Source organism: Carassius gibelio, chromosome A13 (assembly GCF_023724105.1).
Source record: "Carassius gibelio isolate Cgi1373 ecotype wild population from Czech Republic chromosome A13, carGib1.2-hapl.c, whole genome shotgun sequence".
Classification (NCBI taxonomy): Eukaryota; Metazoa; Chordata; class Actinopteri; order Cypriniformes; family Cyprinidae; genus Carassius; species Carassius gibelio.
The window spans coordinates 16,008,468-16,080,556 of NC_068383.1; the positions used below are offsets into that span (position 1 = coordinate 16,008,468).

Sequence of the window (72,089 nt, forward strand, 5' to 3'; positions counted from 1 at the left end):
TGCTCTTGTGCCGAAAAATACATACAAAATATCCACCTTGGAAATTATGCTCGAAAAAACTGTCTGTTATTTCTTAAGGGAAAGTAAACAGTTGAGCAAAAAATGGGATGTGTATTATATTGGATGCGTTCATCGTCTCTTAAAGTTACCGCGCATAATTTAGCTACTGGCTGCTGTAATGTTAATCAAAGAAAATTAAATTAAAAGCACTCACTGTTCTTGACTGAATTACTTTGTAGTTTTAACAGTCAAACCAAAAATTATTCAGACACCAGACATAATTGTTGATATATATATATATATATGGGATGCACCGAAATTTCGGCCACCGAAAATTATCGGCCGAAAATGGCCTTTTCGGTTTTCGGCCGATAGACTTATCACCGAAACAACACGGCCGAAATGTTGTGATGACGCAAACAGAAACCGCGACCTGCACGTGCACCTGCATAGCTCAGACCACGAGCTCCACGCGACATTCACTTAACACCAGTGAGAACATTCTCTCTCTCTTCGTATTCCTTTATTCGCAGCACTAAAGCGTCTCCTAACAAAGAGATTAAGACGGACCACAAAGTAAAAACAAAGAAAAGTACAGTCTTATAAAGTCTGTGAGCACACGTCTCACTGAGATCTTTTCGGATCCTCTGCACTTCATCGCGAATGTGCTTGATCCGCGTTATAAAGAACATTACTTGGATGCGGAAATAAGGCAGCGCGCACGAGAAATGATCCAGGACGCGCTGGATGCGGAGAACCCGCGTGGAGACGGAGAAGCGCCAAGTGCAGGAGACAGATCAGAGCGCAGAAAAAAGACTCGTCTCTGCACCAGATGAGGGGCATGCACCATCGTTGTCTGATATGTTCAGTGGAATTCTGCAAGAAAGTGCCTCAAATAATAATAATAGGTTGGCTATTTTGTTCTTAGGCTACTATACACACACAAACATATATACATACATAATATCAGATTGTAGCCATATTTATGTTAGATTTTCTGCTAGATTTCTGCTTTAATTTGATAAAAATGTTCATTTATGCCCTGACCCTATTTAAATACACTCTCTCAAATATTTCTCAAATGTCAGGCAGATGACAAGCTCAACTGCTCAACAGCTAGATGGTTATCTGTCTGAAGTCCCCATCCCCAGAAGTTATAACAGTCTTGCCTACTGGAGAAGTAATGCACTTTCTAGTCCTACATAGAAAAATTTCAAATGCACTTCACCTAAATGCACTTTGTTTTTATGAGAGAACTGTTCATTTTAAAACCTTTCTGCAGACCAGTAGGCCTGTACATTATTATTAAATATACACGAGTGGGATAAATTTTTATTTTGAATTTAATTATTCAATTTTTATTATTGTATTTTCTACTGTGCATTGTTGCAATGTGCTTAATAAATATTTGCATCATTTGTAATTATGTGTTTTTATGTTTTTAAATAAGTTATGTAATTGTAATTATTTTTGAAACTTTAATATTAATTTATGCAATTGCAATGTCTTAATTTTAGTAAAGTTAGTACACGGTCATAGCAATAAATGCAACGGTACTAATAATTGCCATATTTTCTTTCGGTGTTTCGGTTTTCGGCCTTGGTTTTCTCTTTTTCGGTTTCGGCCAAGAATTTTCATTTCGGTGCATCCCTAATATATATATTTTATTTTATTATTTATATATATATATATATATATATTAGGGGTGTAACGATACGCGTATTCGTATTGAACCGTTCGGTACGACGCTTTCGGTTCGGTACGCGGTACGCATTATGTATACCGAACGGTTCGTTGGAGTAATTAATTATATTTGAAAAAAAAAAAAAAAAGAGAGAGAAAGAAATATAATGATATGCGTTCAACAAGGTAGCCCAATAACCCAAACAACGTAACAGGCAACGCCCCTGACACTCCCGAAGAAGAAAAAAAACACCATCTTATATGTTTATGTTAGGCTACTCAGCAGGCGCTCGCTCACTCAGTACGCGCTGAAGGCTCGTTGCAAAATAGCCAATGCGTTTAACAGACTAGAAATGAGAAGATCCTCCAATAACCAACAGGTCTGGTGTTTGGGTGCACTTTGGATTCCCTTTAAGCTATAATGGTGATGGCAAGAGAGTGGTGGATAAAAAAACAACGGTATGTCGCATCTGCAACATGACAGGGTACACCAGCGGGATTACAAAAAAAAAAAAAAAAAAAACCAGCGGGAATATCTGGGATATATGCGTCAGTACTATCTGGGAAAAGACGAAAAAAAGGAGAAACATGCACGCAGCAAACTATCCCTGCAGCATTTAGACACTATAGCTTACAGGGAATCTAACCCAAACACCAGACCTGTTGGTTATTTTAGGATCTTATATTTCTGGTCTGTTAAATGCATTAGACATTTTGCAACGAGCCTTCAGCGCGTGCTGAGTGAGCGAGCGCCTTAGGGGCCGTTCACATATCGTGCCTAAAAACGCATGGAAAACGCTAAGCGCGTCTTTCTCCTCCTTTCCAAAGCGCTCGGGCAGAAGCGCTCATGAGGCGTCTGTCTTTGCTAAGCAACAATGACGTGCTCTCTCCATGAGACGCGGAAATTTCAGCGAAGGATAAATGGATTTGCAGCTCTAAAAATCGCTTGCAGTAGCTCTGCTACTGAATTTATTTCAAAATTGCAATCCATATACAACTATGATCAGCTGTTCCTTCATCTTGGCTGAGCTCTCAACGTTGTTACGGGAAAGGATGAAGCTGATTGGTTGGTTCTTGTCACATGACCCGCGGTGCGCTTGCGGCATTCTGAAAAGTTGAGATGTTTTTACATTTTGCTGTATCTAAAACGTATCGAACCGAACCGAACCGTGACATCAGTGTATCGTATCGAACCGAACCGTGAATTTTGTGAACCGTTACACCCCTAATATATATATATATATATATATATATATATATATATATATATATATATATATATATATATATATATATATATATATATATATAGCAAAACTGTAATGTTGAAAGTGTCTGAATAAATGTAGGTTTGATTGTATATTTCATTTTTACATTGAAGACTATCCAGTGCTATTTTACATTTAATTATTCAGTTTCTGTACCTTGACACCTACAAACTTGAAAAAAACTTAAACATATGCAGTCTGAGAGTCAAAGACTTACTGTTTGTCAATTTACACACATATTCAGAAGGGGGACAATGCTTACGTGAAGGGGGACAATGTCTTGTATAAACAGGCTAAATACACATTGGAAAAGGAGATCAAAGTGGCAAAGAGGAATTATTCTGAAAAAATAAGGACTCAGTTCACTTCCAACGACTCTGCATCAGTGTGGAAAAGTCTAAAGAAGATCACCAATTATAAGACACCACCCCCCAGCACTGTAGAGAATCAACGACTGGCAGACGATCTGAACGAGTTTTACTGCAGGTTTGAAAGAACACCCATCACCTGCCCTGAACGCCTCCCCACACAACCATTCACACCCTTCACAACTCCTGCAACCAGCCCCAAATGCCTCTCCAAACAACCGTTCACACCATTAACAGCTCCTGCAACCCATCCTGAACACCTCTCCAATCAAGCACTCTCACCATTCACACGTCCTGCATCCCCCCTCTCAGGTGGGGCACCTGCAATTCAAATCAGCGAGGATGCGGTGCGCAAGGTCTTCCGGAAGCAGAAAAGGAAAAAAGCACCAGGCCCAGATTGTGTTACACCAGCCTGTCTGAAATCCTGTGCTGACCAGCTGGCCCCCATCTTCACACAGATCTTCAACAGATCGCTGGAGCTGTGCGAAGTCCCTTCATGCCTCAAACGTTCCACCATCATCCCCATCCCTAAGAAACCCAAAATTACAGGACTAAATGACTACAGGCCTGTGGCTCTAACGTCTGTAGTCATGAAGTCATTTGAAAAACTGGTGCTGGCCCACCTGAAGGACATCACTGGACCCTTGCTGGATCCTCTTCAGTTTGCCTACAGAGCAAACAGGTCTGTGGACGATGCAGTAAACATTGGACTGCATTATGTTCTGCAACACCTAGACAGACCGGGGACTTATGTGAGGATCCTGTTTGTGGACTTCAGCTCGGCCTTCAACACGATCATCCCAAACCTCCTCCTGCCCAAACTAAATCAGCTATCAGGGGACACCTCCGTCTGTCAGTGGATCAACAGCTTCCTGACAGACAGGCAGCAGCTAGTGAGGCTGGGAAAATACACATCCAGCACCCGTACAATCAGCACCGGAGCTCCCCAGGGCTGCGTTCTCTCCCCACTGCTCTTCTCCCTGTACACTAATGATTGCACATCTAAGGACCCCTCTGTCAAGCTCCTGAAGTTTGCAGACGACACCACACTCATCGGCCTCATTCAGGACGGTGACGAGTCTGCTTACAGACAGGAGGTAAAAGAGCTGGCTGTCTGGTGCACTCTCAACAACCTGGAGCTTAACACCCTCAAAACAGTGGAGATGATCGTGGACTTCAGGAGAAACCCCCCTGCACTCCCCCCACTCACCATCATGAACAGCACTGTGACTGCAGTGGAGTCATTCAGGTTCCTGGGAACCACCATCTCTCAGAACCTGAAGTGGGACATTCACATTGACTCCATTGTGAAAAAGGCCCAGCAAAGGTTGTACTTCCTCCGCCAGCTGAGGAAGTTTAACCTGCCACAGGAGCTGCTGAAACAGTTCTACTCCACCATCACTGAATCCATCCTCTGCGCTTCAGTAACTGTCTGGTTCAGCTCAGCTTCTAAATCTGACCTCAGAAGACTACAGAGGGTAGTCCGGACTGCTGAGCGAATCATCGGTTCAACTCTCCCATCTATTAAGACTGTGTCTGTTCCCCGAATAGTGAGGTCAAAATATAAATATAAAAATAATGTAGGATCTAGAAAAAATCTTATCGTAATTAAACCAGAAAAATGTAAAGTAAATGAACAAAAACAATTTTTAAAGTTTGGGCTCATAAATATTAGATCACTCACACCAAAAGCAGTTATTGTAAATGAAATGATCACAGATAGTTTTGATTTACTCTGCTTGACTGAAACCTGGCTAAAACCAAATGATTATTTTGGTCTAAATGAGTCTACTCCACCAGACTACTGTTATAAACATGAGCCCCGTCAGACTGGTCGTGGCGGGGGTGTTGCAACAATATATAGTGATATTCTCAATGTTACCCAGAAAACAGGATACAGGTTTAACTCTTTTGAAATACTTCTGCTAAATGTTACTCTGTCAGACATGCAAAAGAAATCTAATGTATCTCTTGCTCTGGCTACTGTGTATAGACCACCAGGGCCATATACAGAATTCCTAAAAGAATTTGCAGATTTCCTCTCAGACCTTCTAGTTACAGTTGATAAGGCGCTAATCATGGGAGATTTTAATTAGAGCCCGACCGATATATCGGCCGGACGATATTATCGGCCGATATGAGCTTATTGCATTTAAATCGGCATCGGCGTTTATAACGGCCGATGGAACATGAGAAACGGAGTCTCATGCTTTACTCATGTTATGAGTGTTGCATAGTTTACCCACCAGAGGGAGCTCTGCAGCTCCAGAGTTGACAACAGCGCCAGAAATCCACTAGCGAAGAAAGCGATCAGCCAAGCCAGCCACGGAGATTTTTTTTCTGTTTTGACGGTGAGTCTGTCGTTCTTCATGTGAAATGATTTAGTTCATACACTGTATATACAATGATGTGGTAGTTCTAGCTAACGGTCCTATCATTATCACTTATAAATATTCTGTAACATCACTTACAGCCACTAATGCATTGCTATATTAGAATCTATATATTAGATTAGCCACGGAGCTAATACCATGTTTATCAGTGGAAGAGTGCGAACGTTAATAAGATGTCAAACTATAACGTTATCGTTTAACTTATTCTAAATATATCTGCAGTGTTTCCCACATAATGACCGGGTAACTGTGGCAGGGGGGCAATGACTAGAAGTTATGTACAGCGTGCCTCGAAAAAACAACAGCTGTTATGTTATTGAATGAATTCATTAAAAATAGGTCATTGCACTTACATCAAATCACGATATTATTGACGAATATCTGTAAGTATTAAGACGGAATAGTCTGTTTAAATATGAATCCTGCATGTTCTGCGTGTCTCTGTTAATGAATGGTGCAGAAGCGCCTCTTCATTCATTAAACACACGTAAGCGCGCATTAAGCTCGCGGTGAATTCAGCGTCCGCTGTCTCACTAAATAAGCACGTGAACACATGAACAACATCTCCAGAACTGCTCTGACAGTCACTTCATGAGCATTTGACCGTTTGATTTAAGTAAAAGCAGCATCACATCACACACACAGAACTGTAAATGTACGCCAACCCGTCAAAATAAAAGTCCAGTTAAAGGCTGTTGTTCAGCAGAATGTACAAAAGCCTATCATAGACTCGATTACTAAAATATTCGATATTTACAGCCTTATGTTATTCTAACGCTAATATAGCTTCCTTTTTAGCAGGCCCCTTAAATGCTTGCTATTAACGTGATTGAAGGTGGTTCTTCTCAAAATTGACAGCGGTGTGTTCATGACACTAACGTTAACCATTCAACTTCGAGTAGGTGCGTCAGAAATGATTAACCAGAGGGGACATGTAAATAAATGTGAGCTGAACAAGCGCTTTTTTTTATTTATTTATTTTTATTTTTTACAGATTGTTTCAAAGCAGCTTTAAAGACATAACAGGAAAATGTTGTAATATTGTTAAATAGAAGTAGGTAATAGGTAATACCTATTGGTTGACAAATAAAAAATATATATATTTCTCATTTTTGCCTATGTAGGAGATCCCTGTTTATTATCATTCTAATTCTAATGATGACACGAGTAATGATACATGGTGATATTATTAATACACATGCTTATTCTTTCTCTGTCTCTTTCTGCCCTACAGATGGCTGAAAAAGGTGAATGCTGTAGCAGCAAAGTGTCGGACTACTTCTGCAAATACTTTAACTTTAGTATTATAATTTATTTACAGAACACACACAGACTGTTAAAACCAGCTTCAACTGGAAGAAAGTAAAAGTGTTAAATGTTTAAAATCAGACTGTTTTTTTGACCATTAAAAAATATATACTTTTGATGTGCAATTGTTTAGTCATTGAGACTATAATCTAAGGCTTTTTTTTTTTTTTACATAATCTCTTCTGGAAAATGGTTTATACAGCCCACATACATAGAACAGGCAGATATTTTGCTATTGAATGTTGTGTAAGTGCAGTATATAGGAAATGGGTCTAATATCCAGTTTATTTTCAAAATCAAAATATCGGCTTATAAATCGGCTTTTTTCGAGTTAATATCGGCATCGGCCCCCAAAAATCCATATCGGTCGGGCTCTAATTTTAATATTCACGTTGATAATGCAAATGATACATTAGGACTTGCGTTTACTGACCTAATAAACTCCTTTGGAGTCAAGCAAAATTTCACCGGGCCCACTCATCGTTTTAATCATACACTAGATTTAATTATATCGCATGTAATCGATCTGCTATAGATATTGTACCTCAAAGTGATGATATTACAGACCATTTCCTTGTATCGTGCATGCTGCGTATAACTGATATTAACTATATGTTGCAGCGATACCGTCTGGACAGAACTATTGTTCCAGCCACCAAGGAAAGATTCGCAAATAACCTGCCTGATCTATCTGCATGGAAAAACAGTATGTCCAGCTATAGACAGGCTCTAAAAACTGCTAGGGCAGAGCATATACACAAACTCATTGAAAATAACCAAAACAATCCAAGGTTTTTATTTAGCACAGTGGCTAAGTTAACAAATTACCAGACGCCACCTGATTCAAATATTCCACCAACGTTAAATAGTAATGACTTTATGAATTTCTTCACTGATAAAATAGATAACATTAGAAATACAATAGCGAATGTAGATTCTACAGCATCTAACACTTCAGTTTCATCCATCGCACCCAAAGATAAACTGCAGTGCTTTACAACCATAGGACAGGAAGAGCTAAATAAACTTATCACTGTATCTAAACCAACAACATGTTTATTAGATCCTGTACCCACTAAATTACTGAAAGAGCTGTTACCTGTAGCCGAAGAACCGCTTCTCAATATCATAAACTCGTCGTTATCTTTAGGACACGTCCCAAAACCATTCAAGCTGGCGGTTATCAAGCCTCTTATTAAGAAACCAAAACTAGATCCTAGTGTACTGGCAAATTATAGGCCTATTTCAAATCTTCCATTTACGTCTAAAATTTTAGAAAAAGTTGTGTCTGCTCAATTGAGCACCTTCCTACATAAAAATGATCTGTATGAAGAATTTCAGTCAGGTTTTAGGCCCCACCATAGCACAGAAACTGCACTTGTTAAAATTACAAATGACCTGTTCCTTGCGCCAGACCAAGGCTGCATCTCATTTCTAGTCTTACTTGATCTTAGTGCTGCGTTCGACACCATAGATCATGACATACTCATAGATCGATTACAAAACTATACAGGTATTCAAGGGCAGGCTCTAAGATGGTTTAGATCCTACCTGTCCGATCGCTACCATTTTGTTTACTTAAATGGGGAGTCATCTCATTTATCATCAGTAAAATATGGAGTGCCACAAGGATCCGTCCTAGGTCCCCTTCTATTTTCAATATACATGTTGCCCCTTGGTAATATTATTAGAAAATACGGAATTAGCTTCCACTGTTATGCTGATGATACTCAGCTATATATCTCAACGAGACCAGATGAAACTTCCCAATTATCTAAGCTAACAGAGTGTGTTTAAAATGTAAAAGATTGGATGACAAATAATTTTCTCCAATTAAATTCGGATAAGACAGAGATACTAATTATTGGACCAAAAAACACTACACAGAATCTTGTAGATTACAATCTGCAACTAGACGGATGTACTGTTACTTCCTCTACAGTCAGAAATCTGGGTGTTATATTAGACAGCAATTTGTCTTTTGAAAATCATATTTCCAATGTTACAAAAACTGCATTCTTCCATCTTAGAAACATTGCAAAGCTACGAAACATGTTATCTGTTTCTGATGCAGAAAAGCTAGTTCATGCATTCATGACCTCTAGACTGGACTATTGTAATGCGCTTCATCAATAAACAAGCTACAGGTAGTCCAAAATGCAGCAGCTAGAGTCCTTACGAGGTCAAGAAAATATGATCATATTACCCCAATTTTACAGTATCTGCACTGGCTACCTATTAAGTTCCGTATCAGTTACAAATTATCATTACTTACCTATAAGGCCCTAAATGGTTTAGCTCCAGCGTACCTAACTAGCCTTCTACCACGTTACAACCCATCACGCACCCTAAGGTCACAAAACACTGGACATTTGGTCGTTCCTAGGATAGCAAAGTCCACTAAAGGAGGTAGAGCTTTCTCACATTTGGCTCCCAAACTCTGGAATAGCCTTCCTGATAATGTTCGGGGTTCAGACACACTCTCTCTGTTTAAATCTAGATTAAAAACACATCTCTTTCACCAAGCATTCAAATAATGTATCTTTTAAATTGTGAGTGTAGATGCATCTGATCAAAGGTGCTTTTTTATTCATTAGCTTGGGTTAAACTAATTTTACTTTGTTGGATCAGCAGCTATGCTAATGATGTCTGTATTTTGTTTCTATGTTTCGCCACGGGATTTACATCCCGTGGTAACTAGGATTTACACAAGCTCCAGTCTGGATCCAGAACACCTGAGAAGAGATGATGCTGACCCTCAGAGGACCTCAGATGATGCTAACCCTGAATCAACAAACAGAACTAACAATTATTGCTAAATGTGTGACTGAATCATATAATAACTTAATTAATAATATTGATAGTTCATCATCTAGCTGACTACGTCTTGTATTATTATTTTTATTTTTTCTAAAATCCTGTCAAATGTGCACAAACTACTAGCTACTACTAAATATTGTAGAAACATAATTTTCTGTAAAGTTGCTTTGTAACGATTTGTTTTGTAAAAAGCGCTATACAAATAAACTTGAATTGAAATTGAATTGAATTATTCAAGAACTGTACTTATCCAGAGTGAGAAAAAGGGCTGTCAAAATCACTTTGGACCCCTCACATCCAGCACACTCCCTCTTTGAACTGTTGCCATCTGGGCGACGCTACAGAGCACTGAGCACTAGAACAACCAGACACAGGACCAGTTTCTACCCTCAGTCAATCCATCTTATGAACAGCTGATAAAAACGGCGAACACACTACACTTTATATTTATATACACATACACTTTATTTATCTAACACACATACTTAGTATACACTTAAATTTTGCACATAATATATATATGTTCATACATAACTGCATTTTGTAATATACCTGCCTACAATTGTCATTTGTATATTGTCATTCACTATCTACTTATTTGTATTTTTTATTCTTTTATTATGTGTTTTATGTTCTGTCGCTGTCATTCTGTTGTACTGCGGAGCTTCTGTCACGAAAACAAATTCCTCGTATGTGTAAACATACCTGGCAATAAAGCTCATTCTGATTCAGAATTCGAATGAACCGTTTTAATCTAGATTAATTTCAAAATCACAGTGAGATTAATCTAGATAAAAAAAAAATTATTATTATATATATATATATATATATATATATATATATATATATATATATATATATATATTAGGGCTGGGCAAGTTAACGCGTTTTTATCGCGTTAACGCATTAATTAATTAACGCCGACAATTAGTTTATCGCGCATTAACGTACTTTTTATTTTTAAAGTCCGTTACTCACTGCGTTTCAATACACATAGCTAGACTGTAATAAAACAACCGAATACAACACAAACCATGATCATATTTCTTGCACTATCTGTGCTAAGTGTGCTGACTTTATTTGAAATGTCCCACTGCTGTGCAACATGAATAAAATGTTTAGCGCACGTTTCAGCAAAATGTCTCTCTTTATCATCTGAAAATGTGAATAACCTTGTGTGTCTCAGCAACTGGCTAGGCGCAGATGAGTAAGTAAATGTAAAGTTGGAAGAATGGATAAATGAAGTTAATTTTGTCCACTCAACCTGCATCACTGAAAGATTTTTTTTTTTTGGACTGAGATTCTTAGTCTCTTAAAGGAGATTGATGTTGTTGCTCGGAAGGGGCCAGTTAAAATGTAATGATCGAGGTTCTGGACAATTTTTTTTTTTTTTACAAACTAAACAAAACGTTAATGTTTTATTTAATAAAACATTAATGTTTTAATGTTTTATTTATATGTTAATGTTATATTTAATTTGATTACATTAATGTTTAAGTTAAGATTTACAAGAAATGTTAACTGCTATTAACTTTTAACTGCTGTAAAAAAGCACTTTATTTTGTTTAAGGTTTTGACAAACAACATTTTATTGCACTTTTGTTCATACAGCAGAACTTTGAAAGATTAAAATTACACAATACACTACTTTTGATTTCATTATTGAATTTTGAGCATGCTGCGATTAATCGTGATTAATCGCAGAAAATCATGCGATTAATCGCGATTAAAATATTTAATCGTTGCCCAGCACTAATATATATATATATATATATATATATAACATGCCTAAACGTGGTATTAATAAGTTATTATTATTACACCATGGATGGTTTTGGTTAATGTTTTTCAACATTTTGTTTGTCATAGTTCCTGTCATGCGTTTCCCTTGGCTTTATGTAATCCTGCTATTGGTTGTCTTGTTCATGCATCTCATTCTTATTGGTTGAACTGGTCATGTGGTTCTCAAGTTCTGTTTTGTGATTGGTTCACTGTCTTTAATGTTCACAACATTCCTTGTTTAGTCATTTTGCCTTGTGTATAGATAGCCCTCATGTTTCCATTGTCTTTTGTTAAGCTATGTTGCCTGTAACTAGAGTTGTGTTCCTTTTGGGATATAATAAAACTGCACTTGGATTCTCCCAGGGATCACCTTCAGTGGACCCTTATTATATAATAATGTTATTATTCTTCTTGTTGGTGTATTCAAGTACTAAAATATTTAGGAACATGCGTGAAACACAAAATTTTAATGTTCCATTTAACTTACATGGAAGTAAATAATCTCTGTCAAGCAAATCTATGTCTAATCTAAAAATCTATGTCTAAAATTTAGTGAGGGGCAGGTTGGGTGCAACGTTAAATGTTGGAGAACAAAAAAAAAAACAGTATAAGTGAAAAGGAATGATTAAAAATAAAAGGGGGGAAAAAGAACACGTCACGGGGGAAACCACGGAAGAGCACGTGTCACAAAACACGGAGTCATGTGAGCATTGGTGGTTCAGTGGTAGAATTCTCGCCTGCCACGCGGGAGGCCCGGGTTCGATTCCCGGCCAATGCAACAATGCTTTTTAAAATTACGAAAACAAAAAATAAATTAATGCATTAAAACTCATTTTAAATATAAGTTTACAATATGGTGTTACAAAATCGAACATTCTGCTGACATTTAGCATGCTGGTGTCTGATTTCAAGACTGAGGTTAGTTGCTCTCTGGTAGAACATCTGTGATGAATTACACATAACTAAGTGTTACAGAGACAGAGGATCCAAGGGGTCAAGTGGTCTCTGCCTTTCATTGCTTTCCTGACTTGTTACATCACTTGAAGTTTTACCTATAACTATAGTTTAAGAAAGCTTATTTCATTTTTTTTCCAATATTGTATCACTCTAATTGTGCAAAGTTCTTTATGTCATCAATTTTAACAAGATGTGTAGTGAGTTGCTATTGCCATCACTTTCACAAGCTCTAATAAGCTCATATACTCATTTAGAGAGTATGAATGGAGAAAGAGCAAGAGGGGGAAAGAGAAAGCCTGAGAAAGAGAGATTTATGTGGAGCGTCAACAGAGCTCAGAAACATTAATCATCATTCAATTCAGACAGTGCACATCAAGGTACCACCACTTCTTAATGACCTAAAGCATGAGTTTGTGTGTGTTTGTGTTGTAACAGAGTGGAGTGAGTAGATTTGAAAATACAAATCAAAAGAAAATAAAGTGGAAAACTTTTACTTTAATGAGTCTGGCCAACTGGTCAACTAACAATGTCATGACTGAAACGCTACACTAATTAAATATTATAATACACTGCCATCTGCTGGTAGTCAGAGGAACTGTCTGTCAGATTGACATCCTTGCAGTCTCTTCTTAAGCGGACTCTATCATAAAACCACACACCCAGCTCATGTGAATAATATTTTTCTCAAATGAAATTCTGAATCTATTTTAAAGGCACGGGCACACATGGGTACTTAAAAATGTTGTACTCTTGGATGTGGCTGTAAATGGGTGAATAGCTAAAAAGCATCACCATGATGGGAACTCCATTCCCGTTGTCCACTGTGTGAGCAGTAGGACTGTCGACGAATATTCTAAATTCGAATATGTATTCGAATAGTTTTAAAAAAACGAATGTCAAAGTTGAAAATTAATATTCGAATAAAAAAAAATGTGGGAAAAAAAGGCCCGCAGTAGTAGAGGTGTGGTTGTCTGCTTTGCGAGTGCCTGAGGGTTCAGGGACAGGTCACAGGAGTCGCACTGTCTGGCACAGCATCACTGCTGAAAGTTGACACATCTTCATGGAAGATGCCAGCAAGTGCAGAGCCCAACTCGACCGCAGCAGAGAAAAAGAGGGAAAATTGTTGACCCGTGAGATAAAGTTGTATACAAGCTATTTAAGATACAATTAGCATACCATTCGACCACTAGCAACATGGTCACATCTCAAAAATGTGCACCCAAATGAGCATGGCATAATGTGTGGAACTCCAGCTAAACAGAAATGTCTTGAGACTTAACGTTACTTTGCATCGCCCGCCGCAAGCTCTTTGTCTGCAACACGACAAGAGGCCATAACGGATAAAATAATTTTGTTCATTTGTAAGGACATGAGACCGATCAGTATCGCGGATGGGGCACACTTCTGGGAGTTCTGTCAAGCAATGGATCCGAGGTTTGATAATTAACGTTTCATGTCAAGGAAAAGTTCCATGTTTACCACAGCACAGCTCGCTCGGAGCATTCAATGTCAGTTCTATATGCTGTAAAACTTCAATTAATATTAATAATATTTCAATCACTGAATGAAGCCTGCTATATTTGGGACAACAGTTGCGACCTTAAATTGCTTGTACAAAAATGTTTGTTCATTTAAACCATTATGTGCAGAGAACGTGAGGGTGAGAGAGCGTGAGGTCTGCAGTCTTGGCCATTAGTTGATTTCCTTGTTTTTGTGTAGGTAATACATTGTCATATGTTTAAACTTAAATAGACTAATCTATACAAGTAGTTATGTCTCTTTGTATTATTTTGGCCTGTTATTGACGTAATGCGCGTCATTGACAACATGCGCAACCAGATGTTCGAATATTCGTGTATTTTTTAGAGGGAATATTCGAACGTCATTTTTGAGCAATTTTGACTGTATCAAACAGCCACAGTTCATTGGTTAGGTTTTCCGGAGCCTGCCTCCAGCTTCCCACTAAACACATAGATATCATCCTGCAAAGGGTAGAGCAGAGAAATTAAGATGACACGAGTTCTTGTGCAAGTATTTGAGGTATTACATTACCTCAGGCTGAGCTAAAGTTGGAGACAAATTTACCAGCACCACAGTACCACATATTCTCCTGTGTAAACAGTCAGTCAATACACTGCATCTAGAAATGACTCCATGGAGAACAGACTCAAACCTAGTGACACTGACTGCTGCATCTTTTCGCAGCTCTGCATCTCGCACTAATAAAATCATACAACTACGGAAAACTAGTCTCCTTACTAGTTTTGTACAGTCGTGGCCAAACGTTTTGAGAATTAAATAAATATTGGAATTTTGGAAAAGTTGCTGCTTAAGTTTTTATAATAGCAATTTGCATATTTGTGGGAAGTCGTGGCCTAATGGTTAGAGAGTCGGACTCCCAATCGAAAGGTTGTGAGTTTGAGTCCTGGGCCGGCAGGAATTGTGGGTGGGGGGAGTTCATGTACAGTTCTCTCTCCACCTTCAATACCACGACTTAGGTGCCCTTGAGTAAGGCATCGAACCCTCAACTGCTCCCCGGGCGCCGCAGCATAAATGGCTGCCCACTGCTCCGGGTGTGTGTTCACAGTGTGTGTGTTCACTGCTCTGTGTGTGTGCACTTCGGATGGGTTAAATGCAGAGCACAAATTCTGAGTATGGGTCACTATACTTGGCTGAATGTCACTGTCACTTTCACTTTCACATATACTCCAGAATGTTATAAAGAGTGATCAGATGAATTGCATAGTCCTTCTTTGCCATGAAAACTAACTTAATCCCAAAAAAACCTTTCCACTGCATTTCATTGCTGTCATTAAATCGTCTTGTTAACTCAGCTGAGAATGTTGACGAGTACAAGGCTGGAGATCATTATGTCAGGCTGATTGGGTTAGAATGGCAGACTTGACATGTTAAAAGGAGGGTGATGCTTGAAATCATTGTTCTTCCATCGTTAACCATGGTGACCTGCAAAGAAACGCGTGCAGCCATCATTGCGTTGCATAAAAATGGCTTCACAGGCAAGGATATTGTGGCTACTAAGATTGCACGTAAATCAACAATTTATACAATCATCAAGAACTTCAAGGAAAGAGGTTTAATTCTTGTAAAGAAGGCTTCAGGGCGTCCAAGAAAGTCCAGCAAGCGCCAGGATTGTCTCCTAAAGAGGATTCAGCTGCGGGATCGGAGTGCCACCAGTGCAGAGCTTGCTCAGGAATGGCAGCAGGCAGGTGTGAGCGCATCTGCACGCACAAGTGAGGCGAAGACTTTTGGAAGATGGCCTGGTGTCAAGAAGGGCAGCAATGAAGCCACTTCTCTCCAAAAAAACATCAGGGACAGATTGATCTTCTGCAGAAAGTATAGTGAATGGACTGCTGAGGACTGGGGCAAAGTCATATTATCTGATGAAGCCACTTTCCGATTGTTTGGGGCATCTGGAAAAAGGCTTGTCCGGAGAAGAAAAGGTGAGTGCTACCATCAGTCCTGTGTCATGCCAACAGTAAAGCATCCTGACACCATTCATGTGTGGGGTTGCTGCTCATCCAAGGGAGTGAGCTCACTCACAATTCTGCCCAAAAACACAGCCATGAATAAAGAATGGTACCAAAACACCCTCCAACAGCAACTTCTTCCAACAATCCAACAACAGTTTGGTGAAGAACAATGCATTTTCCAGCACGATGGAGCACCGTGCCATAAAGCAAAAGTGATAACAAAGTGGCTCGGGGACCAGAATGTTGAAATTTTGGGTCCATGGCCTGGAAACTCCCCAGATCTTAATCCCATTTAGAACTTGTGGTCAATCCTCAAGAGGCAGGTACAAACAAAAACCCACTAATTCTGACAAACTCCAAGAAGTGATTATGAAAGAATGGGTTGCTATCAGTCAGGATTTGGCCCAGAAGTTGATTGAGAGCATGCCCAGTCGAATTGCAGAGGTCCTGAAAAAGAAGGGCCAACACTGCTAATACTGACTCTTTGCATAAATGTCATGTAATTGTCGATAAAAGCATTTGAAACGTATGAAGTGCTTGTAATTATATTTCAGTACATCACAGAAACACCTGAAACAAAGATCTAAAAGCAGTTTACCAGCAAACTTTTTGAAAACTAATATTTATGTGATTCTCAAAACTTTTGGCCACGACTGTATACACACACACAAGACTGCACAACCTATAATCCTCTGTAAATGCATGTTTCACTAGCCAGCTACTGCATTCCTTTCTTCAAAGTGCATTCAACAAATAAAGACATCTGCCAGATGACATCTTAAAGAAATCATGTCTTGTGTATTTTGGACATGCCATGACCTTTTGCCACAATGAAGGCAGCCAATTTAAAACGACGTGCACTGCGCATAAAAGAGAAAGTATATGTGCATTAGGGCTGGACGATTATGGCCTAAAGTCAAAAACCTAGATTAATTGAACACTTTACCTCGATTACGATTAATGAACGATTATTTTGTCTCCATTTTGTTTTTTTGCCCTCATAGTTCACTTACAAAGTTTATACTGTAACAGGGCCATAGTTGGGGTTTGCGGGGCCCCGGCTCAGTTTGTACTAGTGGGCCCTGTTTGAAAGTGTTTAATTTGTATGTTCGTTCTGTTTATTTGTTCATCAAAATGCCCAAGCCCTATTAGGCGCAGTCACTTTAAGAGACAATGAATGCATCCAATATAATACACATACGATTTTTTTCTCAACTGTTTACTTTAAGATATAACTGACAGTTTTTTCGAACATGCTATCCAAGACGGGTATTTTCACATTTTTTATTTGTCGGTACAAGAGCAAAAACAGACAAATTTGGTGTTCAAGTGTTTTGAGACGCCTCTCTCTGCGTGAGCCCTGAACACCAGAACACCGCGGTGGTGAAGATAAATAAAGATTAAAAGGTAAACAGTACCAGTACGAGTAATTGCGTGTGTGAATTAGTCATACCGTATCTATATTATTGTGAAGCTGGGGGTTGTAAATAGCCTAGTTCCTTCAAAAGTAGAAAAATATGCTATAATAAGTAGAGCCCGACCGATTTATCGGCCGATATGAGCTAATTTCATGTAAATCGGCATCGGCGTTTATAACGGCCGATGAAACATGAGAAACGGAGTCTTTAGTTCATACACTGTATATAAAAACGGTGTGGTAGTTCTAGCTAACGGTCCTATCATTATCACTTCTAGATATTCTGCAACATCACTTACAGTGGCTAATGCATTGCTATATTAGATTAGCCACAAAGCTAATACCATGTTTATCAGTGGAAGAGCGCGAACGTTAATAAGAGGTCAAACTATAACGTTAGCATTTAACTTATTCTTATTCTATTGCGGTGTGTTTCCCACATAGTGACCGCGTAATGGTCCTTTCACACAGGACGCGGTATGCACGGCGCTTGCCCGCTGAGTTTAGCGTTTCCCTTCAGATACAACGCGTTTTGCGCTGCGCTATGGCGTTGACGGAGTTTTAAAAACTTTTAGCGGGAGCTCTTTCATAGTCTGTTGTTCCTCCTTTCGGTCAGCAGCAAACATGTATCTGTCCCGTTGTAAGAAGCGAGCGATAGCGCTAGTCCTGCTGATGAGAATTAAGAGAGAAGCAAGGAAGAAGAGGCTACCCTCAGGTCCAGAGAACAATTTGGTGAATTCAGGCTGGTTACGTTACTCTAACGCTAATATAGCTTCCTTTTTAGCAGGCCCCTTAAATGCTTGCTATTAACTTGTTTGAAGGTGGTTCTTAAAATTGACAGCGGTGTGTTCATGGCACTAACGTTAACCATTCAACTTCGAATTGATTCCGTAATCTGCCGGTAACAGTAGGCTAACTCTACGTTCGCCATCGCATGACGATGTTTTGATTTAGACTGCACAAAGAGAAGAGGAGAAGATATACGGGTCCGTTGTGAATGTGTCTGTGAGAGCAAATGTAGTGTAGTTACAGTAACTACAGTAGGTGCGTCAGAAATGATTAAACCAGAGGGGACATGTAAATAAATGTGAGCTGAACACGCGCTTTTTTCTTTTTTTCTTTTTACATATTGTTTCAAAGCAGCTTTACAGACATAACAGGGAAATGTTTAAATAATAGTTAAATATAAGTAGGTAATACCTATTGCTTGACAAATATATATTTTTTTTTTCCTCATTTTTGCCTATGTAGGAGATCCCTGTTTATTATTATTATAATTCTAATGATGACATGAGTAATGATACATGGTGATATTATTAATACACATGCTTATTCTTTCTCTGTCTCTCTTTCTGCCCTACAGATGGCTGAAAAAGTTGAATGCTGTAGCAGCAAAGTGTGGGACTACTTCTGCAAATTCTTTAACTTTAGTATTATAATTTATTTACAGTACACACACAGACTGTTAAAACCAGCTTCAACTCGAAGAAAGTAAAAGTGTTAAATGTTTAAAACCAGACTGTTTTTTGATCATTAAAAAATATATACTTTTGATGTGCAATTGTTTAGTCATCGAGACTGTAATCCAAGGCTTTTTTTTTTTTTTTTACATAAATCCCTTCTGGAAAATGGTTTATACAGCCCACATACATAGAACAGGCAGATATTTTGCTATTGAATGTTGTGTAAGTGCAGTTTATAGGAAATGGGGCTAATATCCAGTTTATTTTCAAAATCAAAATATCGGCTTCTAAATCGGCTCTTTTCGAGTTAATATCGGCATCGGCCCACAAAAATCCATATCGGTCGGGCTCTAATAATAAGTTGAGATTCTAAGATACTTTAGTGAGAAATCACAGGACAGCGCTGACAATGAGTCTATGAGTTTTCGTGCCACAATGCAGCTGCGTGAACATGGTAGCTCGATATAATAATACACATCCAATCGTCTTATCGCTTGAACGTCCAAACCATAAAACAAATACAACTGACAAAGTTTAGTGAAGACTCAAGGCTCACCACTCGCTTGCCATCACTATGTGTTGAACCGCCGTTCACCTCCGTGTTTTTATTTTATGCCACTGACTGGTAGAATCATGTGGCTCCACACGCTTTTTAAAGCTGCGGTAGGTAGTTTTGACGCTCTAGCGGTTAATAAACAGAACTGCTTGCGTCTTGCGGAAGAACATCGTAGCCAGAACTACTTCTCTCTGTTTATGTCTATGAAGAATCACAAAGGTACTGGGTTACTCCGCCGCGGTATCCCCGAAGCAATCTAAAATAGTCCGAATATAAACACTTATTATAGGTGCACCCTAGTGATTCAGGACAAGCCAAAAACACGGTTTGGAAAATGGATTCATGTTGTACTCGCTTATTATATACATTTTTCTACATTTTAAACACAAACAAAGTTACGGACCGCAGCTCTGATTGGTTGTTTTCTTACCAGGAGCTGCAAATGGCAATAGGACCACTGGGAGGAGCCAGAGGAGCTTGATTTTTTTCACAGATTATCTGTCTCATATTCTACTGTCAGGACATAATGACAGATTTAATAAATATGTAAAAAATATTTTTTTTTTACAAAAGTTCCCTACAGCACCTTTAAGGGGGAAGTATTAACAGGAAATAACCAAAATAACCGACATGGGAAAATTACGTCGGTTAGAGATTCTAAATTTCGGTTTCGATTACTTTTCGATTAATCATCCAGTCCTAATGTGCATGTGTATATTAATATATATGTGAAGAGTTCAGATGGAAAAGCCTCTAACTGCCATCTGATTTTTTTTAAACTGGCTCCTAAATTTATGTTCATTTATTTCACTTTAATGGCATAGAAAAGGACCTATACATTGCCATTAAAATAAAATGACCGATCCTAAACATAGGAGTCTGATAAAAATGCTAATTTAAGAAGAACATTTCAGATGGCAGTTAGAGACTTTTCCATCTGAACTCTTCTTATCCATAATGAACAAGTGTAAGGTCTTGTTGACCACTAACAAGTGTAAGGTCTTGTTGACCACAAGTATATCCACTGCTCTTTTATACGAATAAAAAAAGCCCAGTGAAACCAGTTTACACTGCGAACTGAGAGAAAGTTCCTGCTTATTTCCTTCAGACTCAGTGAGTGTATCTTTGAAACCATTAGCAGTATAAATATTCTTATGAATCCACAGACATTATCACAGGCTCTGGTGGTGAAAACGAACACCCTGCGGTGAAAAATTCATCAGAAAGAATGTAATTCACAGTTGTGTACAGAATAACTTCACCCCATTTCTTCAATTAACATACATCACAGTAGTGCATGACAGCATGCGTCTCAACCAAAATTAAACCCAGTTCTAGTTTGTTATCTAAACAAAATGGAGCACAGAGTGATAAAAGTGGCTTTCTAGGTATAAAGGAGTCCAGTCTATTCTTGTGCATATTTTTGTGCATACTGCAGCAATAATATCTATTGCACTCTCTTATAAAATTCAGATTGTTTCTAGAATATTGTGTAGAGTGATTACATGCATTTTAAATAATTGCTAAAAGCTTTATTGGCCAAAAAAAAAAAAAACTTTTCACAAAAAAAACAAATTTGACCGTTTTTGAACCTGGTTGCCTCCAAAGAAACACGTGCAACCATGATCGCTTTGCATCACAATGGCCTCACATGCAAGGAAATCGCTACAAAGAATATTGCACCACAAAGCAAAAAACATTTACTGGATCATCAAGAACTTCAAAGAGAGGGGTTCAACTGCAGTGAAGAAGTCTTCAGGACGTCCCAGACTGTCCAGCAAGCGCCAGGAACGCCTCCTCCTCAGGATTCAGCTACAGAACCGTGTCTCCAGCAGTGCAGAGCTTGCTCAGGAATGGCAGCAGGTTTGTGTGAGAGCATCTGAATGCACAGTGAGGCCAAGACTTTTGGACAAAAGCCTGGTGTTAAGAAGAGCAGCAAAGAAGCCACTTCTCTCCAAGACAAACATCAAGGATAGACTGAAATTCTGCAGGAAGTACAAGGATTGGACAGCAGAAGACTAGTGCAGTTATTTTCTCTGATGAAGCTCTTTTCCGACTGTTTGGGACATCTGGAAAATCAATTGCTACCATGAGTCCTTTGACGCGCCAACCGTGAAGCATCCTGAGATCATTCATGTGTGGGGTTGCTTTTCAACTAAGGGAGTGGGCGCTCTCATAATTCTGCCCAAAAACACTGCCATGAATAAAGAACGGTATCAAAACCTGCAAGAGCGACGACTTCCCACGATCCATGAGCAATTTGGTGATGATATCTGCATTTTCCAGCATGAGGGGGCAAAAAGCAAGAGTGATAAAGAAGTGGCTTGAAGATCAATACATTGAAATTTCGGCTCTGTGGCAATTCCCCGGATCTCAATCCCATTGAAAACATGAGGTCAGTCCTCAAAAGGCGAGTGGACAAGCAGAAGCCTAGAAATTGTGATCAACTCCGAGAACTAATAAGCCAAGAATGGATCTCCATCAGTCAGGATTTGGCCCAAAAGCTAATATCCAGCATGCCCGAGTGAACTGCAGATGTTTTGAAGAACAAGGGTCAACACTGCAAATACTGACTCTTTTTTTTTTTTTGCCAATAAAAGCTTTTAAAAAATATGATGTTCTTATTGTTTTTCAGTATACCATAGAAATGTGAAAAATAATGGCCATGACTGTTTTTTGTTTTCTTAAGTTCTGTTTTTAGGATGAAAACCATGGGTTCTTGATAGGGTTGGGAGTCGTTAGAAAATTTCCGATTCCGGTTCCGGTTCCACTTAACGGTTCCGGTTCGGATTCCGGTTCCATTAAAATAATTAAACAATTATTAAGAAATAGTGGTAAGGAAAAATACACAATACTCAACTACTAAATGCCCAATACTGTATATTACTTACTGTCAACTTAATTTAAAGGTTGGCAATGTCAAAATGCAACATATTACAGTGTACAGATCTTCATAAGTAGGGTGGGATATTTTTAGAAATTTTATGTTTTTTACTATTTTACCTTCACTGAATGTAGCGTTGCTGGAAGGTAGTAAGTAATGTTGAGTAATGCTAGTCCATCAATCAGCATGTGTTTCAAAGTTGATGTTTTTTACACTATCAATAACGTTTTGCTTTTCAAGCAGGAATAAGCTTGTTGGCCAAATAGTCCCTTGAGGGCTGGGACACTTGTTAATTTCCCTTAATTAATTAAATATAAACGGTTAAACTTAAACATGTATACACACTCTCCATAAAGTCCCTGTTTACAAATAATCATGCAGTCAGGAGATGGTGTGATGCAATAAATATTTTTATCACTTTGTTTATCACTCTTGAAACGACATGTACACTAAATAATCTAACCCTCATACTTGCAGAACAATAGCAGTCTATTTATTTAGTGGTCCTAGTTGAAGCCAGTATGTATATTAATGACAATATGGGACAAATATAATGCAATTTAGTATTCCTTTATTATTATTAAACCTATTCCACATAATAATATTCAATAAAACTGGTGACGTGCAGGGCTCCGTAGGATATCGACAGAGAAACAAACAAAGAAAATAAAATGTAATGCCAAATGGCTGACGGGTCATGAATGGCTTGTGTTTGATCACAAGAATGTTGTAATGCTTTGTCAGGATTGCCGCATGTAAGTTACGCGAAAAAAAAAAAAAAAAAAAGCAATTTCGTGGTTGGAACTAATCATTTTAAATTTGAGTCAGTGTGTATTTTGTTGCATTCAGTGGCACTCATAATTTGTTATTTTTACAAAAAAAAAATGGCTAGTGGAAATTCTGATTGGCTGGTAACTTTAGAAAGTTACCAGCCACATTGGCTGGTGATCAAAAAAGTTAATTTAGAACCCTGGATAGAGCAAATGTCTGAAGTGCTAAGAGAAACAAAAAATGTGCAGAGCAGTGGGGCGCGAGGACTGCAATTGAGAACCGCTGCTTTACGGGAAAAGCCGAATACTCAGAACACCGGCACAAGGCTGCTCACAGCGCTTGGTCACGTGTTGCAACAGAACCGTTTTCGGAACCGAAACTTAGAAATTGCTCACGGTTCCGGACAAACAAAAAAAAACAAGAACAAAAACCGGTTCTGAATAAGAACCGGTTTTCGGTTCCCATCCCTAGTTCTTGATCAAATGCATTAACTGCTCAAGTATGTTTTTATTTTCCTCTTTCCAGCTTTTTCTGCCATTGTCACTTTACTTTCATCATTCTACTTTGAATAATTACTTTAAGTTAACAGGCAGGCTAAGCAAAGTAATTACTTTAGTGTTTCAATTAAGTGGTCACTTTTTTTTTTGGTTGACTGACAAAAGAAAAGCTGTGTTGCATTGGCCGGGAATCGAACCCGGGCCTCCCGCGTGGCAGGCGAGAATTCTACCACTGAACCACCAATGCTTACATGAAAAACCAGCGGGGGTTCCCGCGCTCATGAGGAACTGCATTCACAGCTCGAACACTCTCAAAACTATTTTATTTTACACTTCTATTCTTTCTGTACTCTCTCTGCACTGGTTTTAGACGCCATGTGTGCCTCAGCCCCACATGACCACGAGAGCACAACTGCTCCTTTCATGTGAGCATTGGTGTTTCAGTGGTAGATTTCTCACCTGCCCAGGGTTTTTCCTACATTGAAAATTTTTTGGTGGCCGCAAAAACTATTTTTTGTTCCGCCAAAGCCTTATTTGATCTGTGATTGGGTTTTGTGAGTAAAGCAGGGCCAGGCTACTGCCGGAGTGACGGAGAGAAAGAGCACAGCGCCCCTCCCCCACACGCGCACTCTTCGTCTTCAGTTCTGTCTTTGCTCTCTCCTCGCATCAAAATCTACTCATCCTAAGGTCGGAAGACCGAATCCATGTTTCATGTGGTGCATTCGGAAACTATTTTTGGCTGAATTACCGCTGAGTGTGAATTGCAGTCAAAAAAAAGTTGCCTTATCTTCTCTTACAACTGGTGACAATCATTCCGCACATGCAGCTGACATAACTTTAAATAAACGCAAAAAATAATGAAATGAGAAAGTGTGCTTAAACCCATTTAGCAAGAGTGTTTAGTAAAATTTAGCCTTAATAATCCTCAGTATGTATAGCCCTAAGACAATGTGCAGTTAATTACCTGTAAATCCATTTAGTTTAAAGTTAGACTGGAGTGAGATGAAACTAGATCAAAGCAAAGAAAGCTGTTGCTAGCTAGCTGCTAATTTTATATGGTAAAAAATAACACTATTACACCTTTTAACGCTACGTTTTCAATTGATATGATTATACTAAAATAATTATCAGGTCTATCAAAAAAAATTATTTTATCTTTCTAAACTATGAAAGCCAGTCATGGAGAGAAAAAAAAAAAAAGCTTTTTTTTTTTTTTTTTCCAAAGAGGGCAATAAAATATGTTTCTGTTGATGGATGCGCATTCTGGATTCCCAGACATTACGACAATAGTGAAATAGTGAAAAAAACCTTGATTCACTCTTGATCAATGTGAACTACTGCTGGAATATGAGCAGTCATTTATTCCATAATCACCGAGTGCTGACAGCGCACGAGCACAGATGAGATCTGAACAGCACACGTTAATATGTGTTTAAACTAAACTCATTTAAGCTTTGTCAGTTTAAACATTTAAGAGCCAAAGGACGCGAGCTCGCGCATGCAGTGAGAAGAATTGTGCATGTGCTCCACGCAAACCCGCTAGAACGCTCGCAAATATTAAGATCTCCCTGAAGTAGCTATTGGGTTTAAATGGACAAATTCGCACAAAAAATTATGTCAAAATTCCCGTCTTTGTAAGTATCCAACAGCAGACATAGCCGGCTGAACGTATGCCTGTTGTATTAGTGCATTCTCTTAAAGGGGGGGTGAAATGCTATTTCATGCATACTGAGTTTTTTACACTGTTAAAGAGTTGGATTCCCATGCTAAACATGGACAAAGTTTCAAAAATTAAGTTGTACGTTTGAAGGAGTATTTCTGTTCCAAAAATACTCCTTCCGGTTTGTCACAAGTTTCGGAAAGTTTTTTTCGAGTATGGCTCTGTGTGACGTTAGATGGAGCGGAATTTCCTTATATGGGTCCTGAGGGCACTTCTGCCGGAAGAGCGCGCGCTCCCGTATAGCAGAGCACTGAGAGCACAACAGACTTCGCTGATCAGAGCGAGAGCGTCGCGAAATGTCACAAAAGGAGTGTGTTTTTGGTTGCCAGGGCAAGATAACCCTGCACAGATTACCAAAGAGAAACAGCATTAAGGGACCAGTGGATGGAGTTTATTTTTACAGAGCATCAACGAAGTTGTGCAAGTGTTTGTGTTTGTTCTCCTGCATTTCGAAGATGCTTGTTTTACAAACAACTTTACTGTTTACTTAGCTATCAGCGCGTAAGCACATCAAGTAAACAACATGATATGTTGTTATCAAACTGCACTTTCCACATGTACAGCTTAAAAAAAAAAAAAAAAAGACAACAAAGTGGAACTTAGTCATTTTCCAAAACCGCTAAGCAAATATATACAGTTTCAGTACATACCACATAGAAAAGCCTTTGCTGATGCTGCTCTTGTTAAATTTCAGCCTCTGGATCTGTGTCACAGCTTCCAGACTCGCTCAACACAAAATCCTACTCGCGCTCGTGATTCTTAGGCTCCGCCCACACGTCACGCCTCTAGGCGCGCGTGTTTTTCCGGGAAAAATCGGTACAGACTATCTTTCTCTTATGAATATAATAAAACTAAAGACTTTTTGGAGTTATGAAGGATGCAGTACTACTCTATAGGTACTCAAGATTAACAGGATATTGAGTGAAAACGAGCATTTCACCCCCCCTTTAAATATATATAAATTTATTTATTTATTTATTTATTTATTTATATAAATCGAACAGCAACAAAAAATAAATCACTCACTGTTCTTGATAAAAAAAGCTTTTATGACTTTAATAAAAGAACAATCTTTAATTTATACAGTCCAATATACAATGCTGTTTTACATTTGATTAATTCAATTTATGTACCTAAAAACTTATGCTAGACCTGCCCAACAAATAAAAAAAAAACTTAAATCACTGTTTGTATCTTTACTCTATTGTATTTATTTGTATTGTTGCTTGTAGAATACTTTTTTTTAATTAAGAGAAAGTATAGTTTGTCCATAAACATAGCACATACCGAACTGTACCGAAAACCCTGACTCTAAAACCGTGAAACAAACCGAACCGTGAAAAAGTTGAACCATGCCACCCCTAGTTTCTTTATATTTATTTTAAATGTAACATTTATTGTCAATATTGGTCTTGCGGACCATGTGGGTACTAGGGTACTCTTTGCTGTGTGTGGATGACCATGTCGGTCAGCCACCACCGAAGACCAATTCTGACCCAGGAAAAACCCTGCTGCCACAGGCCGGCCAGCCGTGGATATTTGTAATTCACTGACAGGCAATCGGAGATCAGCATTTGGGCAGCTTGCCAAAGAGCGGAAACGATGTCACAGCCAATGAGATTTTAGAAGCATGTTTTGCCCTTTTTTTCCATACCTGGGTTTCAAAGGGCTTTGTGCTTTTTATAAAACAAAAGAATATAATTTAACAAATTATGAATCCAAAGTATTTTAAATGTGTGTCTTGTATCTTTTGATTAGAATGCATAGTATTAGGAATAAATTATTAATACTAAAATACAGCAAAATTATAGTAGTAAAACATTACATGGTTATTTTAAAAACATGACTGGTTATTTTAAAATCGCTTTTGGAAAGTAAATGAGAGGCATTTCAATTGAACTCAAACTGAGTAATATTCAAGTACTGAATGAGAATTGATTGAGTGATGGAACTTTGGTACTTTAAGTTATGCAAAGTATGGTGATTAGCATTGTGTTTACCTTGTGAGGAGCCAGAGAGTGTCCATAACACTGCAGAGGGCCACCATTGATTGGAACTATATGCTGCTCTCTAGGTTATAGCTGCAAAACAGAGACATATAAGAAAGTTAGAAATATAAAATCACACTCTTATATGGATCAGTAAAAGTAATCCGCGGGTCACTCTAAATGACGACGCGCCCACAGCAGCAAAACTGTAAAAAAAAACAAACGCTGTACATCCACACACCATGCCACAGTAAAATCAACGCACCACGTGCATGATACAATAACGTTACTCCTTAAATAATAAAGCACTTACCTTTCACTTGTAGATAAAGTCCGTGTGTCTGTCAATCTATGCCCCTTTACTCATATAAAAAGTAAACACAGCCAACAAAATAACTTGTTCAGCTCAGTGCTAGCTGTTAGCCACTCATAGCACTCCTAGATACATATTTGAAATGGCGGACAAAACCTTTGCTGGCATTTGTTACCGAATCCAGTTTCGGTGCAGTAGGTCTTCCTTTCTCTGTTAGTTTTCCTGCGTCTGCAAAAGAGTAAATTGGCAACAAGATCTGGAGTAGGCGCCGGTGACTGCGGTTGTTATTTTCCTTGCGATGAATTTCTCTTTCACGCTGCCTGGGGACAAGACTGGGCACGTCGCTAGACCCAGATGGCGTGATGCCTTTGATGATTGAAAGTCAACATTTGATTGGCTGATGATTCTGTCACTAATGATCGTTCTTCTTCTTCTTCTCTTAGTTAATGGCGGATTGCAAACAACTTTTAGGTGCATACCGCCACCTATTGTACAAGAGTGTGGAACGTCGTGTCTTTTTAACTGTACTCATATTCTGATCATTAACCCTGTATCATTAGAGAATTTAAATAATGCTTTCCTGGTTATCCTTACCCCCCTCCTTCTGTTCCTAGTATCCACATCAGACTCTAGTCCCGCCCTGCCTCCTGAACCCTATCTTGAAACACCTCATATATTATACAGTGTAACATGCTGAGCATTTTCTTTAACCCCACAGTTTCCCCATTAAAAACAAGGTGCTATTCAGTCCTTGTATAATAGTTTAAAAATATTAGACAGGTCTTGTTATCTCTTTCCGCCTATTCCTTTCTCTGTAATTTTTAATGCTATCAGACTTTTATATTTTATAATATCCCCTTCCTTTATTGTCTTCCTCCCACCATTTCTGCCATATTCCATTACCTTTCTTCTTAACTATTGCTTTTCCCCCACTTTTCCAAGCACTATTGGAACTGATATTTCTTATTGCAGTGCCTCTTTTGCTTATTTATCTGCACTTTCATTCCCTTTCACTCCCTCATGTGCTGGCACCCAACCAAACTGAACATCTGTACCACCCCTATGTGATCTTGACAAAGTGTGATAAGAGTTCTATCAGTAAATCTTCTCTGACAGATGACATTGACTGAATGCTTTTTATATCAGCTAAGGAGTCCAACCCACTGTAATGCAATGGTCACTGCCACAATTTCTGCCATAGATAAGTGATCAGATAATCTTTTGGAAACATTCATTTTAAATTATTTACAATAAGTATTCCAATTTTCTACACATTCCTCCTTGTTCTTGGATACATCTGTATAAATTTTGAGATAATCATAATAACTGTTTCTTAAGTAAATGCTTGTTTTAACTCCCACTTCCTTCAATCACCATTCCTTTTTATTTTCCATGCTACTAAAATCTATCTTTGCCTCTGGAAAAACCATGGTGGGATGTTAGTAACTGGGGAGAGGGTAGTGAAATCTAAGGCTTCCATTCAATATTCCCTCACTTTCTTTTCTCTGTTCCATCCAAACCCATGCCCCTGAAACTCGAAATACTCCCAAAAATTATGGATGTGACGTCTTTCAACAAAAGGGTAGCACTAGATAACAAAAACTGAGAGATATGGACCATAACTGACAACACACTGATTTGTATTTTCAATAACATTAGCAAGTAAAATATCTGAAAATCACTGAATATGATGGTGATAAAAATGTAAATAATAAAAGTAGCAGTATACATATACTTTGAATTACCACAAATAAGCAGCTACACTTTTTAATGACAGACTTTAAAATGATCCAACACTGCCATCTAGCGTTTAGTAAAAACACATCTCTAAATAAAGAGTAAGTTCACATCAAGCCAAAGCGAAAACTTTTCCGAACATTTTTCCAGTCATCTCCATCATAAAGACATCAAACAACTGCAGGTCATCTCAGCATCGCAATAATAGTATATAATATATAATAATATAATTCTTTTGTAAGTCCCCCTGCAGTCACTACTTATCTTTGATAAGCAAAATGACATTTAAACGCCATTCAAATGATTCTTTCTTTATGTCATAAAACACCATGAATGTAACTTCACCCTTACATCATTAATTTTCGCATAAGAGGAGCTATAAATATTTTAAGTATTACTCCCCGCCATCATTCGGTCACCCCAGCTCGGATTTTCTCCGCTTTTTTCACTCATTTAACTTAATTATAGCTTTGAATGTGCATAAAAAGAGCGCTCCCCTTAAGACTATAAAAGCTGTCACTTCTGAAGCTCTACACTGCCCAAACAATCTCTTATTTGCATCATCTTATTTACAGCCTTGATATTCTTATGTTTATTTAGGTGGCTTTAAAGAATATTGCATATTTGCATCAAATACACAAATGTACACTACCTTTGAAGAGTCTGTTTTTTTATGTTATTGAAAGAAGTAACAGTTATACAATGAAATAGTATGACAACCTAAAATACCTGTTTTCTTTTTTTTAACTTACATTAAAATGTAGTTTATTTCACCACCTCGATCCCAAATTTATCATAAAGCAGACACTGTCAGACCGTACCCTTTCATTTTAGACACATGGTACAGCAAATTTAAATGGCTCCATCTCGATCAATGTTGAAGGTGTTTTGTGTTTTTATTGTAGTAAAGCTTTTAAAACGCAAGTATCTTCCCTTACGAAAAATACAGAACAAGCATTTGCTTCATCTGGTTTCAAGAAAAAAAAAATGCTTAACAATTTGTGGCCTGCAAGGAAATACAAAAAATTATGTTTGGAAGTTTTGATTAAAAATATCACTTTGATCTTTAAAATATAAAAACTTGTAAATACATTGATTTAGGTTTTATTGATATATTTTCATAAAATGTGTGTTGCATAAAATGACTGTAGATGTAACAGGTGCAGGTCATATTATTAGATTATCATCAAAGTTGATTTATTTCACTAATTGAAAGTTTTGATATTTATTTTTATTTCTTTTGTCTTTTGCTTTGTCTTTGTCTAAATGGCTTGTCAGCCCACAGTTTTGGTATACTTTGCTGTATTTTAGATTTTCCCTCATAGTGAATACATCAACCAGACACCTGCAATGAAAAGTGGTTGTGGAACACAGACTAGGATAAACATGTGATATCATGTTCTGTAAACGATTTATAGCAGACACAGATTGTGCAATAGAGCCTACCCTCTGTCCCGACTGCAGAACACACAGTCTATTCTCAGTTGTAGCAGCTAGTGAAGGGAAGAATCCTCCTCTGTCTGTGTAATGGGGGCTCAAACAGCTGACCTACTCTTTAGTTAAGAATCTTTCTAACCTATATATGTTTTTCTCTAATCTCTCTCCTTTCTCACTCACTTACGTTCAATGTCACTTTATTTCTGAACAATTATTATTATTATCATTATTATTATTGTTATTATTTATTTATTTTTTGCCTTTTGATATTGTCTGCATTATAACCCTAACTACCAGATAATGTAAACAATGCATTTGAAACTGTAATATTGAAGGCCTATGCATTTCTTTCTTTCGAAAAAGTATTCATCATGGGGTCTTTAATATTTGCATATTATAGTTTTAGCCTTTTACCTCTTGATTTATATTTCACAATCTACAATTAGGACAAAGTCTGCAATGAAACAAACAGTATCCTGCTTTGTCAATATGATCTGTGAACTGCCAGCCTATCTGTTAATTCAGGAACATTCTCTACAGGACCTTTTGTTGAAATGATTGCTACATATTTAATTATTCAGCATCACTATACAATGCCACGACAACTTTTCCACATATTTTGAAATATTAAAGAAGAATTTATACTGGTATGAGGGATGTAATGACCAAAAAAAATTGTACTTGATGCACTCAAGTACAGGTAAACTGAAGATAACTGAAGCCTTTTGAAATTCATAAATAAATGGTTTGAATTTTTGTCCATTACATAGACCCACACATGTATGTAAACATGACCCTCACACACACTTGTATATACACACACACACACACTCTCACAGGACACTGACCTTATTCACAGAGTAAGATTTCAAGCAGATCTGCTGTGTGTCACTCCTCCAGAGAAAAACGACCAGCATGAATCTCACGCTGTGGCTGCTGCTCCTCTTTCTCTGTGCTCTCATTATCCCTGCACAGGTGTGTATGGACAATATATACTGATCATTATATAGAATAAGATTACTGAATTTTTAGCACAAGACATACATTATTCTGAAAATTCTGGATGGAAGAATTATGAAACTATATTATGTTTAGTTTTTCACTTGGTCAAAGACTGTTTGACTGAATATATAGTAAAAGCTTTTGTAATTATTCATATTGTCTAATGACTGAATATTAGACTTGAATCACAATGATCTGTTCTTAATGAATTAATGTATTTTCTGAGCAAGTTTCTCACCTCTCAATTAGCTGCACAAAGACAAACATGATAAACACGATAAGCATGCTGAACGTGCTAAACATGAGCACCGTGGCAAACATGGGAGGCCTGGTAAACATCATGGAAAGAGAGGCAAAGAAAGATTGGAGAGTAAGTGTTTGAATTTTGGGTTGGAATATAATACATATGCATTTTCTAAACGTCTTTGCAAATGTTCTATTTGGAACAAAAATATCAGGCCTGAAGGCTGAGTTTGGCAGCTCAGATGACTCTGATGAAGACGATGATGCAAACAAGTGGCTATTTGAGCTTCAAAGTCTCACAGGTAGGATTCATTCACAAGGACACACGAAACTGGTCAAAAGTGACTGTAAAAACGTATTTATAAAGTAAAAAAAAAAAAAAAAAAAAAATCAATTTTAAATAAATGCTGTTCTTTTGAAATAATCAAATAATCAATAAAAAATTGTCACAGTGTTAAAAAAAAAAAAAAAACAATAAAAAAAAAACTTTTTTTTGCAGCCACTGTTTTCATCATTAATAAAAATAAGAAATTACTTAAGCACCAAATCAGAATATTAGGATGATTTCTGAAAGATCATGTGACACTGAAGACTGGAGTAATGATCCTGAAAGTATACTGTTGCCATTAATGGATTAAACCACATTTTAAAACAGAAAACACTTATTTTAAATTGAAAATATAACAATATTCCTGTTTTTATTGTATTTTCCAAAACCAGCCCAATACACAAACCAAAATACATCGTTATAAACATTGCATCAAATTAAATACAAGTAAACTAAAAGCCAATAAACGTTTCCCCCTTTTGGTTATTCAGGGAAATGCAGTCCAAATCCTTGCCTGAATGGAGGGGTGTGTGATGAAAAGAAAAATCATTTCAAATGCAAATGCCCCAAGCAGTTTGTAGGTAGAAGGTGCGAGAGAGGTATGAGCTCACTTCACACTGTATCATATTTATATACATCACTGAAGTCATTTTGAAAGGCATGATGTTTGTTTTAAGGGAAAAGGGTATGTAAAAGGGGAACCTGTGGGGCAGGACTTTGTCTTCTGACTTCATCTCCTCCCTATTATAAGTGCAAGTGTATTCCACCCTTTGCACCACCAAACTGCAAAACACGTAAGACGTACAGCACTGAACTCATTCTGTACCAAGCCACTGTTTCTTAACAAACAGACGCTAACATTTCAGATTCTAGAATGCTCAGACAAAAAATAAGTTTGTTTAGGCCTACTTGTTGATTCATCATTAATGCCTTTTTGTCTAGTTTCTCCATGTGCTCCAAACCCTTGTCAGAATAATGGCAAATGTGTTGATGAAGACGATGATTTTGAATGCATTTGTCCAGATGGTTTCAGTGGGCAATATTGTCAAGTCAGTGAGTACATAAATACAGAGATGCTGTGTTTCTCACCTTGGATTAATATCTGTGTATAAAGGATTCTGAATTTACAACATATTTCAGAAATGGAATGCATGTTAGCGAAGAAGACAACCATTCGTTTTTTTTTTTTTTTTTTTTTTTTTTGTGCTTTATACATAAATAATGACTAGAAAATGTTAAATGCAATCTGTTACTACATATATCATACGTTTTTACCAATGAATATGATTTTTATTGGGTCATTCCAATTGAACCATGAATCTTAACTTTATTTTTACACAATGTCATGAGGTTTTCAGAGGTTCTTTTCTGTAATTCTGTTTCTTTTTTATGATTTTCTTGTGACATGAGAACAACATGACCATACAATCATAGTGCACTGTGACTTTATCCTCAGACCCTGATGACTGCTATGAGGGTGATGGACAGTCATACAGAGGGAAGGTGTCCGAGACAGAAGAAGGGGATGAGTGTCTCGACTGGAACTCTGAGTTTCTTCTGGATAAAGGATCTTTTCCTGCAGCGGCATTTGAATCTAGTGGAGGCCTGGGACCGCATAACTTCTGCAGGTAAAAAAAACACATGTGGACAAAAAGCCAGAGACTATATATTTAATTATTGACTTAGAAGTAGTGCATTCTTTGTTTTACATTTGTCAAAATCCTAAAACTTTGTCAATTTACAGATTTAATTTTGACTCAGACTTTTGGACTCCATCATATGTGCAAACATGCAAAAAAAAAAAAAAAAAAAAACACTTACACACCTGAGCTTGAGCTGCAATGGACTCATAATCATAGTAACCCCCAACTCAACTGAAAATCCTACACCTTTCTGTATTACAGAAACCCTGATGGAGATAAGAAGCCATGGTGCTTTGTAAAGAAGAACAGAAGACTTAGATGGGATTACTGTGATGTTAGAAAATGTCCCACGCCTGGTAAGATTGATGATTAAGACACAGTGTGGTTTATAATATGATACTTTAAAGTCGAGAGCTCTAACTCAACAACAGATGACCCAGCAGATGTATTTAATTGCATGAACTAACATTATTAAACCTGCATTAAATTTCAGTTTTGCCACAAATTATTCACATGCTGCAATTATTCTTCAGCAACCACTACCAGAAAAATGGTGTCCACCACAGCTGAAGCTCAACCCACCACAATTGCATTCACAGACAGTATTCCACCAAAAGTAACTACTCTTCAACCAACCATACCATCTACAACAGGTAAGACTTGTCTGGCAAAATTGATGACAATTGATGATTGCATTAGTGTATAATCCAGTTGTGTTCCATTGAAAGTTTAAACCAAAAGCTGTGAAGTTTTTAACAACAGTCACTGATATTAATGGTCATTCTAAATGTAATAGTTTGTTCTTTTGAATTTAATTTACTGAGAGATGGTCCAAGAGTACTTATATTTCCATTAGCACTAGGACTTTTCACTGTTTGTATTACTCCAGTTGTCTGTGTAAGAGTGAATGGAGTTTTCACTTACCCTTTCTGCAGGTAGGTGGGACGAATAACAGCGTTGGGGAAAGTTACTTTTTAAAGTAATGCATTACAATATTGAATTACTCAAAGTAAATTATTGCATTCATTTTATACTTTTAAATGTTTTACGTTACTTTTGCGTTACTTTTTTTCATCTGAACTGTTTTTTTTTTTTGTTTGTTTTTTTACATAAAAAAGTTATATTTTTGGCAAATGTACCAAAAAGTTAAATTAATAATCCTCAGGCTGAAGGAAATGTAAACTCATGTCTGTACTGTGGAGGGAGCAGCTCAAAATTTGAATGAGGAATAGGATGTGGGAGAAGTTCAGCACTCTTCAGCAATATTTTATTTTATTATTTTATTTATTTATTTGCTTATTGGTATGGTTGAATTGGATAATCGAAGGTCAGCATCAAAGATATTGGTTTTAAAAAATGGGATTTAATAGATAAAGGATATTTTTGTTAACATTTATTTATTTTACATTACTAAACCTGCATTCAATTTCAGTTTTGCCACAAATTCAGACTGTTATTCACATGCTGCAATTATGCTTCAGTAACCCCTACCAGAGAAATGGTGTCCACCACAGCTGAAGCTCAACCCACCACAATTGCATTCACAGACAGTATTCCACCAGAAGTAACTACTCTTCAACCAACCATACCATCTACAACAGGTAAGACTTGTCTGTCAAAATTGATGACAATTGATGATTGCATCAGTATATATTCCAGTTGTGTTCCATTGAAAGTTTAAACCAAAAGCTGTGAAGTCTTTAACAACAGTCACTGATATTAATGGTCATTCTAAATGTAATAGTTTGTTCTTTTGAATTTAATTTACTGAGAGATGGTCCAAGAGTACTTATATTTCCAGTAGCACTAGGACTTTTCACTGTTTCTATTACTCCAGTTGTCTATGTAAGAGTGAATGGAGTTTTCACTTACCCTTTCTGCAGGTAGGTGGTGAATAACAGCGTTGGGGAAAGTTACTTTTTAAAGTAATGCATTACAATATTGAAAAACTCAAAGTAAATTATTGCATTAATTTTGTACTTTTAAATGTTCTACGTTATTTTTGCCTTACTTTTTCTCATGTTTTTTACGGAAAAAAGTTATCTTTTTGGCAAATGTACCAAAAAGTAAAATTAAAAATCCTCAGGCTGAAGGAAATGTAAACTCATGTCTGTACTGTGGAGGGAAAAGCTCAAAATTTGCATGAAGAATAGAATGTGGGAGAAGTTCAGCACTCTTCAGCAATATTTTATTTTATTTTATTTATTTGCTTATTGGTATGGTTGAATTGGATAATCGCAGGTCAGCATCGAAGACATTTGTTTAAAAAATGGGATTTAATAGATAAAGGATATTTTTGTTAACATTTATTTATTTAGCATTACTAAACCTGCATTCAATTTCAGTTTTGCCACAAATTCAGACTGTAATTCACATTGCTGCAATTATTCTTCAGTAACCCCTACCAGAGAAATTGTGTCCACCACAGCTGAAGCTCAACCCACCACAATTGCATTCACAGACAATATTCCACCAGAAGTAACTACTCTTCAACCAACCATACCATCTACAACAGGTAAGACTTGTCTGGCAAAATTGATGACGACTGATGATTGCATTAGTTTATATTTGAACAAATTTTAAAAGTCTAGGAATTATACACTTGACGACTTTGTAATTAGTTACAGAGAAAACTGAACATCATGACTGTGGATCGCACACAATCAGACTTTCAAGTCTGTATCCATAATCACAGCCTGTATCCATAATACTATTCTATATCTTTGAAATTGGTTAACTCCAACTGCCCAAAAAACACCAGAACGTCCTCCAGTCCTCCAGACTGCAAATCAGGACAAAAGTCATGTAGTGTATTCCAGCCTTAATTGCCAATATTATGTCTAAAATTTAAGTTACTTAATATTAACTTCTTCTTTATTGAAAACCAGATGGTAGCATAACCCCAGAGAGCACCAGTTCAGCCCAAATAGCCACTACCCCTGTCCCGACAACCCCATTACCTACGATCGACGCTTCAACAAAGAGCTTTCTTACCTGTGGAAAACCTAATCCGAAAAAACAACTTAACCGGATTTATGGGGGTCTTAAAGCTATTCCTGGAGCCCATCCATGGCAAGTATCCGTACAGGTGAAGGCCAAAGGATCCACCCAACAGTACAGACACATCTGTGGAGGCACCCTTATCAAGCCTTGTTGGGTGCTGACTGCTGCCCATTGTATGTAAGTATGCACTCTAAAAAACGCTGGGTTGTTTTTTCAACCCAACTGCTGGGTTGAGGCCGTTGGATAGGACTTTGGGATGTTTTAACCCAAGTTTGGGTTGAAAATAACTATCTTTTTTAACCCAGCGGGGGTGGGTTGAGGACGCGGACGTGAAGGAGAGCACGCACGTCACGTCAAAATCGTACGTCTCTCCAGTGCGAGCAGCCGCCATTTTCTCAGCGTGATAGAAGCGAGAAGCGAGTGAAAGACTATGGTAAGTAACGTTAAATATTCAAAATGTAAAGTTATCTTTTATTGTTTACCCGGTTCTATGAAAGGCGGAAGGTTTTATGAAAGGCGGAAACAAAGGAGCTTAACGTTATATCTAACGTTATATAAAAAAAACGGACGCGGTTTTCGCCTCGGACACGGAGGTCTTAACTGCCTCATGTAACGTTACTGAACGGAGGATTTACTTTTAATATAACGTCTGTGAATGTATTTTGTCATATTTACATAAGATTTTACATTATCTGTTCTCTTTGAGGCGTTAACAGACGGTTATGGTCACGGTTACGCTCATGTGAATTTGTCTTTTTTTTCGCGGTTAAACTGAATGTATGTTTGTCTCCTAAAGGAAACGGCATTGTGTAGTAAAGACTAGCATAATTATTTTGAGGCTGTTGAAGTGGTAACTGTTAAAAGTATGTTTTACATGTAATGTTTCAGACTAGTCCAGCTCCTGTCTTCATTGTCCTCGCGCTGAGAGTTAAAGACACAGAAGCTGTTTGTGTGAGGAGTCACAGACCTGTGTTAGGATGAGGAGGAGGTGTTCTTCTGAAGAGAGGGACAGACGGGTTAAGGAGAGTAAACTTCAGAATAACATCAAGTTATCTTTATTTTTTCTAAGACTAAAATAATGTGTGTGTTTTTTTTTAGATGTTGAAATCCAGAGACAAGATAACTTCATTCTTTTGAGACTGATGTAAGTTAAATTATTATTACTTTTTTTTTTTTAGAAAAATTATGTTTCTGTTGTGTCCTGCCTGTTAACTTCACATTTTGATGCAAAAACAGTGTGATTTTATATATGTATGTATGTATATGTTAATATTTTATTGAAACCATTGATGCCCCTCTTTGCAGAACTCAAACTAACTGGAGTTAAGGACACACAAGTCTGCTTGTGTGAGGAGGTGGTTTTCTCAGCTTCTTCTGAAGAGAGGGAAAGATCGTTTAAGGCAAGTAAACTTCATAATTTCATGTTATCAGTTGTTGTTTTTTTACTAAGAGTAAAATAATGTTTGTTTTTTGTTTTTGTAGATGTTAAAAGCAAGAGACATGGGAGATCATCATTCCCTTGAGATTTTATGTAAGTTATTTTTAGAAAATAAATTTTTCTGTTGTCTCCTGCCGGTTTACTTCACATTTTGATGCAACAACAGTGTGATTACGTGCTCATTTCATTAAGACCATTGATGTCTGTGTTTTTTATTGCAGAAATCAAACCAACTTTGGAGTTGTCTGATTTGGAGAGTCATTATTCTTGGTCTGCGCTCTTAGAGGTAAAGTTCACACAAAAAATCATTTACTTGCCCTCAAGTCATTCCAAACCTATAAGACTTTTGTCTGTCTTTACAACATAAATTAATATATTTTTAGTTTTCTCATAATATTTGTTAATCCATTTATAGTTTAGATAATCAGTATTTTCAAGCTTCATAAATATAGAGTTATTGTAGAAGTAAATTCTGATATTTATATATGAATACATCTTAAATTATATGATAGCAAACATGTATGTTCAAAATAAAATATTGGTCTCCCAGACCAGCAATGGAGGACACAAAAAGAGAATATTAAATATATTCATATGTTTTCCAAAAAATGAACAGAGTTTGTATGAGTCTGGAAAAACATGGGGAGGTATGTGAATGTCATGTCTGTTTTAATGTTTCAGTAAAGAAGCTTTCTGAAAGCAATATTTATTCAAACAATATCGCATGTCCTCACACTAGTGCTGCCATTATAGCATTCTGGAGCGCTGTGGTGGACTGAGACATTAAACAACCGCACAAAGTGTTGAAACTTTAAAACCGATTATTTACTTATCCTTACGGATGTGAATACACCTCTACCTGAAAATGGATAGTTTAATTAAATGTTTAATTTTTTCAAATTTGTTTCTCTTAGGCCACTGATGAAGAACAGGCGGTGACTGGGATGAATCCTGGTCAGAGAGGAGAATCTTCTTTCCCCTAAACAGCACTGGTTTTAAAGGAGGACGCTGCCCTGGATGATGTAGAAGATGTCACATGCTGTGGAGATGGGGCTTCTTCATGATTACATCAGTTATGCTAAAGAGATCATGAAAATTGACCGTGATGCATGATCTGTATTCATGGACAATGAAACAAACTGTAAGTGTATAATTTGTAAAAAAAAAAAAAAAAGTTAAATGCTTTTTCTGTGTTGTTTAGTAGAAAAGTTTACACTCTGTCATTCATACACCTGCTCACATTCTTTCACACACACACGCGCGTCTGTTAAAGGTTATAATATCAAAGTTGTGATTTATTTGTGTACTGTCATGCCAGAATAGTTGGAAAAAAAACTAACTAATTGTAAATTTATTGTATGTGTTTTCGTATATTTTTATACAATATATACAATTGAACAAAGTCCAATTTGATCTTAAGTTATATTCATCAAATGTTCAATGCTTTGTTTATGAACTCTGTAGCTGTTAATGCCATCCTTTTCTGCATTTCTTCTAACATGTTACTTTTTGACTTTTCTCTTGTTTTCTCTTGTTTTTAATAAATATTTTCTTTTTGGTAATTATTATTTGTGTGTAAAAGTGATATTTAAAATGAACAACATTTGTAGGTTTAATGCCTAGCTCAATTTGGGTTAATTTTAACGTAGAAATGCATTGTTTCCCCACATGGCTGCACTCTGCGAGTTTATTTTCTGCCAGCAGGAGGCGCTAAGAGCGGGAGGTAAGTTTCTCCGGTAACGGCTGCAGAGCGGTGCTGAGCTCACAAACGCTGCCTTATCAAGCATATGCGAAATGATATCGAACATTTTCTAAATACAGTAGTTTTCCTTCTGAAATACAGTGATAAAAAAACACCCGCTCTGTTTTTTTAAACCCTGCAATATAGTCATTTTAAACCATAAAAAAGGCAACCCAGCAGGCTGGGTTAAATATGATAACCCAACTGGTTGGGTTAAAACAACCCAGCGCTGGGTTCGTCCCTTTTTGACCCAGCGCTGGGTTGTCAAAATAACCCAAATTGGGTTGTTTTCAACCCAGCAGTTTTTAGAGTGTGGCCTTTAGTATACAGTATTAAAGAACATAATGGACACAGAATAATAAAGACACAAGACATGATTAAGATTTGGGGTAGTATAGCCTAATGGTTAGATATGGAATGGTATCTCTGGTAAGATTTGAATCTTACATGCAGTTATAATTATTATTATGTGTAAATTTTAATCAAGGCAATATGTTTACTGTCTGGTTTGATTTTCGGATGGTATATGTGTGTTTTCTCTAAATCACACAGAAGGTGAGGATTGTGTAAACTCATCACAACATTTCTTTTTCAATCCATGATCACTGTAAACTGGTTCGGTTTATATTTCACCACATTTAACTAAATTAATCTGAAAATGTAATATTAAATTTGACTTCTTATGCATTATTTTATTAATCTTCCATGATTCTTTTAATAATCTGGAAAAAAAGTATCCTAACAATATTTCACATTAAAACCAAAATTAACCATAGCTTGGTTTTATTTTCTTTTTATGTGTGTACAGTAATAAAATAAATGACTACAGAGTTATATTGGGGGGACTAAATCTGATACAAAAGGAGCAAACAGATCAGACCGTACTGGTGGAGGACACCATCATCCATGAGAAGTTCAAGGAAACCGCTGACACCGTCTACAATGATATTGGTGAGCAACATAGACATATTTGCACAAACGGATTCTAATTATATTCACTGTTATAGATTGATGTGTGCATGTGTGTGTTTGTTTTTTGACATTTATTTTTGTTTGGAATCAGATTCTATAAGTAATCTAATCAGGCTTTTATTTTGAAGTGCATCTTTTTACTTTTCATAGCTGTGGAAAAAACTGACCATATCACCTTATAGCATTTTGAGCGTTAGCCATTTTTAGTGGAAATTATGTAGTGTACACTGCAATTAAGTAGTGTACAACTGATCAGACAATACATATTTCTTGTGGTGCAGCTCTATTAAAACTGAAAGTTACTAATGGAGAATGTGCAAAGGAAACTCAGTTTGTGAAGGCCGCCTGCTTGCCCAATGAACCTTTTGCAGATGGAACAGAATGCAGCATTTCTGGATGGGGAGCCACAGAGACGTGTATGTATCCGTATGTCTATTTCTGAATTTGTGTTGAAGGTTCATCAATGAAAGGACTGAATCTGTTCTCTTTTCTTTCCTGTCCATAGCAGAGTATGGCTCTATGCATTTGCTTGACGCACAGGTTTTGCTGATTTCTCAGGAGGTTTGTTCAAGCAGTAAAGTATATCCTTCTCTGCTGGATGATGGCATGTTTTGCGCTGGTTATCTCAAGGGAGGAGTGGACTCCTGTCAGGTGTGTCCTAATTCTAACTGTATAATCTTGTTTACTAATATTAAAAGCCGATGGTTCTGCCGTAAAAAATAATGATATTAACATTCAACTCTCTTTCTGAAAGGGTGACTCTGGTGGGCCTTTAACCTGTATGAGAAATCAAACACACTATATCTATGGTATAGTGAGCTGGGGAGATGGCTGTGGGGAGAAGAACAAGCCTGGTGTCTATACCAGAGTCCTTAAATATTTGGATTGGATCAATAAAAAAATTGGTGGGACACAGTAGCATGTCCATGAAAGATTAGCCACAGCCAGTGTTTTCTGTTGTGTAGTCTGATCTACCGGTAATGCTTTGTACACATTAGCATTGTAGAGTCTTCGGGAATAAATGTGTCTCAGTTTTCACATACAATTAAGCATTACAACTGTTTACAACATTGGTAATAATAAAAAAAAATGATTGAGCCTAAAAACATCATATCAGAATGATTTCTGAAGGACCATGTGAAGACTGAAGACTGGTGTAATGATGCTGAAATTGTACCTTTGCCATCACTGGAATTTTTTTTTTTTTAAGATGTATTAAAATAGAAAATTGTAAAATGTTAATAATATTTCACAATATTACTGTTTTACTGTAGTTTTGTCAAATAAATGTAGCCTTGGTGAGCATAAGAGTGTTCTTTCAAAATCATTAAAAGTTCTTGATGAGCCCAATGCTTTGAAAGATAGTGTACTTATGTCATGCATATGTATTTGCATATATATTATTCCACCATGTTGAAGTGCTGATTCTTCTAACTGTTTATAAATGAAATCATATTTGTTGGAGGTTTGCAGTGCAGTTGTTTCAACTATTGAGCTACAAAAATTAAATATTGTTCATAACTTTTTATTTTTACATCTGTAAATACAAACTAAAAAAACTAATCTACACAAAGTCAAAGTGAAATCAAACAACCCTGTGCTAGGGAGGTCTACTTTATCTTCTAAATGCTACAATATGCATTGAAATATGAGGTATTTGTTTCAAAGATGATTAAGATCGACAGATTTTTATAGGCTTTGAGTTTGTCCCCTGAAGATCGTGACCTGGACAAAGAGCCAGGTGTAGAGAGTCTGTAAATGTCCCAGCACAGAATGAGTACAGCGGTGTCATGGTATCCACCCCAAGAAATGTCACCAGACCTCCAGGAAAGCTGCAGAAGATTCCTATCCGATGGAAGCAGGTAGAAATGGGCAACGGATGAGCAGTACCTCCATGCCAGGCATTGTGGTCTCCGTCAAAATACTCCTGACACCAAGATTCAGCATGCCGGCCCAACCAGCAGTCCTCCTTTTGGCCTTTTCTTGAGATGGATGGGTAGGTGAGACCCAGTTCCCAATAGATCTTTCCACTCACATCTATCTCCCAGTAATGGAGACCAGAATCCCAGCGCTGGGTGCTCAAGACGTTAAGGGTGGTGTCAAAACATCCGTCATGCTCAGGGACATCTTGCCATACATCTGTGAAAGTGGCACAGTCCCCTTCAGATGAAACAATCAGCTTGGGATGGGCAGTGGAAGGGTCCAGGACCGCTTCTGAGGAATCTGCAAAATGAACATAGGTTCAAAGACTAACTGTTTACACAGAATTCGTTCATTTACATTCCACTGTGTTACTTTTTCTATTGTTTTTGTGCATGACAAGGCATGTCTCACTACCTTGCATTATTTCCCTCATTTCACAGCCTATGGGTTGCGTTTTTTCAAAGCAAAAAATAAAAGGGATTCTGTGTGAATGCCTCCCTCATGGTTTATTGAAAGAATAAGGAACTCTACTTTAATTTGTTTGTCAGTGATCTAAAAAAAGTAACATTCATTTGCTGCAAATTGTTCATGCAAAAGATCAACAATTTATTACTGTGCTATTGACAGTTACTCACAGCTCTTCAGCAGCCTCTTAGCAATTGGGATCTGTGAGCGGATAAACAGTAGTAAATTGTTGGTGAGGCCCAGTAGCTGATCTGACTTGGCCTCATCAAGTTTTATGAGACCTGGATCTGTCACTGTTAACAATTCCAGCACCCTGCCAACAGAAAGTATGTCAGCTCACAGAGAACACCTGCCCTCTATATAAAAGGCTGATGGTTATATTGAGATTAAGGTTAGTAACTGTAGGATTTAAGGCAAAGTTGATTATTCTTCATCAGTCATTTCCATTATTCTTCATCAGTCTTCAGTGTCACATGATCATTCTAATATGCTGATTTAATGCTCGATAAACATTATCGTTATTATTAATTTTGAAAAGAGTATTTCTGTGGAAACCTTGATAAATGTTTTAAAATCAGGATTCTTTTGGATGAACAGAACATTTAAAAATAGCTGTTATTTGAAATCTAAATATTTTTGTCGTATTTTGCCATCCAGCTATAGGATGAAAACAGTCTTTAATTTAATAATGTTTGTTCCAGTAAGCTAAACGGTGTTCATAAAAGCAAGAGAAAATCTAAACATGAACTGGATGCTGGGGTACATGATCTCTATAACAATAACGCCTCTGCAGATGAGTCATTCAGATTTCATTCTTTCTAAAGCTAGCATGCCTGACATGGTGACAAAACAATATCTCTTAAGTGCGGTTCTAAATATACATACCTGTCCTCATACATTGTGACCTATGAAAGAGAGACACAGAAATGTATAGTGAGAATGTATTATGTTGCAGGGATTGTAAGTTTCACCATGTATTGTTGGTCATTTCATTTATTGATCTGTTTATGGTATTTTTATGTAATGACAGCCCATACCATCCATAGTAGATTTAGGTACAACATGTATAAACAAAAAGAGTTCATGACAAAACAGCTGTCTTACCAATTGTTCTTCTTATAAAAGGCTCACCCTGTCAGCAAGCTGTATTTCACTGTCCATCATCCCTTCATTCAGCTGAACCTCAATGTCTCTGAGGAGGACGCCGTTTGTCTCAATGAGATTGTCCAGCGCTCGAACCGCAGCCGTCTCCTCCATCTCCAGGAAGGACAGAGAGATCCTACAGTCCTCCTCCAGAACTCTCCGCATCTCTTCATACTTCTTCATTATCCTTTCTCTCATCGCAGAGGACTTTGACTGAGGAAGATGAGGAAATGGTCAGACTCAATCGGGTAATTCATTAAAATACAGATTATTTGAATTTCTTTTTCTTAAGTCAATTTGTATTGCTTTTGAAAAAAGTCTCTAAGGATGCATTTATTTGATACAAATGCAATAGAAATTTGTTAAAGTTTTATATTTTAATATATTTTAATTTGCACTTTATTCCTGTAATGTCAAATTAGTTTTACTCCAGTCTTCAGTGTCACATGATCCTTCAGAAGTAATATACTGATTTTGTTCTTAGTGTTTGTTGCTTAATATTTTTGTAAAAACCATGGTACATTTTTCCTGATTCTTTATTGAATGAACAACATTTATTTAAAACAGAATTTGGAACAATACAAAAAAAAATAAAAAAAAATAAATAAAAAAAACATCATAAATTACAGTCACTTTTGATCAATAATGGACACTTGTTGAATAAAATAATAAATGTCTTTCTAAATAAATGAATGAATAAATAAATAAATAAATAAATAAATAAATAAATAAATAAATAAAGTACAAATTCTCATACTGACCCCAAACTTTTCAACACTGGTGTGAATACAGACTTTAAAAAGGCCATATACTTACTGTACATAACTATCTTAAAATAAAACATGTAAATAATATACTTTAAAAAAGGTGGTTTAAGACTTACATTGGAAACGTTTTCATTTAGAAATTGCAAGCAAATTTAACCAATAATTTCAGAGAAATTACTATAAGTATTAAAGTAGAAAGACTGTAATATAGTTTTGTCTTGTAAAACATATACTAAATAATAACATTTTTTGTAGTTCAGTATATTTAAAGAAACATAGCTTGATTTTGCATGCTAGACTCACTTTGATTTCATTTTGCTTGCCATTCAGTTTCTTCAGTCTGCATCTGATCACTTCCCTTTGTCTCATGAGATGATCCTGGTTATTTTTTTGCATGTCTCATTAAGGGAAAAAAAAAAACCCTGCATGAGAATTCAGGCAAACTTTGACATTTGTAGGATCTCAAAAAAGACAGAACAAAACTTACCTGACACTGAGCTTTCACGCCACCTTGCTAGACTGAGTTGTTAGACTGAGAGACAGTCCTTATGTTGCTTTCACTAATCCTTAGGGGGTAATTTGCAACTATGTAGAGATTCCAGCAGGCGAGATTTTAAGGAGCTCATGCTTCACTAATAGTTAAAGCAGATCACATGCGTGGGTCACAGTGGCACGATCCTGCCAGAGATAAATGGCATTCACCTTGACTTGTCGCTCTGTTGCATCTGTCACTGATGTGACAGGACACTCACATACCACTTCCTCTCCAGGCCATTTTTAGAGGTGGTATTTAAAGAAGTGGATAGTGAGACATTGTCCCATGTGGATTCATAACAATACGACTCTGTAATACAGTCTGTGTATATATTTTCTACAATGTGGCTATTAATGTTACTCACAGTGAAACAACGTACAAATGTATTCTGGGAAATGCAGGAATGAGAAGGTCAGTTACAGCCTTCATGAAGTAGCATGCAGGACGGCCTACGATTCAGAGTAGTGACGTGAAGAGAACAGAACGAGTGAACAGAAGAATAAAAACGTAAAATTGAACACAAATAGTAAAAATCGTTAACTTTCACCTCCAGCTCACGGATGTTAACACCAGATGGCAGCAGAGCATGCACAAGGCTGGAAATCTGTGAAGAATCAGACGATTTGCTACTTGTTACAAGATTTATGACACAAAATAGTACTCATGAAGATGATTCTAAAGATTTTGACAAAGATGATGTCATACTGACAATCCATGATACATAAAACCATCCCTGAACTCTAACAATCTGTAAAATATTCTGCATTGCTCAGTTTATACAATAGTATTGTGCACATATACATTCATGCATTCATTTTTCAAATTGATAATTAGTTTGATACACTTAAAAGTGTAAAAATAACTAAATAAATAAATTATACAATTTGCTTTCCTTTCTCAGTAGTACCATTTGTTCGTACAGTAGTATAATGTACACATAAAAAAAAAAAAAAACTGTGCAATAATAACATAAGTTTGCACAGTTGTATATTGTACAAATAGATTCGGATGAAACAAACAAACAGACAAATAGTTGTTTGCATTCCTTTCTCAATACTGTCATTAGTTTGCACAATAGTACATTGAACACATATATTTAAGTAAATAAATAATTAATAGTTATTAATAGTTTGTACAATAGTCTGCTTTCTTTTGTTTATTGTATCATTAATTCAGACATATTATACAAATACATTTTTAAAAATGTATTAAATAAATAATATTTTAAATACATAAAATGTAAGATCCTGGTTAAAAATTAGGAAAAATAGGAAATATGAATATGAAAAAATAAATACATTTAATTTAGTTTTATTTATTTTTTTATTTTTTTTTGGATACCATTGATCTTTTGAACTATATTAGAAATTTGAGCCTATGTTATATCTCATTTTATATTAGATCTCTATAGATTTTATCCCGTTTAGATTTTCATTAAGCGTACAGACAGGCAATGTTCCCTATAAGTGCTGTTTTTCCAATAAACTCTATAATATATATATATATATATATATATATATATATATATATATATATATATATATATATATATATATATATATATATATATATATATATATATATATATATATATATATATATATATATATATATATATATATATAATATGTATGTATTATAATAAAATCTGAACAGTTATATAATATAATAATATAACATAATATAATATGAAAAAATTAAGCAGGTATTGCTCATTAATAGCCTTTTGAGGTTAATTATTTATTAGGTTTATAATATAATATAATATGAAAACAAACTGAACCGTTTAAACTGACCATGCACGCTCGCATCTTAGAGGAAACATGCTGACTGGCATTTAACAACAACATTGCAGTACATCTGGCAGTCTAAAGCACATAATACAAACACAAATAAAGTATGATCTGGCATGTCTTTTGTGATCTTCCTTTGTTCTTGCCTTGCTCCCTGTGTAACAATAAAGCACAGACAGCTTCACGTGTGCTCTAATAAAAGCAGGCCTGAGCACATTACTGGACTCAAGAGGTGGATTGGGAAGACCACTGTGATCCATAATCCACCTTTCATCAGAATTTCCTGTAGAAATAAAGTCCCTTAATTTCTCCATTCCCCACTATTATACAGCAAAACCTTGACCCCAGCGTTACCTCCCCTCCGGTCCTTCCTTTAAACCACTGTCTATTAGGCAGCTCAGATTAAATCCCTGCTGTTGGACTTTAATAAGAGAATATTTGATCCTGTATTTTAACCTTGTTATCCAATATCCTGTCCCATATTCCTCTGAGTGCGTGCTATAGGCTGATTTAAATACAGAAAGGGTGGTTAACCTGCAGCCCACATGAAGAAAGCAGGTCTTTAAAACTTTTTGACTTTTATATTTAAGGCACAAATGGGTCATAATATAGGCAAAAAAAACTAATCCATATAAATGAATAAAGAATTGTGATTTCTGCATTTATTTCCATACTATTTAAACCAACATCAGCCAATATTATCAGTTCCTTGAGAAACAGAAGCTGTTGAATCATGTAAAAGTATACAAATTGTATTGGTGGCCAAGGACATGGAATGTCATACAGTAGGCTATATGTCCCTTTATCTGTAAACTGTAACTGTTGCACTTGACACCTATTTAAGTTTGGCAGAGGACAGTTCATGAAATATGTAGTGTTTAGTTGTGCTGGGTGAGGTTGAGTGCTTTGTAAACCTCTTAGGGTTGTATCAATAAAGAAAAGGTCCTTACTGACTGTAACCACACCGGCTTACTCTTTTAGACACCTTTTCTACAGTAAGTGTCACATCCACATTTGAAGCCTGAAACTGAAATGTGCAGACAACTACTAAAACAACATTGCTTTCACATTTAGGAAAATTAGACTGTTAAGTCAAAACTAGAGGTTGTAAAATGTAACCTATGTTTTTGTTTCGGCTGATATAAAACAGCAAATACTTGCTAAGCAAAATCGGGAAGGTTAGGGAAAGCAATATAATTCATTTTATTTTAGATTTCACTTTATTTCAGATTTACTCTACAAATATAACCCAAGCGTTTTAAAGATATTTTTAACAAAGTTAGGCTATTGCATGAGACAGTAACCTCAACCTCGAACATTACTGAGAGAAAAAGTATACTCTCTGACAGTCATTTAATAATATAACTGTGATGTGTGTGTCATGAAATATCACATATGTATTCATAGTTGAGATTTATTGTGGTCAGCGTCGTTGTTGAGTAATAGAGCTCAACCTGGCAACATATGACAAGCCTGTTAAATGAATAACATGTTATTACCCAGCAGCCCTTTCTGTTTAGTTTAGGAAGCAACATAAATAACAGAACAAAGGGTGCACATACAGACCTGAATGAAAACAGGGCCAGCCTGCATCCACACTCATCTTACAGCCTCTCGCTTATATTACCGTCTCACTTACTGTACTTCCCGAGAGTCGGGAAAAGCTATCCGCTGTATCTGCATCTCTAATGGCTGCTGCCTTCTGGGGAGTTTTCAAGCAGAAGGAACCAGCAGACAAGCGGCAATCGTTTAGCTAAATGCGGAGCGCAATCTTGAAACAGAAAACTGGAGCAGGACTAGGGGGTTGCTGGATGGGCTGAAATGTTATTTAGATGATACCCCTGCATTAAAGCAAGGGGAAGCTGTGTTGAGTTTCTCATTGAGAGGCAGCAGCAGGGCTCACTGCGATAAGGAAATAAGGCTAATGTTACCTGATCTGGTATAATGTGAACCAATTACTACTCCATTGCACTTCATTACCAAACAGTAATAGGGCCAGGGTGAGCCACACTATATGAGCAGCCGAGGGAAAATTGAGTGGTTATTGATAATATGATAAAAAGTGATAGAGAGAGAGGCCTCTCAAACAAATTATTGAATTGTACAGTGAGGCTACAGTGAGATCAGACAGACCTATCTATCTGTCTGTCTGTCTGTCTGTCTGTCTGTCTATCTATCTATCCATCCATCCATCCATCCATCCATCCATCCATCTCTCTGTCTCTTGACTGTCTATCTGTCGTGAACAGTTTTTGTACACACATGGTCATATTACCATTACAAAATGCTATTTCATATCTTCAGATTGCTTTTATCAGAATATTCACTCACGCAACCTTAAAAAAAAAGAAAGAGGGAGAAGAATGAATCAAACCAATCGCTGTCTAAGCACATTTTCAATCATTCACGGTAATCAGGTTGTGTTTACCGGAACGGGGACCGTTTTAATGTATTATTAAAAACTTAAATGGAGTTTAGGCCCGGAAAAAAATGCTCATATGAAATGGTGTGCAAACAGTGTTGAAAGATTTCAATCGTTATTTGGACAGGCGTCAGACGGGTGAAAGGAAAATTAGCATTGAGACTGTCTTCTGTTGATAAGAGTCTTTGTCGACAGGAATACCAAGAGGTGTGAGTGACACTCGGGCTTTGGCTTCACAAACACACTCAAGTGCTTGGTAAATGTAAGAGGAACACATGTTAGAGGAACGATCCCACTGTGCCAAATATGAGATGCTATTGAAAGAATATTTTATAAAATACAATATCAAATATGAAATAAAAGGCTTTGTTTCTTCTTTGTTACCATTCCTCTGAATTTTTCTTTTACGGTCCAAATCGTTCCCTGTCAAAATAAAGAGAAAAATGTAAGGCAATTAATTTATCCAATGTTCTCTGTCTCACCACCATAAACATGTATTACAAGGTACCTCTTCTAGTAATATTAATAATACACTAAAGTAGTAAAAAGATTACTGCCGTGCACAAAATTTAAGAGGCATTAAAGGTCCGGTTAAATTAATCATCAGGATCTAAATATGCAATATATTGAATAAACGCTTCATTGATCAAAACTGTTTTGAAACAACTTATCGGACGCACAATCTTAAGCCACAATTTAAAGATCATTTTGCTTTCATCTGCTGTCTGTGTTCCGCTGAGAAACCTCAAACATGATAAGCATTCAATTTTCAATAGCTGCTTTGGCGCTACAGTAATCGCAAAGTGGATATTAATCAGTCCTATTTATCTATAGAAAAGTGTGTGTGCATGCGGGTCTGGCTCTAGGTCATTTTTTCATCCTCAATAGAAAGCTGGAATGGCGGTCTCATTTTCATACCTAAATGCCTCTTTCGGGCCAGACTGAATCCTAGAAATGAACACCGTTAGCACTGCCAGTCTTACTCGGCAGAAATATGCAGTGGTAATTTGTGTCCGTGATGGTATGTGGAGTAAGAACATTAGCTGTGAAAGCTCAGATTGCAACCTTTAAAAAAAAAAACTTGTTTAAAATGCTAAACTAACAGTTAGATTATAGGGTGGTGGCTGCTCAGCTGTTAAAGATCTGCTCTAATAATCCAAAGGTCACAGGGTCAACCCCAAGAAAGTTTGATTCACCAACTAGAGAGTTACTGTTAGCATTTGTGCAAACCACATGATCTTTTTCTTGAACTGTTTCTCAGTGTACTGTAAATCTGGGATTTTTTTTTTAGCTAAATAAGAACTGGGACCTAAAATTCCTTTCATGTTACACTCATCAAAATAAACTTGCTTACAATTTCAGCTAATAGGTTAAATGTGTCAAAGAAATCCATTGCCATTTAATTAGTGATTTACAATGAAACTAAAGGCTCTTTATTAAAGGCTTTTCAGAGAGTTCAGAGGCAATTCCACAGTTGCATTGTGGAAACTGTTGACAAAAAATTTGCAAATGTCCAGGAGCAATTGTATTATTTCAAAATTTGTATGTATTTATTTGCGTATTATTGGATTATGTTGGCTTTATATTGGAACAAGAGTTTTACAAAAGAAATGAAACATTTCCTTGGGTCATTTGCATCTTTTATATAAGTATAGCCCACCAGTGCATTTACATAAGTGTTACAGCTTTTTAAAATATAATAATGTATTTTCTTAACCAGAATTTCAGTTGCACATTGAACAACCCTACTTTAGCTTCATAAGACTTACCACCATTAAAAATACTGCTGATTAACAAACAATTATACGCAAATACACACAAAAATCTGATCTCAAATACTTTTTTTCACATGCATAAATGTTCAATTTAGACCAAATGTTCAACGGAGATCAAATTTATTTAATTTATTTAATTTTTGACATCTATCGAATTCAGGTCTGTTATATACTGGCATTCTATCACAATATATGTACATTTAGAAGTTAAGCAATTTATACCTTCATATGTACAACAAATGTGTGTTGTTGACAATCACTCATTGAACATAATAGTCTCATGTGGGGTTCTAGATCTCTCTCCATGTTCTTGGGCTTCACTTGAAGTCCTGTGTGCAGTACAACTGCTCAACATCCATAACAAACAGTCTTTGTATGGAGACTAACATGACACCCAATGTGGAGGAGGTAAGCTTCCTAAAGTTAAACGCATCACTTAGCTCATTTTAAAAGGCTTTGAACAGAAAGACATTAACCTGGAATATATGCGGGCCTCTTCCTCCAGCTTAATCCAGTATTTAATTAGAGCGGGTCAAGAGCTGGGGTCGCGTGCCTGGCTGATCGTTGCTTAAAACTTGTCCGCAGCACAAAGAAAGTACTAATAGAAAGCAACCACAGGGATAACTGCAGATCTTCGTATAACCCTATCACAGGTTATCCTTGCAGAAAGTGAACGGTGAGAGCAGAACACACAGAGAGATATGCTGCTCTAATGTTGTAAACTGCGTTAGATGAGTGGAGAGATGAAGGAAATTACAAGAGTTAGACAGTTCAAGATGGTGTACACAGCACGTTTAAATTATGAATTACTATTAATAAAATAACTTGTATTGATGTTTTATTGTGCATCCAGTTGAGGACGTGAGAATCAGATGTAATTAGTCTGCATGTAAGTCAATAAATGTTCTTTAGATAGGAACAATATAGCAAATTTTGTTTAGATATGAACACGTACGTTCATATTAATTTGCTCATTAAGCTACTTTTAAAATCAAATTCAGTGGCATTGACAATTTGTGCTTCTGTCACACAGCCACTAGAGGACAGAAGTTGAATGCAAAATTCCACATGTTTTTTCTCTACTTGAGAATATTCCTCGAACAGTCTGCTTAACACCAAGTCAAGGGACAGGACTGGATTTACAGTAAAATAAGTTGGTTACAGCAAAACCCTGTTGAAATAATTTCATTATTCTAGTTTAGACAAACGGCTCAAAATATGTTTGAATAAATCAGACATGAATGATCCAAGTTGCTGAGATAAATCAGCTTTCTCTGTGATAGGTTCTGCCAGAATAAACACATTTATTTGATAATTAGTCCAGTGACAATTGTGTAATTCTATGCATTATTTTTGTGATTATTGATTGTCACCAAGTAAGGAGTATTGCACTTGCAATGCAAATGCAAAGTAATTAATAATTACAATATTTTTGGTTTGCACTCTTGACCTCGTTGCTGGAAAAATCTTCAGCCTGAACAGCATAAGAAAATAAGAATTTACATAATTTACATAACAGACACTCGTGTTTTAGCTTTTTTTCTAGGCAGAATTGCAGTTTGCTCCCTTGAATGTAATTTCATGTTGATTACATGTTGAATTTCGTGTCTGAAATTAGAATCTCACTAATCAACTGCAACAAAAAGAAAACTAGGAAAATATTATTTCACTGATGAGACCATTGTGCTGTGTTACTCTTTCTGTTCAGAGTTTGTGGACATTGCTTTTGATTCATTTAAAGGGTCATTCCTGTGCTGACAGGCAGATTCCCCTGGATATAATGATTTACTTCTACTGGACACCATTCCCAAACTGGTCATCTTGAGCGGAAGCAGATCTCAAGAGCGTTGTCTCCGAGCATATCTTAGAGGGACAAGAGTGCGCCGCCGAGACAGGGACAGGTCTGTTCCACTCCCAGCTCTTAACAAGCATAGTAATACATCAGTCAAAAGCAATAATTTTACAATTAATGAAATTCCAATTTGCCTTCAGAGCATTTCGCAATGACATTTTCCACATTGCAAGAGCGCTTTGATAAAGTTTTTAAAATGCAAAAATGCATGGCAGAGGCTAAAGACCAGCCTGGGTGTCAATGTGTCTGCCAGAGGACTATGGTATTTAATTTTTATCACCACTCGCCCAAGGCAAAGAAAGCCTGAATGTTAACATTGGCACCATTTTCATTATCGCCATATGATTATGAATTTTACTGTGTTTAGCTGATAATACAACCAGGAGCTCACCTTAAAAGAATTTGCTGGGAGCCTCCATTTCCACCCAAATGAAATTTTCATTTGACAAACAAGTACAATTAGACTGCTCCTCTTGTTCAGCGTCAGTCTGTTTTCTGATTGAACTTAGACCAATTTGCCGAGGCTAAATGAGTTTGAATAATTTACATTCTGAATGTCTCGGGGACATTAGCTTTTGGAGTGCTAAGTGGTTTTTGAAGTTGCTGATGATTAGATGTCATCCTCTGTCTACGTACCTGCACATTTTTGCAGCCTACTTCAAAGTTAAGGAGTGAAAAAACTATATACCTTGAAGTACAATGACAAGTTAAAAGTGAATTTTTTCTCCCTCTCTCTGTTTTGGGCCAATTCCGTTAGGCGGAGAGAAAATTACTTTAATATGTGTGTAATGCACTTCGTTAGCTTTAATGCACTTTGCCTTTTTTGCCTTATTACAAACATTTAATATTTGGTACAATAAGAGGATTTGTTTCTGTCAAATTCGTATAACTAATAAAACCGAATCGGTTAATTGAACTAAAACATTTACTAATTGCGATTTAAAAAATTAAACAGCGAGCAGGTGCGTAATTTCCCGAAAATTCATGAAGGGATTGTTTTACAGATATAGCCTAATAAATTCCACGAATCCACAGTTTCTCCTCAAGTGCTAATTTCACATGTACTGAAAGCTGTATAAACAATCTGAGTCGTATTTATTACATACATTATGGAAAACGACTCGCCTACATTCCGACACACGGACACTTTCATACGCACATTTAGCTGTGCTATTGGTATAGCTTCCTAATTATGCACATTAACTTATCATTAGCTCGGCAATCCTTAATATTAGCCTCGCTGTATAGAAAACAAAACATGTACAAGCCAAGATAGCATTCACGAGTTCCCTCGGTTTCTCCCAGATCGGGCAGAGGTCTCTCCGACTTAATGACATCCAGTTTTTGTGTAAGTCTTCCAAGTCAGTTTATGGTTTCCCATCCATCAGATTCAGTTTCCCTGTACAAATGTGCCTATTGTGCAGGCCTCTTGGCAGAGCAGACATACTTACTTTAATATTTGTGGGGCAGGGTAACCTGCTGATACCAATGAGGTCAGCTTGCCTCTCTATTTGCCTCCCTCTCAAGATTATAACTAGTTTCCATGACTGCAAGCAAACTGAGCCTGGCTTTATCGCCATCTCTGACCGAATCAGTCCACGCTAACTGTCATTCCTGAACAATGAGTGTATACACAGAGTTTGGGTCGAATCCTGCATGTTTAAGCGAGTGGTTTTGAGAGACGAGTTGCACAAGACGACGACTTCACTCACCGCTGGTGCGTAGGAAAATCAGTCTGATTAAAATTCGTAATTAGACAAAGTGTGCGGCGTTGTTGTTTGTGTCATTACATCCCTCTTCTGTTTGACATCTGGTTAGGATTCAATCCTGCAGGCAAATTCTCCAGACGACCCGAGCCATGAAAGACTGTTTTAAGGCCCACACAATAATGTAAATATATTATAGAATAAACTGGGCAGCAGATTTCCTTCTATCAATGGGAACTAAGCCTCAGCTCAGAACAGGGAGATGAGGAACTGTTGAAAAGCAGGTCACTATGTGTAGAGGAATAAAGTGACATTATTTGTTTTCTCTCTCTGTTACTTTTCTATTGCTCTCTCTTCTGGATCTGGAATTGACCTTAAGTTAAGAGTAGCAGCTTCCATTCATACTTGAGAATCTGAACACCAAAGCAGAGCGAGTGCAAAAGAGAGAGGGAATGGGAAAAAAAGAGAAGAGGGTAGCCAATAAAGGAGGGGGTAGGATAGATGAAAGGCGCAAGGATTTTTACAATTTGATTAGGAAGTAATGGGCTTGAAATAATGCTCCCGGAGCTTATGGGAACTGTGCAGAAAAAATGGGGAATTCCATTAAGGCTTTTCCCTTATTGAAGGTCAATGGCTCGACTTTGTTTTCCGATATCAAAATCATTACGGAATGAACCGTGCTTGCCTACCGCTGAAATGGATGAGGGCCTGATTTGGTGCCCACCACCTTTGCCAACAATGAGTCCTCTGTCCTCGTCTGCGATAACTTACTACGCATGCCCACACACTGACTCCAGGAGTCTTCCGAAGGTCCAGGTGGAACCGCTTCACCCCGTAATGGCTCTGTGGAATGCGGAGTAGTGACCCCTATTGGTTTCCCTTCCATGTGAGAGGCACACGAGTCTCCTCGCCTTGCCGCTGATGCAGGGAGAGCAATCAGTAGGGCATTACTCCCAGCTTGCCTTAATGAGCGCTGAGTAAAGAAGGTTTAGGTATACACAAGGTTATTAAAGAAACTTAACAAGGGCGCACTGAGACAAATCAAGCCCCATGTGCTAATACAGTCCTCTTCTGTCCCGAGAAGGAGACTTTGGATCAGTTGGACAGAAACGTTGCTGTCGATTTGTAAATCAGCTCTAGTGATGATAGGGAGAGGCACTGAATAGCTAGAATTAAACCCTTTATGATGACAAGAGTTATTCTTAAAGTTTGTTTAGGTCGCAAACTACAGTCAATGTCATGTGAAAACTGAAACTAAACTATACTCCAGACTCGCACACATCCAGAAATGTATTTTAGTTTTAGATATATTATAGAAAACTAAAATCTTTGCATTAAACATAAAATGCCACTAAAAAATCAATAACACATGGGTGTATGGAGAAAATTAAGAGCATTACATTTTAAAACTATACTCTATATTATCTCTGTAAAATGGTACGACTAAATCGAAAACAAAACAAACGAGAAAACTCTGGAAAACGAAAACAAAATATGAGTGTTAACCACTGAAAACTTAACTAAAACTAAGAGAGAATTTAAAAATAAAAGAGAAATAAAAACTAAAAATTCAAAACTGTAATAACCTCTCCCGAAGTGATCCAAAAGTTGGGTTGCAGGTCTCTTCTGATCACAGGGAAAATAAAATGCTAAATGCACATATTTAAAAGTGATAGATATTTGTGCACAGTTGGAGGTAAAAATGCTTCTAATGTTTGTTGCCCATTAGTATTTTGATCTAAATTCAAAAAAAAAAAGCTGGTCAAATTAGGCAGGTTGCATGACACGTCTTCATCTTTTTAAAAACAAAACTATGCAAACTCAATGCAAATACATGTACATCACTTTATAACACTAGTTCACTCGTAGCAAGTTTAGTTCTGACACCAATATATTCTAAGCTGACTTACTGGCTGCCAAGAGCATGAAACCAATAAAACTGGATTTTGCAACATAAATAATTTTGGCATTCTGTTGGATCACCAATTGATTTCCAATGTAAAATCTGGTTCCTGAGGCAAAACCATTTGAAAACCAGCGCCTCATTGCATTGTTTATTCAGTTTTATGTGAATCGGCCACTCCTTTCCAGAATACTTGAACGTTAGTTGAAAAAAATAAAATAAAATCATTATTGCAGTTACAAGTTACAGGCTTACAGGTGTTGCTTTCATATACTCTGTGGAACTGTGAGGAATAAAGTTCAATTCATTTATAAAGCTGAGCAGTGTGCGTTTCATGTTCAAACCCCTTAAGTAGCTTGAAAGACCAATACAAAGAGCTGTAGGCTTCTCATTCAACGGTCTGGGTTCTTGGCTGTAATTGAAGAAAAGAACAGATCCTGAAAGAGAAAAATGGTGCCATGAGAAAAATAAGGTGCTCATGTGGAGGGACGGAAAACAAACAACAGCTCTAAGCAGGCTATTATTTATTCAGTCACCAGAGAAATCAAAGCTAGTAACTGCTGTTATAATTGTTTGCTTGGCTTGTCTCTGCTTCTGTCAAAGCATTGTGCCTTGATGCTGCTTTGCACACATTCTATGTGATCTTCACCATTATGCAATGCAGGACTCATGGGGTAGCATGGTTCGAGTAATGAGCAATGAGAAGCTGTTTACATGTGGATCGTGAATCTGCATCTCTGGAGTTCTAGACTCACAATGGCATTTCCTTTAATCTGGATATATGACACACATGCTAATTAAACTAATTTCCAGTGGGTAAATTATCGCAAACATTAGAGTATATATTGCACAATATCAAATAATACCGTCCCTTAGAATACTGTTTTCAATTAAGCTGTTTTCTGATAATGTGGGTTACATAATTATTCCTACAACTGAAGCCATACTGATAAAATGAACAGGTTAATAAACAATCAATTAAGTAAGTTCCTTAAGTTTTGTATTGCATATTAGTTTGTCTGTTTTGCTCCTCCAATGAAATGGGCCAAGCAAAGTAACAGCAGAATTACTTTTTGCACATAAAGTTCATTATTTTCCATAATGTAATGATAAAAATGTAACTTTCATATATTTTAGATTCATTGCACGCCAACTGAAATATTTCAGGTCTTTTATTGTTTTAATACTGATGATTTTGGCATGCAGCTCATGAAAACCCAAAATTCCTATATGAAAGTTAAATTTTTATCATTACATTATGGAAAATAATGAACTTTATCACAATATGCTAATTGTTTGAGAAGGACCTGTACAGAGTGATACAAACAATGTAAAGTCCAAACCGTGGAACACCACTCGGCCAAAGTCTTATATAATAATGTATATGACAACAAATACATTGAATCATCACTCCCATGCCCAAAATATACTAGTGAATATGTCTTTGATTAATTCAAATTCAAAGTGTGTTATAAAATCCGAATGAACACAAATAGCTTAGTGTTGGATTATATATATTTGTAAGATATTGTTCTAGTACACTTTAGGGAATATAATGGAATTATTAGAATTGCTTTATAAAAACTGCCTACGTTTGGTGAGACACCAATGCACCAACTAGTGAGATTGGTTTTACATCTCATTTCTTATAAAGCTTCAGCACTCCTGTGATATTCTTATTTAAATCCCATTGGAAAAGGTACTGTAACGACTCATCAGACAGGGAATCCATTTAGCAGGCTTTATTGAAAGACTCGAGGTCGTACAGGCGGGGATCAGGACCAGCAAACACAACAGTAGAGATAATCAGAATCGTCGTCAAACACAAGCAGAGGTTCAGGGGAAACAGGCAAGATTCAGAGTCCAATAAACAATCCAAGGTCAAGAGGCAGGCAGCAAGGGTTCAAGAGACGGTAAGCAAAGCAGTACTGGTAACAGGAAATCAAACACGGGAAATAACGCTTGGAAATGTCAGCCGGAGCAAAACAAGACTTCGCGTTTGGCTGATGGAGTTGTGCAGCTTATATCTCCGTGCCAATGAGCTGCACCTGTAGGTGATCAGAGTGGGGGTGCGGGGATGATGGGTAGTGTAGTGCGAGTCAGTATAGGTGAGTGTGAGAGTCAGTATTCCGGAGATGGGGCCCTCTGCTGGCCAGTAGAGGGAATCACGGGGTTCGTCTCCGTGACAGAGCCCCCTCCCTGCGAGCGACTCCTGGCGCGAGATGGTAGCCGACGTCGAGGTCTACCGCGTGGTCGTGGGGCCGGTTTCTCCGGATGTAACCGATGGAACTCCGTGATGAGGTTGGGGTCTAGTATGTTGTCAGCGTTGACCCAAGATTGTTCCTCCGGACCGTACCCCTCCCAGTCGACCAGATACTGCAGGATGCGTCCTCGACGCCTGGAGTTAAGAAGTTCTCGCACTTGGTACGTTTCCTCAGTCTCGATCTGGACGGGCTGGGGACTCTGCTCACGGGACCTCCCCTCTCCCTACTCTCCAGGGGCCACAGCGGGCTTGAGCAGAGATACATGAAAGGTGGGAGAGATGCGATAGGTGTCAGGTAATGCAAGACGGAATGAAACAGGAGTGATCTGATGTGTTATCTTGAAGGGACCCACGTACCTTGGACTTAGTTTCTTGCAGGGTAGTCGGAGACGGAGATCTCGGGTAGAGAGCCACACCCATTGTCCGGGTTGGTATACAGGCCCAGGACGACGACGGTGGTCAGCATGCTCCTTCTGATGGCGGATGGCTCGTTGAAGGTGTACGTGAGCTTGATTCCAAGTCTCCTCACTGCGTTGCAGCCAGTCCGTGACAGCGGGTACATCGGTGGGTTCCCCGGACCAGGGAAACATGGGCGGTTGATAGCCTAGGATGCACTTAAAGGGAGTTATACCAGTAGCTGGTTTGACCAGGGAGTTCTGTGCGTACTCAGCCCAAAGGAGGAACCGTGCCCAATCTTCTTGGTTGGAGCTACAGTATGATCTCAGGAACCGGGTGATTTCCTGATTGAGTCTTTCGACCTGGCCGTTGGATTGAGGATGGTAACCAGAGGTCAAGCTAACGTTTATATTGAGGGCTTGGAAGAAGGCTTTCCAGAGACGAGAGGTAAATTGGGGACCTCTATCGGAGACGATATCCTCCGGTAGTCCGTAGAGACGGAAGACCCAGTTACAGAGTAGTTCGGCAGTCTGTAGAGCCGTAGGCAATTTAGGTAGAGGAATAAGGCGACAGGCTTTGGAGAAACGATCAATTACAGTCAGAACAACAGTGTTACCCTGAGAGACAGGTAGATCGGTGATGAAGTCTATTGCCAGATGGGACCAGGGTCGTTGTGGGATGGGGAGTGGTTGAAGTAATCCGGCTGGCAATTGGCGGGGAGTTTTGTGTGCATTACAGGTTTGGCATTGTTGGATGAAAGTTATGGTGTCCTTGGGTAATGATTCCCACCAGAACCGGTTCTGAAGCAGGTGAATGGTAGCCGTGATACCTGGGTGACCGGATGCGGGCAAGCAGTGCGTGTGGTTGAGAATTTGATCACGTAAGGTAGGTGGTACGTAGACTTTATCAGGAGGACAAGTTGCTGGAGGTGCGTGTTGAGAGTTGTGTTGTTGGATAAGCGTCATGATGTCCCATTGTACTGGTGCAATAACTACTTTGAAAGGGAGTATGGACTCTGGTTCGGATGGAATCTGTTCGTCTTCGTGAATACGGGATAGCGCATCTGCCTTGGTGTTCTTGGAGCCTGGACGGTAGGTAACTGAGAAGTCGAATCGAGAGAAGAACAGTGACCATCTGGCCTGCCGTGGATTGAGGCGCTTGGCTGAGCGCAAATACTCAAGGTTTTTATGATCGGTTAGTACGGTGAAAGGAAGGTTGGCCCCCTCCAGCCAGTGTCTCCACTCTTCGAAGGCCGCTTTCATAGCGAGAAGTTCACGGTCTCCCACGTCGTAGTTACGTTCAGCAGCATTGAGTTTGCGGGAGTAAAAGGCACATGGGTGGAGTTTACCGGTAGAACCCTGGCGTTGGGAGAGAATAGCCCCGATACCAGTGTTGGAGGCATCCACCTCGACGAGAAACTGGAGATATGGGTCAGGATGATGGAGTATGGGAGCGGTCACAAACCTTCTCTTTAGTTCCTGGAAAGCTTGAGAAGCAGCTTCAGCCCAGTGTAGCCGATGGGCTCCTTTCTTGACCAGAGACGTGAGGGGACTAACCACAGAGCTGAAGTTCCTGATGAAACGGCGATAGAAATTAGCAAACCCCAGAAAGTGTTGAAGCTCCTTTAGTGTCCTTGGTACTGACCACTTGAGAACGGCATTGACTTTACTCTCATCCATGGCGACCCCCTCTGGGCTGATGACGTACCCCAGGAAGGTGGTGGAGGTGGTATGAAATTCACACTTTTCCGCCTTAGCATAGAGTTGATGTTCAATGAGTCTTTGCAGCACAGCTCTCACATGTTGGACATGTTCCTCCAGGGAATCTGAATAGATTAGGATATCGTCAATGTATATGATAACAGTTCTATTTAGCATGTCTCTGAAGATGTCATTGACAAAGGATTGGAAAACCGAAGGACTATTGACCAGTCCAAACGGCATAACCCGGTATTCGTAGTGCCCATTGGTGGTTGAGAAAGCTGTCTTCCACTCGTCCCCCTCCCTAATGCGGATGAGGTTGTATGCGCAGCGCAGATCCAATTTGGTGTAGTACTGTGCAGTACGTAACTGTTCTAAAGCAGAGGGCACCAGTGGTAGAGGATAGCGAAACTTTACTGTTATTTCGTTGAGTCCACGATAATCGATGCAAGGGCGCAGACCTCCATCCCTCTTGCGGACAAAGAAGAAGCCAGCTGAAGCAGGAGAGGTGGATGGACGTATGAACCCCTTCTCCAGCTCCTCCTTGATGTACTTGGCCATAGCTTCTGACTCGGGTAATGATAACGGGAATATTCGACCCCGGGGTGGTGATGAACCTGGAATGAGATCAATGGCACAGTCATAGCTGCGATGTGGTGGTAATGTGTTTGCCTGTACCTTGCTGAAGGTGGTGACGAGATCGTGATACTCCTTGGGCAGATTGGGAATGCTGGTGGTCTCCGAGTCTAATGTGACAACTTGTACCGTCATGGGAGAGATGGTCGAGAGGCATGATTTCTGACACTGGGTGCTCCATCTAAGAATTTGTCCTTCTCTCCACGACACCTGAGGATCATGCAGTCTGAGCCAGGGCAATCCCAAAATAACAGGGGTGTTAGATACAGGGAGCACGTAGAACTGAATGGTTTCTTGGTGTAGCAGGCCGGTTAACATTTGGAGATCTTGGGTGCGGTGAGTGATCAACCCAGACCCCAAAGGGCGCCCATCTATTGTGGCTACAGACAGAGAATTAGTGCATGAAATTAAAGAGATGTTATTCCCTCTGGCAAATTCCTCAGATATAAAATTCCCAGCTGCTCCTGAATCAAGTAAAGCAGTGGTGGCTATTTTAACCCTGTCGGTCTTGATTATCAGAGGGACTGACACACAGTTAAAAGGTAAACTCACCGACTTCGGAGTGTAAGAAGAGCGGCGATTGGGACAAGTGATTCGTAGATGTCCCGGAGAGCCACAGTAGAGACAGAGTCGGTTAACCCTGCGACGGTGACGTTCCTCCTCAGTCAGATGATAGGAGTTTATCTGCATGGGCTCTGTAGTTTCTACGGGTCGCGTTGCCGCAGCGGGGAAGAGGCGTGGAGCACTGACACGGCGAGAGCGTTGCAGGTTATCAATGGTTATGGTAAGTGAAATAAGATCACTCAGAGTTCTCCCCTCATCACGGCAAGCGAGCTCGGTTTGCAGTTCGTGATTAAGCCCCTTGCGAAACAATACCTTCAGCGTGTCATTCACCCATGACGTCTGAGCAGCCAAAGTGCGAAAGTTCAAGGCATACTCCGCTGCTGTTAATCCTCCCTGCGATAATTCAAGCAACCGCTCACCCGCTCCTTTCCCCTCTCGGGGGTGATCAAACACCTCACGGAAACGTATCAGAAAGTCAGTGAAAGTGGTGAACGCCGTTCCATCCTCGCGCCATACCGCCGTTATCCATTCCAAAGCTCTTCCCGTTAATAATGAACACACGAAGGCGATCCTACCAGCATCAGTGGTGTAAAGGGTGGGTTGTTGTTCAACGAACAGCGAGCACTGTAGTAAGAAGCCCTTACACTTGGTAGAGTCCCCGTCAAATTTCTCCGGGTAAGCCAGTCGAGGATTAACGTGAGTTGGCGTTCCTGCCATGTGGGAAGCGGTGACCGCTGCAGGTGGGGTTGATGTCACGGCAGGGCTGTGGAGGTTTTGAACAGCCTTTACCAGTTCCTCCGTGACGGAAGTGAGACGATTCAATTGATGTTGATTAGCAGCGATCTGATTTGCCTGGGCTGCCGTGGTAGCACACAGATGATCGTAAGCCGCTGGATTCGGTTGTGGCGAAGTCTTCTGTAACGACTCATCAGACAGGGAATCCATTTAGCAGGCTTTATTGAAAGACTCGAGGTCGTACAGGCGGGGATCAGGACCAGCAAACACAACAGTAGAGATAATCAGAATCGTCGTCAAACACAAGCAGAGGTTCAGGGGAAACAGGCAAGATTCAGAGTCCAATAAACAATCCAAGGTCAAGAGGCAGGCAGCAAGGGTTCAAGAGACGGTAAGCAAAGCAGTACTGGTAACAGGAAATCAAACACGGGAAATAACGCTTGGAAATGTCAGCCGGAGCAAAACAAGACTTCGCGTTTGGCTGATGGAGTTGTGCAGCTTATATCTCCGTGCCAATGAGCTGCACCTGTAGGTGATCAGAGTGGGGGTGCGGGGATGATGGGTAGTGTAGTGCGAGTCAGTATAGGTGAGTGTGAGAGTCAGTATTCCGGAGATGGGGCCCTCTGCTGGCCAGTAGAGGGAATCACGGGGTTCGTCTCCGTGACAGGTACACACATTTCACTCTCATTCTGCAATTTTGCACGAGTGCATAATTTGTGTTTTGTGGCAGCACATTAATAATATTTTCTGTGTTCAAATTCAGTCTGGATCCCCATACATATCTGAAAACTCTGATAAATCTGCTCTCCACACCCATCCATTTGGCCTGAAGTTCTTCACGGCAGTCACAACTATTACAAGTGTCACTGTTGAAAATACACTGGTGGACTTTTAAGTGTACTTATTTGCAAGTACAATACAGGCACACAATATGAAACTGGATCCCCCTAAAGACCACTTAAGAAGTACAGAATTCTTCCTGAATCAGTCATGTTTGCTGTAAAAACCACAAAGCCCTGCAGTTTTCAAAGTTTAAAAACTAATTAAAGCTGCTCAGATTCTACATGCATTGTGTTCCCCCTTGACAGAGATCTCTGGAAGATCAAGAGTGCCTAAATCTCTCCCAAACCACTCAACAAACAAAAGCTGAGTCATAAATCCTAAATCTGATTTTGGTATCTGCAGTAGGCAGCCCATGTATCCCCAACACGGACAGAGGCTCATTGTGCTGGGTGTGTGCATGTCTCTCTCTTTCTCTCTCTAAAATCTAAGTAATCAAGAATCCATTTGGAGTGCCCTCATCTCAGCTACTACTGTAAACAGGTTAAAACAAAATAATGGTAAGATTTTTATGCTGGTATTTCTAGTTTTCATCCACACTGGACTGTTTTGACACAATGCACATTTTCCATCTGCAAGATGCTGAGAGGCAATAACTTCAATAATACAGCCCAAGTATGGCATTATCCAACATATTTTGCAATATGTTAAACCAAAAAACACCAAACAAAATTGGCAATATATTACAACTGAATTGTGATGTATCATTTCTTGTAATTAAGGAGCCAAAAAAACGCATTCATACATCATACCCCTCGCGTATAGGCAAAAAAAAAAAAAAAAAAAAGGGATATTTATAAAATAGATTTCTGATACTTTTGAAAGCCAGTCAGAGAGACGCTATCCCTGTTTACATACTTAACTGTGATTGTATACACGGCCATAAAGGTCCTCTACACACTATAAAATAGTCTCTCTTGTATTGTGCACAAGGAAGAGAGAGAGAGATGGGCAAAACGGGAGAGAGAGCAAGAGGAGGGGGAGGAAAAGGGAAGCGTTGGAGGCAGAGGGACTCAAACAAACAGTGGAGAGTGGCAAGTTTGCAGTGCCCATACCAACAAGGCCCTATCTCATTAACACACCGCTGAAATAAAAGGGGGCTTTTCTGGCTCACAGCTATAAAAAAAATTATCATAGTGATGATGTTCCTCAGCCGTCAACAGAGCTGCGATAACGTTGTTTGATGATGACTTTCCCATGAATGTTAAGCAGCTGCCGCAGTGGAGGAAAGCAGCTTATCAGAGCCTAATGCCCATCTCTAATTCCTGCCCTTCTTGAACTAGCCATTTTCTAACAGCGTTAACTGTCAAATTTACATCCCGTCTTAATGCCACTAAAGAGTACGAAGGATGAAGAGTAAATGACAGCAGTGTAATGAGCAAGGCATCCCTCTTTCCTTCCTTCCCCTTTCTCTCTGTCTGTCTCTCTCTATCTTTAGGCATGAGATTTTATAGAATTTGAGAGGCCTTTTTTCTCTCCACCTGAGCTAAGAGCTCAAAATGATGCCCTTATGCTGCAATAAAAGAAACCGTGTCATAAGCAGAAATGAAATATAAATGACAGATTTTACGACATAGAAAGCTTCCATAATAGGAAGTGCTTTCAGATTTTGATACTCAATTAATTTAACAATTTAGTTGGGTAATTTTCCAGTTAGATGCACAAACATAGCACTGAAAGCATATTTCTTTTAAATTAATTATGAAATTATATACAATTTTAAGTATATATAATTGTTTTTTGTTTATAATTGAATTTTATATATATATATAATTACACTACTTTTTAAACAAGCTTTCTCTTACCTTGTCAGGCATCTTGGGTTTAATTTCTTCTCTGAGCTTGTTGCTTGTTGGAATTGCCTTCTCTGTCAAAGATACATGTGATTCTGCCTTAGAATTGGGTCAAATTAAGGCACCTTAGAAGACAGCCTAATTAAGATACATTTGGGAACATCCTTCATGTTGGATGTGAGGCCTTAAAATGCTGTTTCCGTGAGCTCATTGGGTTTTAGAACAGCATCTGGGCTTAGAAAAGGAACATTTAAAAACAAAAAGAAGATATTATCATACTGGTAAGGAGATACTAGTGCTGTTTAGAGGGGTAAATACTTGCACTAATAATTCCAGTGTATTGCTCTTATTATTTCATTTTAGAGGAGTGTTCAGGCTTCTAATGGTGAGGCATGATGTGAACACTAAGCTAATGCAAATGAGACTCGGTGAAAATTTTTCCAAGTTCTGCATATAATTTAAGATGGCATTTAAGCTTCTTACCCTCAATCTTATCTCTTAAATTAATTCATCAGGTAATATTTCCCATTATTCAAAGGCATTATTTTATGTCAAAGAAAGTAATGGCATGATTACAGGGCCATGCACACAAATTAGCAGTGGAACGTGAACGTTTTCTCTTAGAAAATGATAGTTAGAGCAGCTGGAAATTAATGCAAAGAGAAAATGGGTATTGAAAGTGAAATTTGACACAAAATATGTGGTCCAGAAGGCCAATTAAATTTGTGATTCTTTTTCATCTTTAATGATATATATCGTCTTCTCTTCTCTTCAGATTTTGATTCTCGTCTGATGAAGAAAGGGGCTTATGATTAGCTGTTCAAGTTTGGAGGCAAAATTGTGCAGAAAAAAAAGCACACTCAAAAAAATGACTCTTTGGCTGAACATGATTCTATCATGGACAGTGGTTCCACATGTTTGTACCATGTTATTTGGACATGAATAAATCAAGTTATAAGGACTTGTCTACCTTTAGTTGAGTTTACTCAGTTTGCTTTAGTTCATCCTTCATGAAATATCTGAGTAGAGATAATATGTTTACATCATGTAGAACCACTGTCCATGCAAGTTTAGCCAAAGTGTTATAAAAACATTAGCAAGTAAGATATAACTTTTCTTTACACATGATGTTAATTGTTTGCAGTTTAAGGATGTTACTATGTGTACATCATACACTAGCACTCTCATTAAAGTTGCTTTTTTTTAAATTAAGTATTTTAGACGTTCTTTCAACCAGGTCCTCAACCCAACCACAAGCTCCACACTTCACCACAATGGTAACTCGCACAAAATACACCAATATAAAGTCTTTTAAAATGCCCACATAATAGAGCATTATACATGAAAAAGTCTCCTTATTATCACATTTTATTAAAAACTGCATAAAATAACACTTTATTTCAACATTTTCTCTCCCCATATCCAGTCCTGTGCAAAGCATGATGGGAAGTGTAAAACTTATTTTGAGGGACTTGATTGAAACATGTTCTTTCAAAATGAAAACTTTATGTTAAACCAACGAGAGACAGGTTTAAGTCAGTTTAACATGACACAATCATGTTGAAATGAAAAATAGCCAAAATGGCATTAATTCAACATGAATTGTTCAGGTAAAGTGAACAAAACTAAAAATTCATTTTTTTGAGTGCAGAGAATGAGAGTCTCCTGCTTCATAATCAGGCATGTAAGTGAGGTTATGAATATGAGGTGTGTTTCATCTGGGCAGTCCCTCACGGGTGGGATGGACGATTCACTCTGATTAAATCTGCACTCATCTGATTGGAGCGTGTAAGAGATTCTAACTGGGGTACATTTCACACTAATCTATAAGCCAGTGAAGCTGTCCAAAAGGCAAAGAAGTGTGATTAAAATAAAGAAACAGACAACAGATAAATGTGTTGGAAGTCCTGCACTAAAAAAAAGGGGAAGAAATTATTCAATTTAAATGTACGATTTTATCTGGGAATGGTCTGGTTGTGCAACTTTGAGCTTAAACTAATTACAGATGAATAGCAGCAACCTCAGCCAGTCTGAAAGCCATGACTTCGACACAGAATGCATTTGAAATGCACTGCATTCATAAAATGTACTGCACTGATTTAACATTACTGTAATTTTAAAATATATTTATTTCCCTTATATTTCAGCTGTGGAGTTTGATATTTTTTCAGGAGCAGTTATGACAAAAATCTGTGCACATATCGGATAAAAATAAGTTTACTTGCTTGTTCTAAGAACGTTTTGCTAATGTACCTATTAAGTTACAAAAACATTATTTTTGAATGTTCTTAGAACATTCAAGACCTCCAGTTTTAATGTTTAATGTTTTTTGTTATGTAAATGTTAGAGATAACTTGAGAAGCTTTCCTGTTGGGTATAAGCATATTTAAGCAAGCATATTTTCACTATGTGTAACACTTCGAGGTTTGATTTGGATATTGATATGTATGGTTTTCAGAAGTCACCTTTAGGCAGTGTATATTCAACACTGGAGAGCTAATTAATCTCATCTGCTTAATGTGTTTATGCTGGCTGAGCCCATAAACCTTGCTTTCAATTTTACCTTTTTCTCTCTTTCTTGTTCTGTCTTTGTCTATCATCCCATCTCCCATCTTTTGAGCATTGTTTGCTGAAACTCTCTGATTAATACTCCAGTTGTTTTGTTTTATCTTTAATATGTACAATACCAAAGCATGCACACTCCAAGAGTTATCAAAACATGAATATTAATCACCATAATTCATTGATTTGAATCACATTGAGTACTGATGATGATGAAAACATACTTTTTAAAAACTTTTTTTATATTTTTCATTTTTGTTATTCTACCATAGGATAAGACACTTATTATGTGAAAAATTATTCTCTGTACAAGTCCATTTTGGATTACCTTTGGATACTTTTTTCCCCCTCCTTTCTGTTTTTACTATATAGTTTACTAAGCAAGGTTATGGATTAATGAAATATGATGTTTACGAATATAACTTTTTCCTTTTGCTAACCAAACATCAGCTTAAACCTCCTGTAGAGCCTGTCAGTATTATCTTGCCAATCAAATTAGTTTGTTTTAGCACTAAGCATCTAATCCCAATAACACTGCCATCCTCTTCAAACTCCTTATATGAATTAAAATGTCACGCAAGCGAATCATTACAGCTTAATGGTTCAAATACAGCTCACTATTACTGCTATAATAAGTAGTTTGAGGTGACAGGTGAAACTATAAAATAAAATAAACTAGAATGGTATGATGGAATTATCCAGTGCGGAAATGTACCATTAAAATGTATGACACACCAGGAGATGTCTGCTGCTTCATAATTACAATTTCGGAGCACTGTCATATTTAGTGCAAAATTTAAATGATGTGAAACCAATCCGCATTCTCATTGGGAAGATTTGGATTGGAGAACAATGTGTGTACCATGAAAAATCTACTAGTCAGGATACAGGGTTTTACATGGAAGGTTTAAACAGTTGTAGCTAATGTACAGTTAGTCTTGCGTAGCCAGACCTTCAGACTAAAGGTCTGGAATTCATGGCAGCTTTCATTGGCCAAGGCCCGTCAATGAGGCCATTTGACAGACATGTCAAACAACCAATCACAGTTTGTTTCATTCATCTCACATTTTGAGCCGTGGAAATGTTGCCACAATAACAGACCGGTGTGTAAAAAACTTTGAATATTTCACATACTTTTAAAAATCCAGCATTTAGTTGATCCTGATAAGCGCTCGTCGTCACAGTTGTAAACATGACCGCTTTCTTCTTTCATGAGGGTGTATGGTGCCACGGTATCTTTGTTTCCAGTAGAAATCCTGTAGAATTCAACCAATCCCATAACGACTTCAACACTCCTAAAGTGTTTTCACTTTTGTGTCCCATATGCATCAGACGTTTAGCCAGCGGTCCGTGGGCGTGACGTCTGAGGCTGAGACTAATGTACAGTCAGCTGGTCAATTTTGCCAGTGACGTATGTAGACCCTTTGGTTGGATGAGGGGGCATTCGATATTGTATATTAACTATAACAAATAGTTGTGTGTGTGTCTGATTGGTCCAAATGCTACACTTCTCTTAAAGAGTAGGGGTGTATCCCTGGTGTCCTGGCCAAATTTCCTCCACTGGCCATTGTCAATCATGGTCTCCTAATAATCCCTATCTATTGAATTGGCTCTATCTCTCTCTCCTCTCCACCTGTAATGTTGCCAGTTCTTAAAACTAATATATATTCTATAAAAAAACTGGATGACAAGTAATTTCCTACTGCTAAATTCTGAGGTGTTAGTTACCCCCCCCCCCCCCCAAAAAAAATAAATAAATAATAATAATAATAAAAATAAAAAACCTCTGCATGTATTAATCGAGAACACGGTCTAACACTTGATGGCTGCTCTGCCATTTCTTTTTCATCAGTTAGGAACCTAGGTGTGTTAGGTGTGTTGATAGCAATCGATTTGAAAGTTTCTAGCATTAGTAAATTTGTAAATACATTTTTCCATCTTAAAAATATATCTAAATCACAACCTATGCTTTCAATGTCAAATGCAGAAATGTAAAATCATGTCTTCATGACCTCAGGGTTAGTTTATTGTAATGCCTGGTTCTGTCAACTCTGCACTGGCTCCCTATTGAACATCGTACACATTTTAAAATCTAACTAATTATTTATAAAGCCCTGGATGGTTTATCTTCTTAGTAATTGCGTGAGCTTATATCACATTATAATCCTTCACATCCACTGCAATCTCAAAAATCTGGCTATTTGATAATACCTATACTATTAAAATCAACTGTGAATGGTAGATCCTTTTACTATTTAGCACCCAAACTCTGGAACAATCTAGTGTTGTTCGGGAGGCAAACACACTCTGTCAATTTAAATTTAGATTAAAGACCAATCTCTTTAACCTGGCATACACATAGCATACTATCACATTTCTATAGTTCAAATCCATTAAAGTATTGTTAGACTGCATTAGTTAGGTCAACCAGAATTGGGAACACTTTCCATAACACTGATGTACTTTGTTACATTGTAAGAAGAATAGCATCTACGCTAATATTAGTCTGTTTTATTCTTATTCTGAGGTTACTGTAGCCACCCAAATCCAGTCCGTTTCAAAACCCGATGGTGAATCAGAATCTAGAAATGAATCTCTACAGCCCTGAATTTCAGCAGAATGTCAACTGGATGAGCCCCAGAGACAGACCCCCGGAGAAGACCTCGTCAACTCGACGGCCTATGGGACAAGACCACGGGAACCAGACGAGTCCTCTGCACAATCTGACCTGTGTTGCAGCCTGGAATTAAACCACACCACGATGGTTTTGTCTCTCCAGAGGAGAGCTGGTCGACTGACTGAGCCTGGGAACTACCAAGTTGTTTTTCTTTTTTTATTCCATTTCTGCCAACAGTGGAGTTTTGGTTCCTTGCCACTGTCGCCTTTGGCATGCTTAGTTGGTGATGCTTAATTTCTAGCAATATGCAGCTTTACAGTGTCAAATTTTGTTTTGTATAAATCACTATATAAATAAAGATGACTTGACTTTTTTGATATATTAATTAATTTAATCATTTATTCATACATGAAATATGTATTTCCATTTAAAATATTTTAGACTCTTACTTGGATAATCTTGAAAAGATTGTTCAT

At 37.8% G+C, this 72,089-nt stretch overlaps 2 protein-coding genes, 2 long non-coding RNA genes and 2 other non-coding genes across 9 annotated transcripts; 4 read left to right on the forward strand and 2 right to left on the reverse strand.

The window, feature by feature from the left end:
* Positions 1–5,403: 5,403 nt before the first annotated feature.
* Positions 5,404–7,406, forward strand: LOC128026299 (uncharacterized). Its single transcript, XR_008186394.1, has 2 exons — positions 5,404–5,670; positions 6,947–7,406. It is a non-coding gene; the product is annotated as an uncharacterized LOC128026299 (long non-coding RNA).
* Positions 7,407–12,329: 4,923 nt separating this feature from the next.
* On the forward strand, positions 12,330–12,400 carry trnag-gcc (transfer RNA glycine (anticodon GCC)). The gene has a single exon. It is a non-coding gene; the product is annotated as a tRNA-Gly (tRNA).
* Positions 12,401–23,834: 11,434 nt separating this feature from the next.
* trnag-gcc (transfer RNA glycine (anticodon GCC)) lies at positions 23,835–23,905 on the reverse strand. The gene has a single exon. It is a non-coding gene; the product is annotated as a tRNA-Gly (tRNA).
* A 7,765-nt stretch (positions 23,906–31,670) lies between these two features.
* On the forward strand, positions 31,671–42,573 carry LOC128026272 (hyaluronan-binding protein 2). 4 transcript variants are annotated; one of them, XM_052613191.1, is made up of 16 exons: positions 31,671–31,828; positions 32,105–32,225; positions 32,314–32,400; positions 32,918–33,025; positions 33,104–33,220; positions 33,369–33,479; positions 33,883–34,054; positions 34,331–34,425; positions 34,603–34,722; positions 35,551–35,670; positions 36,465–36,584; positions 36,958–37,249; positions 41,060–41,202; positions 41,505–41,639; positions 41,729–41,874; positions 41,978–42,573. In XM_052613191.1, the coding sequence occupies exons 1-16, from the start codon at positions 31,769–31,771 to the stop codon at positions 42,140–42,142; spliced, it is 2,112 nt and encodes a 703-aa protein (XP_052469151.1). In that variant the 5' UTR covers positions 31,671–31,768; the 3' UTR covers positions 42,143–42,573. The 4 variants fall into 4 exon arrangements, with proteins under 4 accessions (XP_052469151.1, XP_052469152.1, XP_052469153.1 ...); XM_052613192.1 differs by lacking the exon at positions 36,465–36,584; XM_052613193.1 differs by lacking the exon at positions 35,551–35,670.
* On the forward strand, positions 38,553–40,078 carry LOC128026292 (uncharacterized). Its single transcript, XR_008186386.1, has 3 exons — positions 38,553–38,603; positions 38,732–38,796; positions 39,425–40,078. It is a non-coding gene; the product is annotated as an uncharacterized LOC128026292 (long non-coding RNA).
* Positions 42,574–42,692: 119 nt separating the features above from the next.
* LOC128026283 (E3 ubiquitin-protein ligase TRIM39-like) lies at positions 42,693–46,184 on the reverse strand. The gene is made up of 5 exons (XM_052613258.1): positions 45,825–46,184; positions 44,743–44,967; positions 44,497–44,516; positions 43,782–43,924; positions 42,693–43,446 (listed from the first exon to the last, which is right to left on the reverse strand). Exons 1-5 carry the CDS (start codon positions 45,915–45,917, stop codon positions 42,896–42,898), a joined length of 1,032 nt encoding a protein of 343 aa, XP_052469218.1. The 5' UTR covers positions 45,918–46,184; the 3' UTR covers positions 42,693–42,895.
* Between the last annotated feature and the right edge of the window lie 25,905 nt (positions 46,185–72,089).

What these genes read in the sequence shown, in the direction of transcription:
- LOC128026272 (XM_052613191.1), top strand. Translation starts at nt 31,769, where the DNA reads ATGAATCTCACGCTGTGGCTGCTGCTCCTCTTTCTCTGTGCTCTCATT. An exon ending in TGAGCTTCAAAGTCTCACAG is followed by an intron (nt 32,401 to 32,917) that starts GTAGGATTCATT and finishes TTGGTTATTCAG; the next exon opens with GGAAATGCAGTCCAAATCCT. An exon ending in AGGTAGAAGGTGCGAGAGAG is followed by an intron (nt 33,026 to 33,103) that starts GTATGAGCTCAC and finishes GTTTGTTTTAAG; the next exon opens with GGAAAAGGGTATGTAAAAGG.
- LOC128026283 (XM_052613258.1), bottom strand. Translation starts at nt 45,917, where the DNA reads ATGCAAAAAAATAACCAGGATCATCTCATGAGACAAAGGGAAGTGATC. An exon ending in GTCACAATGTATGAGGACAG is followed by an intron (nt 43,925 to 44,496) that starts GTATGTATATTT and finishes TTCTGTTGGCAG; the next exon opens with GGTGCTGGAATTGTTAACAG. An exon ending in TAAGAGGCTGCTGAAGAGCT is followed by an intron (nt 43,447 to 43,781) that starts GTGAGTAACTGT and finishes TTCATTTTGCAG; the next exon opens with ATTCCTCAGAAGCGGTCCTG.